This window comes from Panthera onca, chromosome B4 (assembly GCF_046562875.1).
Source record: "Panthera onca isolate mPanOnc1 chromosome B4, mPanOnc1 haplotype 2, whole genome shotgun sequence".
NCBI classification, from domain to species: domain Eukaryota; kingdom Metazoa; phylum Chordata; class Mammalia; order Carnivora; family Felidae; genus Panthera; species Panthera onca.
This window is the reverse complement of record NC_138345.1, coordinates 85,668,706-85,740,794: the sequence shown is the minus strand read 5'-3', so window position 1 is coordinate 85,740,794 and position 72,089 is coordinate 85,668,706. Positions and strand designations below refer to the sequence as shown.

The following is a 72,089-nucleotide window of genomic DNA, read 5'->3' as shown; positions in this document are numbered from 1 at the left end:
AAATAAGAATATAAAATAAAATTTTTAAAAAGCAAAAGAAATCTCCTAGGCTACAATTTGGAATTGTGACTGTTTTCACTTTAAGTACAACTATAATGATGTGAAGAAACACTGCTCAATAGAAACCACATCTACTTTTCCCACTGTTTTTCCCACATTTTATACATAAGAACATTTTGTTTTCAATTAATGCAAGTTTATAACACAGTTCTACCCAAGAGTTATGATTCAGTGATAATATGCAATCTGGCAAGATTCTTGACAAGAAAAAATAATCAATTTTAAACATACTACTTTTAGTGTTACGCATTTGAAGATTCGTAAAACATGGGCTTTAGTAATCTACAAAAGGTATACTAGGTAATTATTTTTGACAGTTTTTTGACAAAATAAACTATTTTACCTTTTAATGATAGTAGCAAATAGAATGTTAAGCTCTTACTTACTTTAATTTTAGACCCTAAATGCTTCAAGACTATGGTCAAGCACTCTAATGTACCATCCACTTCTCTGGTTCAGCACTGCCATTCCTGGATTTGATCGGTAGCATCTTTTCTCCTTCCCCACCCTAACACTGTACATTCAAACTCCACTAATGTTCTATTATCCCTGTCTGTGGTATTTTCTTCCTAAATTTCTAGGGAAATAAAATAGAGCTTATACTTACAAAACTTTGGAGATTCAGTTAAAATTATCAGCAATATAAATGAAACCTCAAAAGCTATAAAAATATATTTTTGTAGGATATATAATTATTTTATTTTGTTTTTCTACCTCTATTTCCATTCTCAAAAATGTTAGTATGTCTTGGGTCAAGCAGAAAAGGTAGATACATAGAAAACAAGCTCACCTCCCTCTTGGGATTCACAAGAGTTTAAGAGACATATGCACTGTCAATGTCCCTTGACATTTTTGGTGTCTATTTTCTGATTCTGCAGTTGGGCCTATACTATGCTATAACATTCAAATTACGTTTGAGTTATTAGTAAGTTTTCCCATTCAGGGTTCTTCTTGGCTAAATCTCAACAGGCAGCCTAAACTGTGGTAAGATTTACTATGGCACTAGGAATATTAAATAAGGCTGTGCTACACAAAGCAGAACATAATTAGTGCCAAAGCCTAGTTCTGTCTGCACATTTATAGTCTATTTGAACTGCTGAAAAATGCTAGACTTGTTCAAATAATAAAGTCCTGCTTGAAATTTCAGTGACCTAATTTCTTGGAACAGTATTGTGCTCCAACTGCTATTGCAAAATGTCTTTAGTTGATTTACAAAATATTGATAGAGCAAATGTTACAACTCTTATCAGAAATGCTCTGGGACATTTTTCTGAATTTATCCATTCTTCATCTTGTCTTTTGTACTTAGTGAGGACAGAAATAGACACAGTTTCAGGGATGCTATGGAGAAACATACAATTTCCATGGCTAAGCCAAGTTTGAAGCACTTCGTTTAAACAAAGTTTGAATTTCTTTAGAATGATCTACAAAGATTCAAACTGCTCTTAAAAATTATAAGAAAATATTTAATGCTTATTCTGTGCCAACTAATTTTCATTATTTTAAAATTTACACAGCTAATCCATGCTGATTTTATACAAGTTCAACAAATACAGATAGCAAAAAGGGAAAAATATATTAATTCCTCACCACTAAGAAATAAAAAGTATTACATTTTAATATATGTCCAACCAGAATTTTCTAAAAATATATTGCTTAAAAATATTGAACACAGTATTTCACTGGCTATCCATGTTCTGATATACATTTTTCATTATAAATGGCCTCTTACTAAGCTTCCTTACATACACTTGTGTACTTATATGATTACCTTGAGATAGATTTATAAAATTAAAAAATTTAGATCACAGGAAAACATATTTTTAAAGGTTTTGATGCAAATTGGTTAAACTTCTTAAAAATTATTTAATGTGAATTTTCCTATTCTCAAATATCCTTTATAAGTATCTAAAAATCTTCATGTTAATAAAATTGTTTGAGGGGCACCTGGTTGGCTCAGTTAGTTAAGTGTCTGACTCTTGATTTCAGCTCAGGTCATGATCTCAGCTCAGGTCATGATCTCACAGTGGTGAGAGTGAGCCATGCTTCTGGCTCTGCACTGGGCATGGAGCCTACTTAAGATTCTTTCCCTCTCCCTCTACCCTTCCCTTGCTTGCACTCTCTTTCTCTCTCAAAAAAAAAAAAACTTTTTTGATAAGACGCTCCCCATCATTCATCTGGGGGAAATGTTTTAAATACATGGTTTAAAACAAACTACATTAAATTCTTAAATATACAATTCTCATAAATAGGATAATATAAAAAAGATGTATTTCATAAGTGGAGAAAATAAGATGGAAATAGGATTGACTGAATGACTTTTGGGAGATAGGAACAAAAATAACTGCTTTTATATACATATAAAATCCTATTCTATTTAATTATTGCATGAGTATTTTTTTTTTTCGCTTCCAGAACATGGAACAGTGATTTTAGGTAATGACTCTTGTTGACCTAACAACCTAGTAATAGAACAAAAAGGCAAACTCATATTTCCAGTACCCTCAATTTCTTGTTCCTTTATATTATTCTACAAATGTAATTTTAAGATGCCTTTTTTTTTCACTATAATACTGAAGGAATTAAAAATCTTTTCATACAAACAAATTGGATTTGAAACCTGGAGAGAAGAATATCTAATAAGAATAATATAATTCTTTCTAAACATCTAAAGGGCTACTCTAAGTAAAGCAGAATTAAGACAGTATTTCTAAAAGCGTGTTGTATAAGATGTGAAATTATATCCTACTACAAGTAAAAAATGAATAAATAAATGAATATCTTCTTAATTTTAGGAGACACTAAATTACACATTAGAATCAGATTTGTTTGCCGCAAGAGATTACAGAGCTTTTAAATTTCCAGTACACGTTGAAGATTTCAAAGTGAGGGAAGTATTACACAGAATTTTATGAATGTGTATTTACAAGGAAGGTGGTAGGTCCAGTGCTCCAAGGGACATAGTTTGCTAAAAGCTTTGGTTGTTTGAGTGAATGGGGCTTTCCTAATATTATCAGTTCAGTCTTCTAATCCAGAAAGATGAGAGACAGTGCAGAAGTCTTTGCAATAACAACCAACAGGCTAAACACAAATGGTAACAACACACCCACACCAATTCCTGCTAAGAACTCCTACAGACCTTGCTGTTCTATTTACCTTACTCTGCATGCATGAAGAATAATTTTCCTTTACTCAGGTTATATTTACCTGCTGGTACTCAATCTGACCTGTTTTTGCTCTATCCATTAAGTTTGATATATCTTTTTAAAATTTTTATTTAAATTCCAGTTGGTTAACATATAGTGTGACATTAGTTCCAGGAGTAGAAGTTAGTGATTCATCACTTACATATAACACCTAGTGCTCATCACAACAAATACCCTACTTAACGCCTATCACCCACTTAGCCCATCCCCATTCCCACCTCCCCTCCAGCAACCCTCAGTTTGTTGTCTGTAGTTAAGAGTCTTTTATGGTTTGCTTCCATTTCTCTTTTTTTCCCCTTCTCCTATGTTCATCCGTTTTGTTTCTTACATTCCACATGTGAGTGAAATCACATGGTATTTGTCTTTCTCTATTTTGCTCAGCATAATATATTCTAGCTCCAACCACATCATTGCAAATGGCAATATTTCATTCTTTTTGATGGCTGAGTAATATTCACATATGTATTTAATAGGTACATATAAAATGATTCACATAAATAATGGTATATATAAGGTATATATATATATGTGTATATATATATATATATAGGTATACACAATGGTTTTAACTGGTATATATAAAATTATTTATATATAATGGTATTTATATAAGGTGTGTGTATATATACATAGATAGATAGATATAATGGTATATATATATATCCCAATAATATAAAGCTTATTACTGGTTCTGCTTCACTCTCCTGCTGTCTTGAATTCCTTCAGAATCATGCATTCTTTCTCCCTGCTTTGGTAGACAATTCATTAAAATTATGTCAAATCTATGTGTTTGCATCTTCACAAATTAACAGCATATTACACCCTCCTAATTCCATTTTTAAGATATCCCAAATGGCACGTAAAAGATGAAATAAACATTAAATTCATCTAAAATGAGATTAAAATCAGTAAACGTTAAAATAATTCTATTTTTAAAAATATTACATTAGTTTTGTAAATATATATTGTTTTTCTTAGCTTTCAGATGGCAACACTAGGACAAAGATGAATAGCACAAGTGCTATTTACTTTACCTGCAGCAGCTGAGAACATCAAGAGGTACTCATAATTTCCATTCCTGGAGGGACTAAGAATAATTCCCACATACTGTTCTCAACTGAAAAGCGTTCTAGTTTGCAGTTTCAGGAGCATCTGGGTTAAGTGCTTTCCTAGCCTCAGAGTGAGGAACAGGCCTGTAACTAATTAAGTGAACAGTGAGTTAGGAGCCAAAAGCAAGGAAAGCCAGCGTATAGATTTAAGGGTGAATAAAAGTTGCATGACTTCACTTGAACAATAGGAACAACACTAAAAGTGTTCACTAGCCCCTTCTGATTAGATCTAGAGATACACAATAATTTATAACTCCTTCTATGAAGGAACAGTCCATTACTGCAGAACCAAGGATCCAAGGCACAGAAAATACCTCATTAAGACTAACGGTATTTGAAAAGGAATATATCCCTACCTTCTTTGAGAAGACTTTGGCTGGATGTGAGGCACATATGTGAAAAGCCTGCAGACAATAACATTAAAATTGTATAATATGAATTTTTATCTTGCTCTACTACTGTTCCTCACAACAGAATTTATGGTCTGATTTTTCTTCTTTTATCTTATTTATACCTTCTTAAAAATACTTTTTAAAAGCTTTTCAAGTTACAAATATGAGATCCAAGTTTAGATAGTTTATTGCCCTTTTTATGTGCCCTGAATTTACTACCCAGACATTCCGACTTCAAGTTTCTCTTTTTTTTACGTGAACATTTTCTCCATAGCATGGAAATGCAATATGTAGTTCGGTTGTTAGATACTACACGCGAGTGTTAATGAATAAACACCTTCAAATTATGTTTATTTAATATAAATACTTATTTTTGTCAAAACTGTACAAGTAGAATGGACTGTTGATACCTTGAAAATGTTAAGATATGTTTTGTTGTGTTTTGCTTTGTTTTAATTTAGCTAAAAAGTATTTATTTCTTAGGGAAAAATAGAAACTTTTTTTTTTTTTTTTACTTAGAAAGATGTTTGTGTGTTTAGAAAAGTTAGATAGCATCTCTTACTTACGAATCAGAAAGAACTACAGTTGACCCTTGAGCAACAGGGCTTAGGAAGACCCACCTCCACACGGTTGAAAATCCACATATATCTTTTGAGTCCCCCAATACTTAACCTCTAATAATCTACTGTTGACCAGAAGCCTTACCAATAACATAAACAGTTGATTAATCCATTTTGTATGTCATACGTATTATATACTATATTCTTACAATAAGGTAAATTAGAGACAAAAAAGTTATTAAGAAAATCATAAGCAAGGGAAAATGCACTTACAGTACTATAGTATATTTATTTTAAAAATCTGCATAAAAGTAGACCCTGGCATTTCAAATCTGTGTTTATATATGTATATATACACACATACATACATACATATATACATACATACATACAGGGTCAACTGAATATAAGTCAGCTATAATGCTAAGTACTTTTCCAACCAATTAAGAAATCAACACTATTGGAAGATAAATGTTACATACTTCAAAGTATTAAATGGGAAATAGCATAGTATAATATATGCTTAGAAAGTGGGTTTTCTTGATTACAAGAGATATGAAGAAATAAACCACCTATACTCAGGAAAAAAAAAGTATTTTAAATTAAAAACTGCAATAGGGGCCACAAGCAACAAATCCAAAGTTAGGGACCTAAAGACTGTTACTAAATTTAAATAAATCACTATATAGTAAGGAAGTAAAGCAATTAACTTAATACCATGTGCTCAATTGATTTCTCAGGAATTTTAAGCCTTGGACTCCTCCAATTTTTATGACAATCGAACTTTGCAGTGAATAAAAATTGTTATGGCTTGCAACATTAGTATAGTCTTCACACACAATGGAAAGAAATGGAAAAAAATGTGCAAAAGTATTAGATAATGGTAATAATGATATTATAAATTATTCCACTTTTTTTATAGTTATTGGCATACACTACTGCACTCTTCAAAGAAATTTCACCAAGGATTCCAAGAAAATTAGTTGAAAAGAAAAGTTTCTCTTTTGGTATAACATCACTATTGTTTTGTTTACTGAGAAAACAATAGCTAAATGCTAAAGAAAATTAACATATAACACTATGGAATGAAAAATGATTTCCCAAAATTATGAAATATTTTAAAAGCCTATGCCACATTACATATTTAAAAGTTCAATTTTCAACAATGAAAACATGAGACATGCAAAAATATTAGGAAATATTACCAGCATTGGAAAAAAAATCAGTCAATAAAAACCATCCTTGAGGAAGTCCAAATGTTAGATTTACCAGAAATAGACTTTAAATAAACTATTACAAATATGTTATAGAAACTAACAGAATGCATGAAGGGCACCTGGGTAGCTCAGTCAGTTGAGATTCTGACTCTTGCTTTTGGCTCAGGTCAAGATCCTAGGGTCGTGGGATCAATCCCCATGTCTGGCTCTGCACTGAACATAGAGTGTGCTTAGAATTCTCTGTCTCTCTCTGACCCTCTCCCCTGCTTGTACTCTCTCTCTCTCTCTCTAAAAAAAAAAAAAAAAATATATATATATATATATATATATATACACATATATATATGTAGATATAAAATGTAGAAAATAAAAAAAAATCAGGTTGAAAAAGTAAAAGAATGCTTGAGAACAATGTGTCACCAAATATAGAATATTAATAAAGATATTTATTATATTAAAAAAACAAATAGAAACTCTGGAGTTGAAAAGTATAATAACTGAAAAAATGTCATGACAGAGGCTCAAACAATTTCAGCTGGCAGAAGAAAAAATCAATTAATTTGAAAATTGCTCAACAGAGATTATTCACTCTTTATTACAGAAAGAAAAACATAAAGAAAAATGTACAAATACTTAGCGATCTGTTGGAGACCATCAAGCTTATCAACATACACATAACGAAAGCCTAAGGAGAGGTGAGACAGAAAGAGACACAAGAATACTTGAAGACATATTGTCAGAAAACAGGTCAGTTTGTTGAAAAACATTAATATACACATTTAAGATGTTCAAAGATTTCCAGGTAGGATAAACTTAAAGATATTCATACTTGGACACATCATATTCAAACTGTCAAGACAAAGAGTATCATGAAAACAGTAAAAGAGAAGCAACTCATGTACAATTCTCAATAGTATTAATAGCTGATTTCTCTTCAGAAGCCATGGAGGTCACAAGGCAGGGATGTTATATTCAAACTACTGAAAGAAAAAGACTATCAACCAATAATTGCATATTTAGCAATAGCATCTTTCAAAAATTAAAAAGAAATTATATTTTGAGAAAAATAAGAACTGAATTTATTATTATTATATCTGAATTATAAGCTAACGAGTGCATACATAATGTTCAACATGATGAGACAGGAGGGAAATGCAAATCAAAACCATGATGAGGTGTCATTACAGAAACACTAGGATGCCTACCATCAGAATGACAGACACAAAAGTATAGCTAAGGATGTGGAAAAATTGGAACAGTCACATTTCTGGTGGGAATGTAAAATGGTGCAGCTACTTTGGAAAGCAATTTGGTAGTTTCTCAAAAAATAAAATATGGTTACCATATGAACAAGCAATTTCACTTTTAGGTATATACTCAAGAGAATTGAAAGAATGTATCTGCACAGAAACTTATAAATGAATATTCATAGCCGGATTATTTATGACAGCCAAAATGTGAGAAAACCCAAATGTCTATCAAATGATGGTTGGACAAACAAAATGTAGTACATCCATACAATGGAAGATGTATCGGCCAAAAAAGAAGGAATAAAATAATAACTCATGCTACAAGGTAGATGAAACTTGAAAAGATTACATTAAGAAAAAAAAAAAAAAAGGCATACTGGAAAGGCCAGATGTTGTAAGATTCTGTTTACATAAAATGTCTAGAATATGCAAATCAATGGAAAGAGAAAATGTATTAATGGTGAACAGGGTTTGGGGGGACAGTCAATCGGGAATGATTGTTAATGGGTATTAGATTTTCTTTTGAGATAACAAAAATACACTGGAATTAGTGATGATGGTTGTACAACTTTGTGAATGTACTAAACTCTACCTAATTTTTAAAAATTTTTTAAATGTTTATTTTTGAGAGAGAGCGAGCGAGCACGGAAGGGGCAGAGAGAGAGGGAGACACAGAGTCTGAAGCACCCTCCAGGCTCTGAGCTGTCAGCACAGAGTGTGAGGCTGGGCTCAAACTCAGGAACCAAACCAAAAAGCAGTAGCAAACAAAATAATGTGATATTTTAACCCTGAGATTATGACCTGAGCCCAAGTCAGATGCTTATTAACCAAGTGAACCACCCAGGCACCCCAAGGTTTACTTTAAATAAAATAAAAAATAAAATCTGAAAAAGCAAATTTAATGAAAACGGTAAAACCAATCAAATCCAAAGGCGATTGGTTAGAGATATCAATAAAATTGAAAAAAAAATTCTAGCCAGATTGACCAAGAAATAAAGGAGAAGACTCAAATTGTCAGTGTCAGGAATAAAGAAAGAGACATCACTAAGGAGTCCGCAGACTACAATAGGAAAAATTGTAATTATATGAAGAATTTTATTATGCTCATAACCTACACAACTTAAAATGTACCAAATTCTTTAAAAAACACAAATTAACTCTTACTCAAAAATAAATAAGTAAATAAATAAATAAATAAATAAATAATATTAATAGCTTTGTATCTATTAAATTCATTTAATTATGGTTAAAAACACTCCAAAAATACAAACCCCAGGTCTAGATTCTTTCAGTAATGGATTTTCCCAAAGTTTGAGAATTGTAGTAAACATCAATGGAACAAAAATTACAATTCTACAAAATCTTTGAAAAAGCAAAAGAGGCAGAAATACTTTTCAATTTATTTTATGAAACTTTCATTACACTAATAACTAAATCAGACAAAGACATTGCTGGACTATCACTGACCAATATCTCTCCTGAATATAGATCCAAAATTCTCAACAAAAGCTTATTAAACTGAATTCAATAATACATAAAAAGTATAAGGTATTAAAAGTAAATGGATTAATGCTAGGAATACAAGTCTGTGTCAATAAAAATAATCAATGAAATTAACCATATTAGTGGACTAAAACAAGAAAAAAATATGATTATCTCAATAAATGAAAGAAAAGGATAATATTTCAATATCTAGTTGTGATACAAAGCACCTAGCAAACTAGGAGTAGGAAGGAACTTCCTTTACCTAATATAGGGTGTTTACAAAAATCTACAGCTAATACCTTAATAACAAAGCGCAGTATGCTTTCCCCTAGGGATAAAGAATAAGACAAAGATATTCTCTCTTACCAGTCTCATTTAATTTTATACTAGAAGTCTTAGTGATGGTAAGAGTGAAATAAATAGAAATTAAAAATTAAAAAATGCAGATTGAAGTGGATGAAAGAAAGCTGTCTCTACTCGAAGGTAAAATATTATCTATGTAGAGAATCTTAAAATTTTGCAAAATAGCTCCCAGAAATAATGAGTTTCACAAGTAGTAAGGATACAAGAGTCAATTGTAGTATGTACTACATACCAGCAATTATCAATTTGAGTTGGAAATTACCAAAACATTACCATTTATACTAGTGCCAACAAAGTTAAATACTTAGGAACACATTTATCAAAATATGTGAAGCATGTGGAAGCTGAAAACCACACACACTTACGAAAGAAATAAAAAAGACCTAAAATAATGGAGAGATAGGCTGTGTTCATGAATTAGAAGACTCAGTATTATGAAGATGTCATTTCCTTCCAAACTGATCTATTGATTTAATGCATTTGCAATCAAAATCCCAGAAAATTTTTGAAGATGTTTACAAACTTGATTCTAAAATTTATAAGGAAAAGGAAAGGAATAGAGTAGCTGAAAGAATTAGGAAAATGAACAAAACTCGAAGACACACACTGTCAGTTTAAAGGACATTTAAATTTTTTTTTAACATTTATTTATTTTTGAGAGACAGAGAGAGACAGAGCATGAGCAGGGGAGGGGCAGAGACAGAGAGGGAGTCACAGAATCTGAAGCAGGCTCTAGGCTCTGAGCTGTCAGCACAGAACCTGAAGCAGGGCTCGCACTCACAAACCACGAGTTCATGTGAGTTCATGACCCAAGCAGAAGTCGGATGCTTAACCGACTGAGCCACCCTGGCGTCTCATTAAAGGACATACTTTAAAGTAATAGTATCATGTCACCCTAGTTAGCCAGACACAAAAAGGAAAATATTCCCTGACAGATGGTAACTAGGCTTATCATGGAGATCACTCCATGATATATAAAAATATCAAATTATTATGATGTACACCTTGAAACTAATAGGATATTGTATGTCAATTATACTTTAAAAAAGAAAAGAAAAATACTGTGTGACCTCAATTATATATGGAATCTAAAAAGGTTGAATACACAGAAGCAAAGAGTAGAAAAGTGCTTTTGCCAGGGATAGGAAGCTGGGGGGGGGGGGGATGGGGAGATGTTGGTCAAAGGATACAAAGTTGCGGTTATAGAAGATGAATACATCTAGAGATCTAATATACAACAAGATGATTTGTTATTATTATAGTTAATAATCATGTATTGTATACTGGCAATTTGCCAGAACAGATTCCAGGTGCTCTCACAGCACAGGCACACACAAAAGGCAATCTTTGGAGATGGATACGTTAATTAGTTTGACGGCAGAAATAATTCATATATATATATTATATATATATGATATATATATATGAATATATATATCATATATATTATATATATATGAATATATACAATATATATATGAATATATATATTATATATGAATATATATAATATATATAATATATATATGAATATATATAATATATATGAATATATATAATATATATATGAATATATATATAATATATAAATATAATGTTGTTCACCTTAAACATACGTGATTTTTATTTTAAGAAGCACTTTTATCTACTTTAAAAGCAGCATTAGCAAAATAATGTGATATCTACAAAAGACTAGACATACAGATCAACAGGACAGATTAGAGATAAATCCAGCAATACACCCACACAAATATAGACACCTGATTTTTGACAGAGAAATGGAAACAATTGAATGGAGAAAGAAATGTGTTTTCAGCAAATAATGCTGGAACATAAAACATCCATATATTTAAAAAAATCAGAACTTATTCACACTTACATACAAATTAACTCAAAATGGACAATAAACCTAATTATAAAATTAAGATTCTAAAATTTTAGAGAAAAATATAAGAGAAAAAATATGGGAGCTTGGGTTTTAGCAAAACAGTTTTTAGATACCACAACAAAAGCATTAAAAATATTGACAAATTGCACTTTTGGTGTAAAAACATTCACTCTTCAAGAGACATTGTTAAGAAACTAAAAAAGACAAGTCACAGTTGGGGAAAAAATAATTGCACATCACATACATGATAAAGGACACCCTCCCCCCTCCCCATGACAGTATATGAAGAACTCTTAAAACCCACAGTGAGAAGAGAAATAACTAAATTTAAAAAAAAGAAGATTTCTATAGTTTTCAGCATACAAATCTTTCATATCTTTGGTTAGGTTTATTCCTAGGTAGTTTATCATTCTTGGTGTAATTGTAAATGGGATCAATTTCTTGATTTCTCTTTCTGTTGCTTCATTATTGATGTAGAGAAATGCAATTGATTTCTGTACATTGATTTTGTACCCTGCAACTTTGCTGAATTCACGTATCAATTCTAGCAGCATTTTGGTTGAGTCTTTCGGGTTTTCCATATACAGTATCATGTCATCTGTGAAAAGTGAAAGTTTGACTTCATAGTTGCAAACAGAGAGGGAGGCAAACCATAAGAGACTCTTAAATACAGAGAACAAACGGAGGGTTGATGGGGGGAAGGGGAAAATGGGTGATGGACATTGAGGAAGGCACTTTTTGGGATGAGCACTGGGTGTTGTATGTAAACGATGAATCACGGGAATCTACCCCCAAAACAAAGAGCACATTGTATACACTGTATGTTAGCTAACTTGACAATAAATTTAAAAAATAAAAATAAAAAAAGAAGAAAAAAATGTCTATAAAGACACATCACCAAAGAAGAGATACATATGGCAAATATGCCTGTGAAAAGATGTTCAATTTCATTTGTCATTACGGAAATGCAAATTAAAAATACGCCTAATATTATTATATGCCTATTAAAACAACAAATAGAAAAAATGCTGACAACACCAAGAATTGGTGGGATGTGAAAGAAGTGGAATTCTACATTTCTGGTGGTAATGCAAAATGGTACCACCATTTTGGAAATCTATTCGGCAGCAAACACAATCAACATAAGACCTAGCAACCTCACTTCAGGTATTTACTCAAGTGAATTGAAAACTGATGTTCACAGATGCACACACAAAATCTATATGCATATATCACAGTGGTCTTATCATATCACCAAAATATGAAGCCGATCTAGATATTCTTCAATAAGTAAATGGATAAACAATATACAGTACACCCATGCAATGACATAATTCTCAGCAATAAAAAGGAATAAATTATTAATCTATGCAAAACTATGGACGAAAGTTACCTACATTTTAAGTGAGAGAAGTTAGTCCCACAAGTTCCAGTAATATAATATTTTTAAAAAACAAAAAGTAGATGTAGAAAACTGAGACTGTTTAATCCAGATAACACATATTCAAAAGTTTACAAGAGATGCTAACTTACATGTATGAAGCATTCCGGGTGAAATGGTAGGCACCAAACTAATTATGTTATAATCCAATTCTTGTAAGTATTATGCCCTTTTAAAATACAGAGTAGACACTAACAACAAAATGCTTTTAACAAAACAGCCCCCATATAAAAACTGGGCCTCAAGTTTGACTCCTTATCTAGTCTAGAGAAGAAAAGAGTTATCCATTTCTAATTTATAAGAAGGAATACTTAAACTTCAGAACATGGTTCTTCATTTCTACTCAAGATAAAAATAACAACATGAAGGGGCGCCTGGATGGCTCAACTGGTTAAGCACCTGACTTTTGATTTCAGCTCAGGTCATGATCTCAAGGTTCTTGAGCACGGAGCCTGCTTGGGATTTCTCTCTCCCTCTCTCTCTGCCTCTGCCCTGCTTTAGAGTGTTTCCCACTCTAAACTGGGAAATTTCTATATGCTCACTTTAGCCTTCAACTTTTATGAATCTGATAACAATCAAGATGGCCTAGTATGCATACTCAGTTGTTTAACCTAAATCAGTTCTGATATTGAACTTCTCTAAATATGCAACATGCAAGTCAGCATCAAAATCAATAGGATTGGCCCCTCATGGTCACCTGCCAAGAAAACATCTGTGAAATACAGAACAACTCCTATCCATTCCTTCATTCACGGACACTAACATTCTGCACATAACATTCGCCCCTAACACTCAGAATAAATGAGTGCTATTCAAGTGATAATTTTTCAAATGTGAGATCAGTTAGGATTTGACAATTAAAGGAATGTGCAATCCTTCAGGAAATAAAGTGATCAGGCCAAATGTCCCCCCCTTTTTTCTATTTATCAACAAAACAATCAAGTATTGAGATATTGCAGATGGAGAATCATTCATAAAACCGAGATCTGATCCAAACCATGAAACATGTTTAATGCGTTGCAGCAAAAATATCAAAGTAACAAGTAACAGGCTAGGTTTCTGAAAATATTTGACTTCCAGGGGAGGAGAGTTTGGATATCTAGGATAATTTACACATACTGTAGCCATACACTATCAATTCCATATTTATATTCTCTTTACTGTGACTACTAAAGCAATTGGAAGAGGTATTCACCATGCCATAATCAGGTTCTTTGCATAGGCTGAAATAACTAGGTCAATTTGCCCAGTGTAATTATTTTAGTTAAAAGTTTAAATTACTGATTCTTTAAATCATGAATACTCATAGAAGAAATAGCCTTTAATTTTAAACATCAGAATAAAGCTGAGTAATTTTTCTAAATGACATAAGCCAGGCTTTAACCTTTTTGTTTTTCTTTTAAAACCTTATATTACATTTATTTTTTCCTCTGATTCAAGATAAGCATCAAACTTGAAGCCTGACAATAATTACACTTGGTGACACTGGAGTGAATTTGTATGATTTGAGAGTAAGTTCTTTCACGAAGAAAATTCAATGAAATTCAATAAAATACAATGCAATTCCTGTATTAACTTTAATAAAGCTCTCCCAGAGCTCAGATGCTTGGAGAGGTTTTAAAAGCAGGTAGCTTGCATGCCAGCTGGGTTTTTTTCAGCTCAGTCAGATTAAGCAGATAACACTTGTGCAGCTTTATTAACACACACAATTTAGCAGAGTAACAGTCAGGCTTCTCTATTTCATGGGTTAGTTGCTTACTGGTAATATCATTCCTGGGAGAATTCAGGACTTTTAATTATGCTGTGAATAGTTTACAGTATTGAGCTACAGAATGGAAATTAAACTGAGGACATTTTATTTGTGTACTGGTTAATTAAATAGCAGACAACAGCAAGCTAGACTGCTAGAAACCTCAGCAGATTTGGTTTGCCGACCATGTGTGAAAATATTTTTTTTTTTCTTTTTAATTTCTATTAGCAGCTCAGGGTCCTAAATTACAACTGAGTCAAAAGTGGGTTTTGAAGTTTTACCTAGCACACAAAATGACCCAAGGATTTTTAAACATTCAATAGATATTCATAACTCCCAGTAAATGCACTCTACCTTTTCACGTTTATATTAAATGGATAAATCATGACTCCTGAAAAGTACAACTCATGGCTAACTCATCCTATATCTAAAATAATATTAAAAGAAGAGTGTTTACATGAAGTAATATAATTTTGCAGAGCTGATGAAAAAGCTATTTCCCAGTATTAGAAAGTAATAATAAAATTCATTAAAACTTGGTTATTAACAAGTAACGTAGCTTTGAATAATCTCACATACATACAAAAGACATTTTTGAGCCTTGACTGTTCTGCTAAATGCTGGACATAAATAAGATGCGATTTATTTTCTTAAGGTGTTTTTCCAAATTAAAATGTGATTATTTAATGCTCAATACCCTTCAATCCCCTCTCATTGTTATAAGGATAAAGATCAAAATCTTTAAAGAAGTTCAAAGGCTTTGGAGGATTCTGGCCCTGCCCATCTTTAGAGCCACATTTGTAACACTTTTCTGTAGTGTGCTCACATATGGCCACGACACCCTTTTTTTTTTTTTTTACAGATACTTTTATTTAATTCACTGTGCATACAATAATTGCGTTGCTTAATCTAATAATGTTCTTCCTAGACTGTTTTCCTTTTCTCTAACAAGTATGAAATCAAGTTTAGGGGCAGGTATTGCATGTAATTGTTTTAATCTTCCTTAACCTAAACCATGTCCACAAACTTTCTTTGTCTTTTATGATACTGGCATTTTTTTTTTTTTTTTTGGAAGAACAGAGTCCCCCGTTTAATTTTTTAAATAGAATTTTTCTGGGGCACCTGGGTGGCTCAGTCGGTTGAGCGGCCGACTTCGGCTCAGGTCATGATCTCACGGTCCATGAGTTCAAGCCCCGCGTCGGGCTCTGTGCTGACAGCTCGGAGCCTGGAGCCTGTTTCGGATTCTGTGTCTCCCTCTCTCTGACCCTCCCCCATTCATGCTCTGTCTCTCTCTGTCTCAAAAATAAATAAACATTAAAAAAAATAAATAGAATTTTTCTCATTTTCAGCTTGATGATTTTGTGAATTATACATTGATTTATATATTGAATTATACATTCTCAGCCACACTATGTCCTTCTCAGGGTGTCACATCTAAGTGTGCACAATGTGGAAACTATCTATCTATCTATTATCTATCACCTATCTGACTATAGTTGACAATGTTACATTAGTTTCAGGTGTACAAATTTAGTGAATTTGACAAGTTTACACTTTATGCTACGTTCACCACACGCATAGTTACCGTTCCTTATGCTGAACCTTTTATAACCATGACTTATTCATTCCATAACTGGAGGCCTGTATCTCCCTCTCCCCTTCACCCATTATGCCAATCTCCCACCCTCCTCTTCTCTGGTGACCATCATCACAACAACCTTTTTTCAATTCCTCTGATGCTGGGCTCCTTCCTACCTCAGAGCCTTTGCTCAGTCTGTTCCTTTTCCCCTGAAAGTCCTCTGCTTCCACCCCAACTTAAACTTTTCCCCATATTCATTATTCAAATTTCCCTATGAATATGATTATCTCATGAAACCTTCACTGACCACCTCAGATTATAATCCCATTACCTCTTCTAATGACAGATCATGTGATTTTGTTTTGTTCTGGTTGTTGAGCAGGCAATTGGGTATGTGTCTAGAGTTTTGAGAAGTCCAGGTTTGAAATAAAATCTGGAGGCATCAGTATTTAAATGGTATTTAAAACCATGAGGTTAGTGAGGCACCTGGGTGGCTCAGTCGGTTAAACGTCTGACTTTGGCTCAGGTCATGATCTCATGGTTCCTGGTTTCAAGTCCCCTGTAGGGCTCTGTGCTGACAGTTCAGAGCCTGGGGCCTGCTTTGGATTCTGTGTCTGCCCCTCCCTGCTCATGCACTGTCTCTCTCAAAAATAAATGAACATTAAAAAAAATTTTTTTTAAAAAAAAGGAAAAAGAAAGAAGAGTATTGATGTACTCCAAGCCTTTATTATTATATTTGCCAATTCTTGTCTTTCAACTGGTGAGTTTAGTCCATTCCTATTAATTGTTTATATCAATATATTTAAGTCTGCTTCAATAACATAATTTACTATATGTTTATTGTGATTTCTTATATTTCCATTTTTTTCCTTTAAAAAAATTCGAATCTTTATTTTCAGCCTAAAACTAAAATAACTTTCTACATTCTTAAAACTCTTGATCTCGTTCCAACTTCATCATACTATTAGATTTCTAAGGCTGGGTTATGAAGGATACATAGATGAATAGATACATAGATAGATCTAGATAAGTACCTAGATAGATCTAGATAAGTTTAAGAAAGTAACAAACATTACTAAGGTATCTGTTCATCTTTTTTTCAAATATATGCTGAATCGGTGTCTTCTATTTTTCTGTGCTTCATGCACAACTGTGTTCAGTGTGGTTTTTGTGTTGCAGAACTTCTGCAGCCCTACATAGCCAAGAATATATTTTCATACCCTCTATCTAAATGGCAATTTTCTGCAATAAAATTCTAAATCCTTTTCCCTCAAACTTTAGAAATACAATTCTGCCATCTTCTCTCATTCATGGTATAAGCTATTGTCCATCTCCTTTGTCTTGCTCTTTTATCTGTCATCTCTTTTTCCTTATAATCTTGTTTGTCTTTCATGTTGTAAATTTCACTCTATATTAAGGACTGAAGTGTTATTTATCTCTCCTCTTTGCTGATGCAACAGCCTTTTCAATAGCAAAAGGTGTCTTATTGTTTAATAAGTACCATATCGTTTTCTTGCTTTATTTTCTTATTAGACTTATCTCTGTGGTTTTTCAAATATTTTTTTCTCTTCATTTTTATACCCCAGTCATTATGAGACTCCTATAATCTGAATAGCACATTTCCATTTTTATACTTCATATGTCTTATGTTTCCCTTTTGGGGTGTCTCCTTCAGTGAGATTTCTAATTCTGATTTGACAATTTTCTAGTCTACAGTTTTATCTGTTCCATCTATTGAATTCTGTATTTCAACTCTCACATTTTTCATAACTAATATTTTACTTGGATCTTTTTTACCTTTTTATGAAAATATATTTCCTTATATAACTTAGTGTGATTATTAGGTCACTATAAAATAGGATGTTCTGTATTGATGTTTCTGCTCCTGATACAAATTGTAATGGAGTGTACTTTTGTTTTGTTTTGTTTTCCTGCTTTATTGAGGTACAACTGACAAATAAAATCACATACACTTAAAGTGTAAAACATGATGATTTGATATATGTATACATTGTGAAATGATTACAATTAAGTTAAGTAACCCATCCATCTACAAATCCATTGCTATCTCTATCATAATTCCAATGGCATTTGGGGCAGAAATAGAAACAACAATCCTAGAATTTGTATGGACCTACACAAACCCCAAAGAACCAAAGAAATTCTAAGAAAGAATACGTCTGGAGGCAGCACAATTTTATAATTTCCAACTCTATTACAGAGCTATAGTAATCAAAACAGGTATGGTACTGACACAAAAGCAGACACATAGACCAATGCAACAGAAGAGACAGCCCAGAAATAAAAGCACCATATACAGTCAACTAATCTTTGTTAGGGGTGACAAGCGCACACATGGAACAAGAAAAGTCTCTTTAATAAATGGTGGTGGTAAAACTGTGAAGCTGGGGAGGAGACATTGGCACCTAAGGAAATGAACCTAGGTCTGAACCCTTCTTATAGCAAGGCCAGACTCGGGCCTGGCTGGGCAACTCCCACCTACCTTTGGGTTTACCGGATTCCACAAGGAGGGTCAGGCATGTCTTTTATGTTCCTATATCCTTGATCTTTAGCATTTTTAGATCTTATCAATACTTACATAGTGCCTTTTACTGTGTCAGTTAGTATTCTAAGTGCTTTATATAAATCCTCAAAACAATCCATTGAGACGGGGACTACTATTATAAATCCCATTTCACAGAGAAGAAAACTGAGGTGTGCAGAGGTTAAGTCACGTGCCCAAAGTCACTGATCTAGTAAAAGGAAGAGACAGATTCACAACCTGGGCATTCTGGTTCCAGAGGCCCACAGGTTTAAGAACCCACTGTGTTAGACTGTGCCTCTGTTGTAGCTTCCTGTTTTCTTGTTTGGTGGCCCCCCAGACTATAAACTTTGTTTGAATAGGATCTGTGTCAAGTTTTTCATCTTTACTTCCTTAGTAGTTGGCATACTGTCCAGGTCCTCAATAAAGAAAAAAACAAAGAAGACATACAAATGGTCAATAGGTACATGAAAAGGTATTCAAGATTAGCAATCATCAGGAAAACACAAATCAAAACCACAATGAGGTATCACCTCATATCTGTTAGGATACCTATTATTAAAAAGACAAGAGATAATACATGTTGGTAAGGATGTGAAGGGAACCCTTATATACTGTTGGTGGGAATGTAAACTGGTACAGCCACCATGAAAAATATGGAAGTTCCTCAAGAGATTAAAAATAGAACTATCATATGATCCAGCAATCCCACTTCTGGGTATTTATCAAAGGAAACAAAATCATTATCTTGGTAAGATATCTGTACTTTTATGTTCTTAGCAGCATTATTCACAATAGCCAAGGTACAGAAACAACCTAAGTGTCTACAACGAATGAACAAAGAAAGAAAATGTGATACAATGGACTATCATCATTCAGCTTTAAAAAAGAACATCTTGTCATTTGCAACAACTTGGTTGGACCCTGGCATTATGCTAAGCGAAATAAGCTAGACAGAGAGTGACAAGTTCTGCACGGTAACACTTATTTGTGGAATTAAAAAAATACATATCAAACTCATAAACAGAGCAGAAAAGTGATTGCCAGGGATGGAGAAAATAGGGGCAGTTTGGTAAAAGGGTATAAAATTTCAGTTATAATATAAATGAGTTACAAGGATCTAATGAGGAACCACAACAAAAGAAGAATGAAACTAGAACCCTATATTATGCCATTCACAAAAATTAACTCGAAATGGATTAGACTTAAATGTAAGACCCAAGACTGTACAACTCCTAGAAGTAAACATAAAGTTTCCTTTTCTTTTGAAAGAGATGTTCTGCAAATGTTATTTTGTTTTGTGAGCTCATTTTCCTCTGAGATGAATAGCTTCTCTGTTAAATATTGTGCACAGGGAAGGCAGGGCACAATTCTGATCCGCTCTTATGAGTCTAAGGTAGTGGCAGACGAGTTTCAGTCTTTCCCAGGGGAAGGAGCCGGCATTCAGGTTGGTTAGCATGTTTTCCCACAGCACTCTGAATTTTAGAGGGCTCAGAGATGTGGAGAAGATACCAAATTAGACCGCCAGGGAAGCATAAGTAGGGAAGAAGAGATTAAAAAGATAGTATGTTGCTCTGGCTGAAGGAAAGGTTCCAAGAAAGTTGTGCTGATCAAAAAGAAGTAGACCAATAACTAGAGAAGGGGGATACAAAGATGTTGTTTGTAAATTTGGAGAAATTAAAGTCTACACATTCTGTGCCAATATCAAAGTTCTCCAGAATAAAGAGTCGGTGATGTTAAACTTCACTAAGTGATCATTTTATTTTAATTTGTAGTCACAATATACTCCCTATAGGTTAGTACTGACGATATCTTCTTTATTTCTGGAAAAATTATCCAATTTTTCTATTTCAAAAATATATATTTCATTAAAAAATAAATGCTAAGAAAGCTCAAAAATACATAATTTCATATTTATTTTTGACTCTAAGGCTTCTCATTAACTATCCATATAAGTTTTGTAAATATGAATACCTTTTGAATTTTTATTCTCAGCACTGTTTCTGATTCTAACGGCTTTTAACCAATTGAGTCATTTGAGAAGACAAATCAGAAAATGTGTCAGTGTTTATTTAATTGCCATTCAACTTTAATCCATGCTTATCTATGCCTGTTTTGATTCTAGTTTAGCATGCTATTAGGAAATAATGTGCTTGTATTTATTCATGGTTATAACTGTCCTGTTGTAACAATTAACTACCAGTAATGCCAATACAAAGGTTCATTACAAAAAGGCTAATTTATTTAGTAAGTATTTCACTGTGTGACCCCATAATCATTCAATTTGACACACCAGCTAAACTGACAAATAATGCTCCCACTACATTACTTATTTTTTATAAATAAATAGTGAGTGTGAGCAATCTTGCCCTCTCTGCCTTCACCCTACAATTCGTTGTTATGCTTACATCTAAATTCTTACACCAACTCAAGTTGGTGGGCACATACTATGGATAAGTGGGTGTTTGCATGTCTCCAGAATGGCTCTGATGGCATATATTGGCAGAAGCACTAGTCAAGCATGTTTCAAAGCAAATACTTGGTGTGGAGACTCTTAGCAAGCCTTGTTCATAAAACTAGAAATATAATTGGTATTATAGATCACCAGGTATTACTGTTGTCTTCCCAAAATCACATGTGCAATTCTAAGCAATCAGTTCTGAGCTGATATATGTTGCATATTTTCTTTGAAATAAATAAACTTTATCAAACTAGTTTCACATTATTGAATAAAAGAGGGAAAGGGCAAATTTGGCAATATACTGAAGTTAAAATTTGCCTTTGGATTCATAAAGACTTGAGTCTAGAACTTGCCTCTGGCAACAATTAACTATGTGATCTTAGGCAAATTATTTATCTTCTGTGAGCCTGATTATTTTTTATCTTTTGAAATATAGTTGTATCTTTCAAAGAACGGTGATGGATTTATGAACAGTCAAGAAACAAATCTCTGCAAGAGGGCTTCTAGTAGTCCTTGTCATTTAAGAAATGTTAGTGTTTTAAAAAAATATTATGCTATGTTTGATAGGTTAAATGAAATCAGAACCAGGTATACTTTGTAAATTTGTGAAATTTGTAGTAATCATTTCTCTTTCATTGTCTCTGCCTCCCTCTCTTCCTCCCTCCTTTCCTTCTGCCCAGAATCTTAAACTTTTCCTACGTTTGTGGAATTGTCGTATTTTGTTGATATCTTTTCTGCATAACAATCTCAAAATATAGTGGCTAAACAACAATGTATTATGGGTTCTCATGGTTTGAGGATTCCCTAGGTTCAGTTGACCAGTTCTTGCTTGTGATCTCTTTCGAGGGGTGGCAGTCATGTGTTATTTGAGACTACAGTGGTCTTACAAGTTTGACTGGTCTGGACATCTGACAGCTTACTCACATGGATGGCAGTGGCTGACAACTGAAACTGGCTATTGGCTGGAAGTTCAAGTGAGGCTTTTGATCAGAGCATCAACACATGGCCTCTTATGTGTCCTGGACTTATCACTGTATGATAGGTGGGTTTTAAAGTGAGAAACTCCAAAGTAAGTGTCCCAGAAGACTCAAGTAGAAGTCATAAGGATTTTTTTTTTCACCTTACTTCCATCACATCTTAGCAGTAAATAACAAGTTGAAAAGTCCATCAGACTCAAGCACAGAGTTCTACAAAAAGATAGATAAAAAGTAGAGGGGAAGTAGTATCTTTTAGATGGACTACCAGATCCCCTTTACCAATCTTGGGAGAAGTAACACTAAGAAGAAGCTGAACATGCCAGATACAGGCATGTTGTGGGAGATATTGTGTGTTTGGTTTGACCACTGCAATAGAGCAAGTATCACAATAAAGCAAGTCAAATGAATTTTTTGGTTTCCCAATGGATACAAACATTATTTTTACACTATACTATACCCTAATAAGTGTGCAATAGTATTATATCTAAAAAAACAATGTGCATATCTTAATTAAAAATATTTTATTGCTAAAAAATGCTAACCACTCTCTGAGCTATCAACGAGTCCCAGTCCTTTTGCTGGTAGAGCATCTTTCGTCAATGTCAATGGCCACTGATCAAAGAGGGTGGTGATTGCCGAAGGTTGGGGTGGTTGTGTTAATTTTGTAAAAATAAGACAGGAGTGATGTTTGAGGCATCAATTGACTCTTCCTTTCAAGACAGGTTTCTCTATAGCATGAGATGCTGCTTGATAACATTTTACCTACAGTAGAATTCCTTTAAAAATTGGTATTAATCCTCCCAAACCCTACTGCTGCTTTACCAACCAAGTTTGTGTATCATTCTAAATCCTTTGCTGTCATTTCAACAGTCTTCACAGTATCTTCACCAGAAGATTCCCTCAAAAGGGAATTCACTTTCTGTGCTCATCCATAAAAAGCAACTCCTCATCCATTAAAGTTTTACCATGAGATTGCAGCAATTCAGTCACATCTTCAGGCTCCACTTCTAACTCTAGTTCTCTTGCTATTCCCACCACATCTGCAGTTACTTCTCCCACTGAAGTCCTGAACCCCTCAAAGTCATCCATGAGGGCTGGAATCAACTTCTTCCAAACTCCTGTTCATATTGATATTTTTCCTCTTCCCATGAATCACATATGTGTTTAATGGCATCTAGAATGGTGATGCCTTCCCAGAAAGTTTTCAATTTACTTTGCCCAGATCCATCAGAGAAATGACTATCTATGGCAGCTCTAGCATTTCAAAATCTATTTTGTAAATAATAAGACTTGAATGTGGAAATTACTCCTTGATCCGTAGGCTTCAGAATAGATACTGTGTTAGCACGCAGCAAAACAACATTAATCTCATTGTACATCTCCATCAGAGCTCTTGACCGATCATTGTGCATTGTCAATGAGCAGTAATATTTTGAAAAGAATCTTTTTCTGAGCAGCAGGTCTCAACAGTAGGTTTAAAATTGTCAGAAAACCATGTTGTTAACAGATGTATTATCATCCTGGCTTTCTTGTTCCATTTATTGATCACAGGCAGAGTAACTTTAGTATAATTCTTAAGGGCCCTAGGATTTTCAGAATGGTAAATGAGCACTGGTTTCAACTTCAAGTCACCAGCTGCATTAGCCCCTAACAAGAATCACCCTGCCTTTTGAAGTTTTGGAGCCAGGCATTGACTTCTCCTCTTTAGCTACGAAATTCCTAGATAATATCTTCTTTCAATAAAAGGATATTATATCTACATTGAAAATCTATTGTTCAGTGTAGCCACCTTCATTAATTATCTTAGCTAGATCTTCTGGATAACATGTCATGGCTTCTACATCAGCACTCACTGCTTTATCTCATACCTTGATGTTATGGAATAGCTTCTTATTTCCCATGAACCAACCTCTACTAGCTTCAAGCTTTTCTTCTGCAGCATCCTTACTTCTCTCAGCCTACATGGAATTGAAAAGTTAGGCCCTTGCTCTGGGATAGGCTTTGGTTTAAAAGAATGTTGTGGCTGGTTTGATCTTCTATCTAAACTGCTAAACTTTCAACAATAAGGCTGTTTCACTTTCCTATCATTCATATATTCACTGGAGTAGCACTTTTAATATCCTTCAGGGACTTTTCCTTTGCATTCACAACTTGGCTAACTATTTGGCACAAGAGGCCTAGTTTTCAGCCTACTTTGGCCTTCAACATGTCTTCCTCATTAAGCTTAGTCATTTCTAGCTTCTGATGTAAAGTGAGAGACATGTGACTCTTTCTTTCACTTGAACACTTAGAGGCCATTGTAGAGTTATTACTTGACCTAGTTTCAATACTGTTATGTCTCAGGATATAGGGAGGCTGGAGAGAGAAAGAAAGATGTGGGAACAGCCAGTTGGTGGAGTAGTCAGAACATACACAACATTTATCTATTAAGTTGACCATCGTTCAGGAAACAAAAGCAAAAATGAACTTTTGAGACTTCAACAAGATCTTCTGCACAGTGAAGGAAACAATCAACACAACTAAAAGGCAACCTGTGGAATGGGAGAAGATATTTGCAAATTACATATCAGATAAAAGGTTAGTATCTAAAATCTATAAAGGACTTATTAAAATCAACACCCAAAAGACTAAATAATCCAGGTAAGAAATGGGCAGAAGACAGGAATATGAATAGGCATTTTTCCAAAGAAGACACAAAAATGGCTAACAAACACATGAAAAGATGCTCAACATCACTCATCATCAGGAACTACAAATCTACAATGAGATACCACCTCACACCTGTCAGAATGGCTAAAATTAACAATGCAGGAAGCAACAGATGTTGTTGGTGAGGATTTGGACAAAGCAGAAATATCTTACACTGTTGGTGGGAATGCATCCTGGTGCAGCCACTCTGGAAAACAGTATTGAGGTTCCTCAAAATGTGAAAAATAGAACTACCCTATGATCCAGGAATTGCACTACTAGGTATTTTTTCAAAGGATACAAAAATGGCTGATGCACCCCAATGTTTATAGCAGCATTATCAACAATAGAAAATTATGGAAAGAACCCAAATGCCCATTTACTGATGAGGGATAAAGAAGAGGTTACATACACACACACACACATACACACACACACACACACACACACACACACACAGGGATATTACTCAGCCGTCAGAACCAAATCTTGCCATTCGCAATGATGTGGATGGAACTAGAGTGTATTATGCTAAGTGATATAAGTCAGTCAGAGAAAGACAAATACCATATACTTTCACAAATATGTGGAATTTGAGAAACAAAATAGCTGAACATGGGAAAAGGGGAAAAAAAGAGAGGGAGACAAACCATAAGAAGCTCTTAACTATAGAGAACAAACTAAGGGTTTCTGGAGGGGGGTAGGTGGAGGGATAGGCTAAATGGGTGATGAGTACTAAGGAGGCACTTGTGATGAACACTGGGTATTATACATAAGTGGTGAATCACTAAATTCTACTCTGGAAACTAAAAACACACTATATATTAATTGATTTAAATAAAAACTTGAAATATTAAAAAAAAAACCCACATCTGATGAAGAAGGAATAGCCCATTCTACATGAAATGCTCATTACTACACAGTTTATTAATGTTAATGTGCTTTCAATTCTTCTAAAAATTTTTCATCTAAATTATTTCTAAAATAGAAAACAAAGTTTGCCATCTTATATGGGCATGATTCGTGGCACTCCAAAACAATGACAATAACATCAATGATTACTGACCAAAGATCACCATGGCCAACATAATAATAATGGAAAAGTGAAATGTTGTGAGAATTACCAAAATGTGACACAGAGACATGAAGTGAGCAAACACTGTTAGAAAAATGGCACCAATCAGTTTGCTTGCAGTAGGATTGACACAAACGTTCAATTTGTAAGAAATGCAATCAATAGTTGCAAAGCAGGGTAAAGTGCCATAAAATGAGGTGAGCTTGTACTTATTTTCATGATCACGTGCTTTTAAAGCACAGAATATGCCTTAGACTTAGCCAAAACATACAGCTGCCCTGGTCTTAGAATCTGTAGCTAATGTTCCAAGAAAGTATTGCTGCAGAAAGTCATTTCTGGCAGTGGTTTCTCCAGTAAACAAATCTGAAAGGTTAGAGTCAGGGCACTGGAAGTAATGTCTAGTCCTCAGCCATGATGGAGCAGGCTTAACTTGTCTTGACATTGGATGGGACTCCATGTTTACATTTTCTGACTTTCACCTAGAGGCTATTCAGTGATTCTTTTTGCCACCAAGGATCTTTTAATATACTCAATTTTTGCTTACTTCAGCCAGGTTTAATTTTTATTTCTTATATCTAAGATTTCTGATTGATATAAAAAGAATTATCTTTAACGAGTTTTTTTATTAAATGGGCACTTATTGCAGGCTTCATGTCCAACTACACAATCTGATCACATTTGAACAATCGCTACAAAGTTGGACATATACACCTACATTATCTGACACTTAAGGTCTTAACGATATACCATGGAATTACTGTATACTTAACCTTTATTATTCTTCCTTTCCTTAATCTCTACAAACATGCTATGATAGTCAGTAGACAGCTGAGTTAGTAAACAGCACACAGCTTAACTCTATGCCTGCCCTCTGGTTTCACATATTCTAATGCAGAAATAAACTCGAATAATTTAAATAAGTTGTGCAAAGTATTTGTATAAGATTAATTTTAGCTTTTTCCAATTTTGCCTTCAAATTTTTTGCCTTTATTTTTTATTGCTAAAAATATTTTAAGGGCACCTGGGGGGGGCTTAGTCAGTTAAATGTCCAATTCTTGATTTCAGCTCAAGTAATGATCTGACCGCTCATGGGTTCAAGCCCTGCATCAGGGACTATCAATGAAGAGCCTGCTTGGGATTCTCTCTCTCCCTCTCTCTCTGTTCCTCCCTCACTCACTCTCTCTCTCACTCACTGTCTCTCTCTCAAAGTAAATTAAAAAAATATAAAGAAAATATTTTAGAAAAAACTGACAGAAAAACTCGAGGCAGTGAACCTGCTGAGAAAAATTCTGATAACACTGAGTCATCTAACCCACCAACCAAAACCAGAACACCAAATACGTGTAGGACTCATATTACCAGGAGCAAAGACAAAGGGCACATACTGAACGATGGAAGTAAAGCAAAAGGAAATGCTCCATGAAGGATTCATCTTAAAGTACATGCAGCAAGTTACTTATTGGTTATACATCAGATTTTTCTCACAGTGAAAAAGATGTAAAATAAACACCAAATGGCAAAGTGCCAATAGCAGAGGTATACTGTGATTTTAACTCTTGTTTTCATATTCAAAGAAAAATTGCCAATTATATGAAACTGACTTGGAAAGCACAGCTGGATATAAAATAAAAGGGGGGGAAGCTGTTAACAGGTACTACTTGAGTCCTGTAGTTAACTGCAGCTAATTCACAACAAACATCATATAAGCATTGAACATGCACCATGTTTGAATACAATTCCAGAGTGAATTTTTCAGACCTTATACTCCTATGTGGCTTCTCTCTCAATGAATAGACCATTTAGATTTTCTGTTCAGAATACATCAGATGAGTGTGTGTGTGTGTGTGTGTGTGTGTGCATGCTTGTGTGTGCTCAGGAGGGAGAGGAAGAGAGAGGTAGAAAAGAGAGTTTAAGAGTGTAAAATATTATGAAGAACGTAAATAAATAATGCAAATTTCATTCATGTAAATACCTTTCTATTTTCAGCAGCAGGCCATTTATTTACCAATGTATGGATATCAAGGCATCAATTAAAGTTCCAATTACAGTATAATACTTCCTTCTTAAAAAAGCACTTGTAAACTGATAATTTCCCCCAAGGAGGCTGCTCACTAAGTTTCATGAAGGACTTTCTCAGTTTTGTAAGGCATCTGAAAATTCATTAGTAAGTGAGAATAAATATCATAAAATATAACATTAATAATGTTAACTGAATTAACCTGCACTTCTGAAAAATAAATAGCATTTTGAATATTCTTCTATTCCTTAGGGGACAATGACTATGTCAAAAACATTTTTTTATATCCACTACCACTTCCTTCCCAGAACTTCTCTTGTTATTAGGCATGAAGTACGGTTAGTAAATATTTACAATGGTCATGTCAATGTCACTATGGAAATAGGCTCAAGAGTAGTTAAAGAAGACCCGATGTCTTATCAAGCTATCAGCAGGATAGGGATAACTTATGACTCTTACACTGACATCCTTTAAATATAGACTCAGCGATACTCATGTATATTTATTGTAATGAATGAATTATATACAATATTTATTTTCCTTTTTTTTTGGTGCTGGAAACAGAGAGTGAACCATCATATAGAAATATTTCAAATTAACTGGCTAAGATAAATGATGAAAACAACCTCATATTCCCAAAATAATTGGCAATTTCTGTAGAGATTAAAAAAAAAACCATATAGGGGCGCCTGGGTGGCGCAGTCGGTTAAGCGTCCGACTTCAGCCAGGTCACGATCTCACGGTCCGTGAGTTCGAGCCCCGCGTCAGGCTCTGGGCTGATGGCCCGGAGCCTGGAGCCTGTTTCCGATTCTGTGTCTCCCTCTCTCTCTGCCCCTCCCCCATTCATGCTGTGTCTCTCTCTGTCCCAAAAATAAATAAAAAACGTTGAAAAAAAAAATTAAAAAAAAAAAAACCATATTAAATACTTAAAAAAAACGCTTTTATAAGATTATAATGAACCAAATATTCTATTCAGTTAATTCTTTAGATAACCTCTATGTCCAGGTATTATTATTAATCCCTGTTTTATTTGTAAGGAAATTAAGATGAGAGGGAGTTAAGTAATTTGCCAAAGATTACACTCTTAGTGTGTGGTTGAGCTGAGATTTGAATGAGGGGGATTCTGGTTCCAAAGTCAATGTCTTCAAACCTTGGTACCCTATCTTTACAGAGATCACAGCATGAGGCAACTCTCTTCACAGGTCTCTGAATGCACTTATGAAGATTTACTGACTTGATGTTGTCTTTATTTTCATTCATCATTAAACGTTGTTTAATTAGGGGTGCCTGGGTGGTTCAGTCGGGTAAGCATTGGATTCTCGGTTTCGGCTCAGGTCATGATCTCATGGTTTTGTGGGCTCAAGCCCGTGTTGGGCTCCTCCACATTCACAGTGAGCAGCCTTCCTGGGATTCTGTTTCTCCCTCTGCCCTTCCTCCACTCACACTGTCTCTGTCTCTCTCCAAATAAACAAATTAAAAAAAACGTTTTCAATTATTTAATAGTTCAAGCACTAAAGAGTGCTTTAGTTATTGAAACAAGGATTCCACATAGGAAATGGAACAAAAAGATCATATTTTGAAACAAAAGCCCTATTTTGATTTAAGAATGTGGTGAATCAACGGAATAATGCTTCTAATTGTATTTCTATACTTGAGATTCTCTGATTATGTCACTATTTTCTGTTCTAGAAAGCCAAGAGGGCTTTTTAGTCTAAAGGGGTGGTCTCTAAGGTTTTGTTATTTATGACATATTCCCTCAGAGAGAAATACTGTTTTATTCTAAAGAAAGACCATAAAATATGAATACACAGGAGTAGTCACTTGGGCACTAGCATTTTTCACTTTGTTTGCACAGCTCACACCATTTAACCAGAAGACAAAGTAAGAAATCTTATTGTAGTGGCATAATCCGAAATATAATTATTTTTCAACTGAGAAAATGGTCATCAGATAATTAGAACAGTATATAAATTAAGATTTAGGTCAGGTAAAATGTCATTTCCCCCTTTATTTCTAAATATACTCATCTTTTTAAAAATAGGAACAAATCATTGTTTGGTTTTTAGAGCAATTTTTAATTTTTATGTTTCCTCTGATGCTTATGTTGACCCTCACCAGTTGCTGCATAATCTCAATGATGAGATCCAGCTCAATTCCCCCCTTAAGAACAGTGTGTATGTAAATACTGGGAAATGCTACGAATAGTACTGCAACTTTTTAAAGTATGCTTGGTTGATGTTATCTATAGAAGACACCAGTTTACCTAGTTACAATTTACACAGTTTCAAATTGCATAGAAATTTCGTCTGGGTTTGAACAAAAAAATTACTGGTCATAATCAGTCAGCCTCTTAATATGTCTTAATTGACTAGTCTCATATTCTAGGGGCAAGTGACATAAAAGCAAACAGACAAAGCTCATGCTTCAGTAGAATTGTACACTAGTGAGGGAAGACAGACATTCACAATTGTTTTAAATGTTTACTTATTTATTTTGAGAGAGAGAGAGAGGGGAGGAGAGACAGGGAGAGAGAGAATCCCAAGCAGGCTTCACACTGTCAGTGAAGAGCCCAATGCGCGGCTTGACCTCACAAAGTGTGAAATCATGACCTCGGCTGAAATCAAGAGTCAGATGCCACCCAGGAGCTCCCAGACATTCACAATTTAGGTAGATATAACTTATGTTTGTGATAAAATGCAATACTTAAAAATTAAAAAAATTGGAGTTATGGGATGGCGATAATATTTTCATAGATGCAGTTATCGGAACCCTCTCTAGTAGGTGACATTTAAGCAGATCGGAATGAATGACACTGACTCCCTGACAAGCTGGGAAATGTGGGCCAAGATAAAGCCCTATGATGAGAGACGCTTAGTGTCCAAACGACAGCACAGACACCAGGTGGCTGAGTAGCATGAGGTGAGGAGTAAGTTGTAAAAGATAAGCAGAATGATTTGAAATTTCATTATCTATCTATCTATCTATCTATCTATCTAGACTACATGATGAAATTCCATATCTAGATAGATAGATAGATAGATAGACAGATATAACTATAATGAAAAGCAACCTTTTCAGTGACCGGTAGAAGGCTAACTTTGTAGTGATGGGATTTCTAAATTGTGAATTCATATCTCTTCCCATCAAAAGACACATAAAACACCACAGAACTCACTACTGGAACATTATGATATGATATGCAGACATCACAATTAAAGTACAACATGGAGCAAAAAGACCAAATGATAATAGATGGGTACTTTTGATGTCTCTATATTTTGCAGACAGAGATAAGACATGACTGAATATTCTAATATGACCTCATTTCAGTACTGCAGTATATTTTTAACTGGTCAGCATTCCTTCATTTTCTTCCTTCTCAAAAGCCACCACACACACACCAATTCATCTTTTTAAAGTTTGCTTTGGTAATATCTTTCCTTTGTAGAGCATATAGATAGAGGTTAAGACTTAGGTGCTGGTAAATGCAAATATATCGTTACAAAATACCACTTTAAATGTGAAAAACCACAAAAATAACATTAGCAACCTTTTAATATGATCTAGACACACTTTTAAACATTCTACCTGGGACCACATCATTTAATTCCTACAAAAATCCTATGAATGTAGTTTTAAAGACTGTTTTCATCTGTTTTCATATCTATTTTCTACATGAGTGAACTGAGGCAGAGAGATTATCCTTTTTCCATGATGATATAGCTGGTGAATGATTGGGTTGGAATCTGAACCCAAGTTCTCAGACTTCAGAATCTGTCTTTTAACCACTAAAATGCACAAACATACATATATAACATACAATATATATTATCTCTATAATACCACATTGAGTAGTCTACCATTCTTAATTATTTGTGATGTTTCTAGAATTGCAAAAATATTTTGTTTCTTCATGAGGGTATCTTTACTCTCTCAGAACATTATTTTGAATAGAGATTCTAGACAATGGGGCTATAGTATCTAAACATACAAACATGCTTAAGTCTCTTGATACATGTATTGTTTACATGTTTTTGGCCTAGCATTTATTGCACATAAAGCCAGATGATAAATATAGGAAATAGATATATTTCCTAATCATTACAAAAATATATGCTGTATGCTAAGGCTCATTCCCAGGATCTGGGCCAATCTCTGAGTATTCTACCATAGGAAAACAGCCATGCAGGTGGTAACATGCGAAGTCAGCATTTAAGAATGAGTAAAACATTAATAGCTTTAAGGAGAGAAGTGAATAGTATTGCAAATTGAGAATTTGGTGCCTTTCTTCTGATTGTTCTCACTTTAGAAAACATCCACAGGTATCCTACCTGTTCTTTGATTAGATATCTCTATTCTCAAACGAACTACATAAAAATTTTAAGATCAATGCATTCCAAAATCACAATATTTTAAACAACCTTCTTTTTCTTGGAATGATCAACATAAAAACTAACTGGAGCTATTTTATGTATTGCCAGAAATATTGTTCATCACTCAGCCTAAATATATTGGTCTCCGTTTCCTGGCATGAATGTGACAAAATGTGTGCTTTTCCAGAATGTCAAAGCAAGTTATCAGTCTTTCCATAATTTTTAATATTTAATGTCTAGTGACTCATGTTGACTGATTTTTGTCACGATATATTATACGTGTTAAAAATTAAGAGTGGTACTGTCGGGAAGCCATGAAGCATTGAACATATGAGCTAATGCTTTCCATAAATACATCCATGCATTCACATTCACATCTTTACTTATCTCAGATAAAAGCCTATGGAAAGAACTTCATTAAAGCATTATGAAAAAGATATTTACTGAGAGAAAGGCAAAATGATTAATGCATAGCAGTCATGAAACACATTGGAGCTGATGGCCTCGCCATTAAAAGGAGCTATAAACATCACTGCTTGAAATGGTGGTCTTCATCAATGTAACAGCGCCCTCTATGTTCGAGAGCATGCAATATGGAGAAGAGTCATACAATCTGCATAGTTAATGAAGCCTGATTTTTCCGTATCTGGAAAATTTTACCTTTACACATAAAGGTAAAATTAACTTCTTAACTTGTTTATCAGCCAATTTTATGGTCCACCTCCATAAAGCCAAAAGGATAATATTAAGATTTTATAAGAAAAAAATGAAACAGAATTTTAAATCCATAGTTGTTAATTTCTTTGGAGAACAACCACTTACCTATCGTGCTTGAATATTAAAAGCAGAAATGATTTTGAATGGGAAAATAATACATTTTTTAATACTGAAAATGTTTAAGACTCTTAAAAGTAATAGAAAAGTATTTGACTTTGACATAAATCATAAGCATAAATTATAGGTTTCAGTTATAAGGCATCTTCTTACAAATTATAAGGAAAGCCTGGCTGAATTACATAAAAACTTTCTACAAGGAAAATTTTTTTTTAATTTTTTTTTAACGTTTATTTATTTTTGAGACAGAGAGAGACAGAGCATGAACGGGGGAGGGGCAGAGAGAGAGGGAGACACAGAATCTGAAACAGGCTCCAGGCTCTGAGCAGTCAGCCCAGAGCCCGATGCGGGGCTCGAACTCACGCACCGTGAGATCGTGACCTGAGCCGAAGTCGGACGCTTAACCGACTGAGCCACCCAGGCGCCCCTCTACAAGGAAAATTTTATCATAGAACTAATACCAGAGGAACAGGTGAAATATACTCTTTTAGAAACTACTATCCAGAAAAGAAGACTTTTTCCTTGCTACTCTTTAGTATCCATAAATATCCATTAATTTCCCAATGTAAATCTTCAGATTATTTTATAAACTTTTCCCTCAAAGTGTTAAAGGCAAGATGAAAATTAAAATAGAATAGTCCAACTTTGTAAATAGGAATAGTTTTAAATGCTTGTTTTTATTAGTAATTTAAAATATTTGATCTTTTAAGGTACTTGTTAGCTTAAATTAATTACTATAGGCTATAAATACTTGTAAAAACTGAATTGTCTGACACAAAATGAAATGCACAAAATGGAAGTTTTGGTTGAGGATTTTTATTCTAAATTTTCCATTTATGCAACTGTAGTGCTAAGTATATTGTTAAAAATAAGAAGAAAAGGAAGTTAGAAAAAATGGATAGGGCAAATAAGGTTGGAATTTTGTATAAAGAAGTTCATCAAATTAGAAATGGGAGTGACCTTATGATGTCTAAGAAATATCAAATGTTTCTGTCATACACTTCAAATGTTACACAGTTAAGATTTTTAAAGTACTATGACAATTTAAAGAAATAGTTCTCTTTTTTCCTCCAAAACTGTTCAACTTTTTCTACATGATCTATAGTATAATGGTACTGAAATTTGAATGTATAGCATTTAAGATAGAAGCCAGGTACACCTGGGTGGCTCAGTTGGTTAAGCGTCCGACTTCAGCTCCGGTCATGATTTCACAATTCGTGGGTTTGAATCCCACATCGGGCTCTGCGCTGACCAGGCTCAGAGCCTTGAGCCTGCTTCAGATTCTGTGTCTCCCTCTCTCTGCCCTTCTCCTGCTCATGCTCGCTCTCTCTCTCTCTCTCTCTCTCAAAAATAAACAAACATTAGAAGAATAGACAGCCAAATTAAAAAAAAAAAAAATTAAGCCGAACAAATATTAAATACAAATATATCACAACAGAATCTTGTGATTTCCATCAGATGTATTAACAAGCTACACACAGTTAATAAAAAATTAAGTGTAGACATATTTAAAATTGTCAGGGGGCTTAAGAATAGAATTTATTCTTAAATTTCTGTCAGATCTAAATATAAAGGTGGAACCTTTCAAATTCCCAAATATCATTTTTTCCCAAAAGAATGAGGACCTGGAAACAGGAGTATGAATATAGGGTCTATGTTTTTGTTTCAAGAATCTGGTGGAAGAATGAGTTATTTTACAAATTATAATTATATTCTAACTTTAATATTTTAAAAATTATTAGATTGTTGAATATATTTCCTTTTGCAAAGCCAAAAATGTAATTTTAAAAGCATGCCCTCTATAAACTTAATATAACTTTAAAAATTAAGAAAAACAGAAAAGAAGCAAATTTATTTACTTTCTCTTTCAAGGGTAGGGGTAAAACTCAAATATCTATTTGAATATTTTGTTTTAAATACTGTGAAGGAGTACCAGCATTCACAAATGAAGTATTACAGAACCTGCCGAGAGAAGAACAAATTGCACAGTTCAAAAAAAAAAAAAATGTACAAATGGTTACTAAAGTATGAAGGGGCAGACCTACGCTGGCCAACCATGCCTCCTCCCCTTGAGTAACAGCACTCCGACCCTTCCCCAGCCAATCGGCCAAGGCCACAACCCTTCCCCAGCCAATCAGCTGAGGCCACAGCCATTACCTCACCAACTGCCCCTAGACCCCAATAAAACCTTTGTGCTTTTGAAACTTGCTCTCTCTCCCCTGTATCTCACCGCTGTGTCGGTGCAGGTAGGGGATTGAGCTCGAGCTAGCTCGAATAAAGGCTCTTTGCTTTTGCATCGGACTGGGCTCCCTGGTGGTCTTTGGGGATCACGAATTCTGGGCATAACATTTGGGGGCTTGGCCCGGGATCCCCAAGACCCCGGAGAGCCTGACTGGCCATGGTTAGTGTCTGTTCGTTCTGTCTTTTCTGTGTGAGCTCATTTCTGAAATTCTGGTAGTGCCCAACGTGGTCTAAGTGGACACACTGGAGGACCACGGGCTGGGAATTTCAGAAGATGTTCTGATCCTCCTTTTTGGAGGGATGTGGAATCCCCCCATTGGTTCTGGAGGGACTTGGAATCCCCTCAAAGGTCTGAGACGAGGCGGGTCACTCCCGCCAGTTGGCGTGAGGCCATCGTCTAGCTTTCGGTTTAGGAGGAACGTGGAATCCCCTCATCGGTTTTGGAGGGACGTGGAATCCCCTCAAAGGTCTGAGCTAGCTTTCAGTTTTGCTTCCACAGAGTTGGAAGACTGTTTCTAACGGCCCTCTGTTTGTCTGTTTCTGTGTTTCTCTGTTTTGTTCTGTGGACTTACTGGACAGACGTTATGGGACAGACTCAGACTACCCCTCTACCCACCCTCTTGGCTTAAGCCCTTCCTAGCCCCACTCCCTCCTGAGCCAAAACCTATTCTTGCTTTGCAGGGGACAAAGAAGAAGGAAAACAAGAAAAGTCTTACCCAGCCTTCAGCACCCCTCTACTCTGTCCTACAAGGGGGGACTAAAGAAGAATTAATTTTTCCTCCCCCATATAACCCCCTAGAATGCTGGAAGAACACCATCCTCCCCCTCCAGGGGAGGCAGACACTGTTCTGAGAGCGGGAGGTGGAAACACTCCAGTGGGAAGCCCGCCCTTTACCAGACAAAGGGCTCAGAGGGAGCAATCCGCCTCCGCTGCCGACTCCACTATTCTGCCCCTGTGAGCCACCGGACCCCCAGATGTGGAGGGGAATCAGCCCCATCACTATTGGCCTTTCGCCACTAGTGACCTCTACAATTGGAAAGCTCAGAAGCCTAAGTTTTCTGGGAAACCGGCAGAGCTTATTGATTTATTAGACTCTGTTCTTTTTACCCATCAGCCCACGTGGGACTATTGCCAGCAGCTTTTGCAGGTCCTGTTCATGACTGAAGAAAGAGAAAGAATCCTCAATGGGGCCCAAAAACTAGTTCCGGGTACAGATGGGAATCCCACCACCAACCAGGCTGAGATAGATGCCTCCTTCTCCTTAAATCGGCCCCAGTGGGATTTCAACACGGCAGAAGGTAAGGAGAGGCTCCGGGTCTACTGCCAGACTCTAATGGGGGGGGTCTCCGAATGGCTGCTAGAAAGCCAACCAATTTGGCCAAGGTAGGAAATGTACAACAGGGAAAAGATGAATCTCCAGCTGCCTTTTTACAACGGATCATAGACCTATACCCCCATGGATCCAGAGGCTCCAGAAAGCAGGGCAGCTGTTATCATGGCCTTTGTAAACCAATCGGCCATAGACATTAGGAGAAAATTACAGAAAATAGATAGACTAGGAGAAAAAAAGTCTGCAGGACTTACTGGTGGTAGTCGAAAAGGTATATAATAATGGGGAGCCTCCTGAGGACAAGCAGGCTCATGTCATGGCGGCTGCCAGCAGTAAGCAGACTCGAGACCTGGCCAGAATACTACTAGCTACCACTGCTGACTTCCCCCAAGGAACGAGACCGCCGTCTCTGGCAGCTGGCAGACGAAGCAAGAAAAGGTAAAGGAACCACCAAGTGGGGGGGAAGCAGAGGCTACAGAAAGATCAGTGCACATACTGCAAGGAGAGAGGGCATTGGGCCCGAGATTGTCCGAAAAGGGCCGGTGGGAAGGGAAGCAAGGCTGATCGAGTAAAAGTCCTAGAGCTAGATGACCTGAGTGATTAGGGGAGTCGGGGTTCAGACCCTCTCCCCGAACCCAGGGTAACTCTTAAAGCGGAGGGGACCCCTGTTGACTTCCTCGTCGACACCGGAGCACAACATTCAGTCCTCCACACCCCACAAGGAAAACTAGCCAGCAAGAAGTCCTGGGTACAAGGGGCAACTGGTATGAGCCAGCATTCATGGACTACCCGAAGAACGGTAGATTTGGGGACCGGACGGGTATCCCACTCCTTTATGGTAATACCAGAATGCCCCTACCCACTGTTAGGACGGGACTTACTGACCAAGATTGGAACTCAGATAACTTCCAGACAAGGGGGGCCTCAGTTCACCAATGGCAAGGGCCACCCCATCCAGGTCCTGACCATGAAACTGGAGGATGAATACCGCCTCCACCAGGAGGCGCTCCCGAGAGAGGATAATATGCCTCCCGAGAGAGGCAGATGGCTACAAGAATTCCCCTCGGTTTGGGCAGAGACAGGGGGGATAGGACTAGCTGCTCACAGGACCCCAGTCCTGGTAGAGCTCAAGCCAGGAGAAAGTCCAGTAAGGATCAAACAATACCCCATGTCTCAGGAGGCCCGGAAGGGGATCCAGCCACACATCCGGAGACTACAAAGCCTAGGGGTACTAGTTCCTTGCCAGTCTCCCTGGAACACCCCCCCTACTGCCGGTCAAAAAGCCTCACACAAATGACTATCAACCGGTACAAGACCTCCAGGAAGTAAATAAGAGGGTCACGGACATACACCCAACTGTTCCCAACCCATATACTCTCTTGAGCTCCTTGGCGCCCTCCAGGGTCTGGTATACTGTACTAGATTTAAAGGGTGCCTTCTTCAGTCTGCCGCTGGCACCCCAGAGCCAACCCTTGTTCGCCTTCGAGTGGCATGATATGGAGGAGGGCTACAGTGGGCAACTCACCTGAACACGGCTGCCTCAGGGATTCAAAAATTCGCCCACCATCTTCGACGAGGCACTACACGAGGACCTGGGTGAGTACAGAAGGGAGCGCCCTGGCCTCACCCTTCTACAGTACTTAGATGACATCCTGATTGCTGCTGACATGGACAAAGACTGTGAGCGAGGGACCCAGGACCTGCTGGCTACCCTGGGGGCCTTAGGGTACCAGGCATCCGCGAAGAAGGCTCAGATATGCAGGGAGAGGGTAAGTTACCTGGGATGTATCCTGGAGGGCGGACAGCGGCGGTTATCAGATGCCAGAAAAGAAACTGTCCTAAAGATCCCTATTCCCACCTCCCAAAGAGAAGTAAGGGAATTCTTAGGATCAGCTGGCTACTGCCGCCTCTGGGTTCCAGGTTTTGCTGAGATCGCCAGGCCCCTATATGAAGCTACCAAAGAGGGGAAAACATTTAAATGGGCTGAAAAAGAAGAAACTGCCTTTAATCAGTTAAAAAAGGCCCTCCTAAGTGCCCCAGCCCTGGGCCTACCAGACATTACGAAGCCCTTCCACCTCTTTGTAGACGAACATAAGGGAATAGCAAAAGGGGTTCCAACTCAAGCCTTACGCCCCTGGAACCACCCGGTGGCTTACCTGTCCAAGAAACTAGACCCAGTGGCTGCCTACTGGCCGCCATGCCTAAGAATTATTGCGGCGACAGCACTCCTAGTCAAGGATGCAGACAAACTGACCCTAGGACAGGAGATCTGGATCACAACCCCACACGCCATTGAAGGGGTTCTGAAACAGCCTCCTGATAGATGGATGAGCAACACACGTACCAGAGCCTCCTACTCAACCCTCTACGAGTGCGGTTCCACCCCAGTGCAGCCCTCAATCCTGCAACCCTGCTTCCCGACCCTGACCTAGGTGCTCCACTACATGACTGTGCGGGAATCCTGGAACAAGTACATGGATTCCGGACGGACCTGACAGACCGACCCCTCCCCGACGCCAAGGCTACTTGGTTCACTGATGGCAGGAGCTATGTGCGAGACGAACACAGGTATGCGGGTGCAGCAGTGGTCACCGAAACAGACACCGTATGGGCGGAGGCTCTACCCTCTGGAACGTCAGCCCAGTGAACAGAGCTCATAGCCCTCACCAAGGCACTGATGCTGGGAGCTAGAAAACAGCTTAACAACTACTGGACTTGGGAGACCCAGTTTTACCAGACCAGCCCAAATACTCCCAGGAGGAGTTACAGCTGATCAAGAAACTCCCCATGGCCCAGGAGATAAAGGGATGGTGGTATACACCTAACAAGGAGCTCATGCTGCCAGACCTGCTCGGAGTCTCAATATTAGAGCAAGTTGTATCTGCCTGCAAGACCTGCCAACTCACCAACTCGAGAGCCACATCAAATATAAAAGGAACCAGGCTCAGAGGCACCAGACCGGAAGCCCAATGGGAGATCGACTTCACTGAAGTCAAACCAGGAAAGTATGGTTATAAATATCTTTTAGTATTTACAGACACCTTCTCTGGCTGGGTGGAGGCATACCCAACCAAGTATGAAACGGCTCAGATGGTGGCTAAGAAGGTACTAGAAGACATCTTACCCAGGTATGGTTTTCCTGCCATGGTAGGATCAGACAATGGACCAGCTTTTATCTCGCAGGTAACACAGGCAGTAGCCAAGGCGGTGGGGGCAAAGTGGAAATTACATTGTGCTTATAGGCCCCAGAGCTCAGGACAGGTAGAAAGAATGAATAGAACCCTAAAAGAGACCCTTACCAAATTAACCATGGGGACTGGTGGGGACTGGGTGACTCTCCTACCGTATGCCCTTTACCGGGTTAGGAACACTCTTTATACTAGTAGGGTTTTACTCCCTACGAGATCATGTTTGGCAGGCCACCCCCTATTATTCCCAACCTTCTTGCTAAGTTTAAAGATCAAGAACTTTTTCTTTCCTTGAGAGGGCTCCAGATGGTGCACAAGGACATTTGGCCATGCCTCCGTACCATCTACGAGGCTGGCCCGACCCTGAAACCGTATCAGTACAGGCCAGGAGACTGGGTCTACGTCAAGAGGCACCACCGAGAGACCCTCGAGCCACGCTTGAAGGGACCCTACATCATGGTGCTGACAACCCCCACCGCTCTCAAAGTAGACGGCATCCCAACCTGGGTCCATCACACCCACGTTCGGCCAGCAGACCCCTCCTCGACCCGGAAGGACTTCGTCACGCCATGGGCCGTCAATCGGGACCAACACAACCCTCTCAAGTTCAAGCTACAGCGCATTCGACCCACCTAATATTGGTAACTCTGTTAATTCTGCTTGTCATTGCTCATGCTGCCGGGAGTCCCCACGCCCCCCAAAACATCACCTGGCAGATCATAGACACCAGCTCGGGTACAATACTTAATCAGACCTCCCAGAGCCACCCCAGGGACACTCAGTTCCCAGAACTTTGTGTAAACCTCCAAACTCTGTTCTGCTTGTCACCATAAATGCAGCCGGTCCCATGATTGGGTCTGTAAGCTACATGACAAGGGGGGAATGAAGGGGCGGACCTACGCCGGCTGACCACGCCTCCTTCCCTTGAGTAACAGGACTCCTACCCTTCCCCAGACAATCAGCCAAGGCCACAACCCTTCCCCAGCCAATCGGCTGAGGCCACAGACATTACCTCACCAACTGCCCCTAGACCCCAATAAAACCTTTGTGCTTTTGAAACTTGCTCTCTCTCCCCGGTATCTCACTGCTGTGTCGGTGCAGGTAGGGGATTGAGCTCAAGCTAGCTCGAATAAAGGCTCTTTGCTTTTGCATCGGACTCGGCTCCCTGGTGGTCTTTGGGGATCACGAATTCTGGGCATAACAAGTATATTGTCAATTTGGGAAGTGATTACACTCTAATCTCTTTTTTTTTCTTTCCCCTCCCCCATGGGTTTCTGTTAAGTTTCTCAGAATCCACATAAGAGTGAAACCATGTGGTATCTGTCTTTCTCTGTATGGCTTATTTCACTTAGCATAACACTCTCCAGTTCCATCCATGTTGCTACAGGGCCATATTTCATTCTTTCTCATTGCCATGTAGTACTCCATTGTGTATATAAACCACAATTTTTTTATCCATTCATCAGTTGATTACAAATTTTTGAGTAGATTAGTAGATATTCCGGAGGAAAGAGAGATTCACTAACCACTCACTAACATGCTATGCAGTATTTAATTGAATGTGACTATGTCCCTATAATGCCCAAAAGAAAAAACGTCCAAAAAGTTAAGGTATTCATTATTCAGTAAATAGTACTTATTTGTGAATTGAAAATCAGGAAAAAATACCCCAAACCATCAAATTTAGTCCTAATGGTTAAGCAGATGCTGGGCACATTCTGAAATCAAGAATGTTTATAATCAATGATGTAGCAAAGATGATGATTGAGACTCAAGGTTAAGTTAGTAGACAAGGACTGGAAATACAATGACGAAGATATACACTACCTTCCCTCCATCATTCTAACTTTACAAAAAGGAGTTGGGGCCTAAATGCCTCCTCCATCCAATACAGCTCCATTTCTGCCCCAACTTCCTTGTTGCTAGGTCCTGAATCCTTAGCTCAGGCAACCATTCCCGTTTGCTTCCCACTGCAGCTCCTTCTATCAGGTCTTTTCTTGCTAGAGTTTATTATTTATGTTGCAACGGAATGACCTTTCAAAACCATCAATCCAGATAATAAGCTCCATGAGGGAAAGGGCCCTGACAATGACAAATTCACTGCAGTCTAGCTCCTAACCCATGAGCCAGCACCTGGCACACAGCTCACAAAACAAGCCTTTAGTGAATATTGTTGAATGACTGAATGAACAAATAAAAAACCTACTCGTTGCATTCCCCTCAGTGGCACCACATAAATTTCAACTGTATTAACGTGACCAGGAAGGTACTGCATACACAAATCTCATCCTTTTTAAATCTCTGCCTCCATGTGCTCCCTTCCCACACAAAGGCCTCTAGTATCCAACAACAGTGCACTCCTTTCAGTTCCTTAAAAAAAACAAAAAAAAAAAAAAAGCAAGATCTGCTTAATTTTCCATCCTTTTCATTTACTTTCTGTCATTTAGAATATTCCCACACTTTTGGTCTCTTTTTCCCTCTAAACTGCCCTTCTTAAGGCTAATACCTACTCAACTTTCAGCTTTAGCTCTCTGTCAATAGATCACTTCAAATCCCTGTCTCAAAGCTCCCCAAATCCCAAGGACAAATGTCATGCTGAATTTAGCATAGAATACAATGCCAGGCACATGAAGTACTCTCAATAAATGTGTTTTGAAAGAAACAAAGGAAAACAAATGTCAACTGATTGATAATTGATTGCTTTAAAATTGTTCAGTCCATTTGTTGATCAAAGTTAACTCCCTTTTGCACTTGTTTTACCAATTTGATTATTGCCCTCATGACAGAAGTTCACACAGTCCAGTCCTTTTTTTTTTTTTTTTTTAATTTTTTTAACGTTTATTTATTTTTGAGACAGAGAGAGACAGAGCATGAACGGGGGAGGGGCAGAGAGAGAGGGAGACACAGAATCGGAAGCAGGCTCCAGGCTCTGAGCCATCAGCCCAGAGCCCGACGCGGGGCTCGAACTCACGGACCGTGAGATCGTGACCTGAGCTGAAGTCGGACGCTTAACTGACTGAGCCACCCAGGCGCCCCACAATCCAGTCCTTCTAACAAAGTTTCCAAGATAAAATTATTGTCTAGGAAAATGACGATGTATCTTGTTAATATTCAATAAATCTGTTACAAACACTGTGCAAATATTCAGACACATGTAAATTCATATATATTCATATATATTCATAATAATTATGAATGCATTTAATAAACAAAACATCACTGATTGACAGTATGTCACAATAAGACAAACATGGATCTTCATGTTATGCATCTACCTGGGCTGAAATCTTAGGCTTACCAATTCAATTTTTCTGACCTTGAGCTAGTTACCTAATATTTCAGAGGCTCATTTTTCTCATGTATAGAAATAAAAGTACCTTGTGGTGTGACTGGAAGGAACACAGAGGTTAAGGTGTTCAAAATGGGTGTCATTATTCCAAACTCCATACGTTAAAACATATACCATAGAATGTTTTATTTTAGTGAAAATGGTTATTAATAAATAAGAGAGTACCACTCAAGAATACCTTAGTAGATACCTTGATAAGTCTGTTTTCCTTTTTAAGGAGATAATTAAGATTTGACCATGACTAATTACCTTAGAGATAGGTTTCCTGCCTCTATTGCAAATTAATTTGTGTCACATAAAGTGCACTAAAACATGCATTAAATTAAGTATTCATTGTCTGGCAATCAATTCATCTTAAAAAAAAGCTTAAACACTTGTAAATGTATCATTGATGCCTTTACAATTTTTTTAAATGTTACCAGAGATTATATAAGATTTTTAGATGATCTCTTCAAACATTTAACCCTTAATCCTTTACTCAACTGGACTTACAGCTAAATATCTAGAGTGAGTCTACAGATTAAAACAGTCTCAAATCATTCAAAGTGTTTAGTTTAGCAGGCTAATTAGAATTATTTCTGATATGTTTCTTGTATGCCAGGCACAATCTGGGCACCAAGGAGATAACAATAAACAAAATGGGGAAAAATAGCTCTACTCTCATAACAGCTGAAAACATCACCCATTTATTATTTTGGTTCTTCAGGTCAGAAGTCTGACTGGTATTGGCTGGGACCTCTACTTAGGTTCTCACAAGGATGAAAAAAAATAAGATGTTGACAGAGGTGGGCTCTTATCTATAGTTTCTGGGAAGTAATCTGCTTCCAAGATCATTCACGCTGTTAGCAAAGTGAATCTTCTTACACTTGTAGGACTGATGTCTTCATTTCCTTATTGTCTGTCAGTCTAGGATCACGCTTAGCTCCTTGTGGCTGCTCCTTGCACATGACCCATTCCATCTCCAAAAGCAGCAACAGCACATCAGATTCTTCTCTCAATTTGAAAATCTGTCTTTCCTTTTTGCTACCAGCCAGAGAAAACTCCACCATTTTTTTTTTTAATGTTTATTTATTTTTGAGAGAGAGAGAGCATGAGAAGCGGAGGGGCAGAGAGAGGAGACACAGAATCTGAAGCAGGCTCCCGGCTCTGAGCTGTCAGCACAGACCCCAACGTGGGACTCAAACTCACGGAATGTGAGATCATGACCTGATCCAAAGTCAGATGCTTAACTGAGTGAGCCACCCAGGCGCCCCATGAGACAACTCTGCTTTTAAAGGGCTTACCTGATTGAGTCAATTCCACCTGGATAGATGGATAATCTCTTTTATGTTAAGCTTAACTGAGTTGAGATTTTATTACATATGTAAAATCCTTTCACAGCAGTACCTACATTAGTGTTTGATTAAATAACCAACAGACAAATCTTAGGAAGACGGTATCTGCCTTAGAATCTGCGTATCAGGGCACCTGGTTTGCTCAGTTGGTTAAGCTTTCTGACTCTTGATTTCAGCTCAGGTCACAATGTCTCATGTTTGTGAGATCAAGCCTCATGTCGGGCTCTGTGCTGACAGCATGGAGCCTGCTTGGGATTCTTTCTCTCCCTCTCTTTCTCTGCGCCTCACTGGCTCGTGTGTGTGCTCTCTCTCTCTCTCTCTCACTCACTCGAAATAAACATTAAAAAAAAAAGAATCTGCCTACCAAAACAGGGGATACCAACTTTAAAAAGAAATCAGTGACATGCATATTGTGTCAGATGATGGTAAGAGCTATAGGAAAAAAAAAAAAGCATTTAAGGTATAAGAAATGATCATGTGGAAAAGTATTGTAAACTCACATTCTACAGTCTGAAACATAATACATACTTAGGAATATCTGGGCTTTTGGAGGTGTCAGGCTAAAAAGAACACTGAGAATCTCCCCGGAGTTTAAAGCAGAATGTAGTGGGATAATGCTGAGTATGTCAGAGGGGAAGATGGAGGGGGAGATCATAGCAGGAGCATTTCGTGTTTGGTAACTCCATTCAACTCCTATCAGTGTTTGTTCATAGATCAAGGGAGGAAGGGCACCTTATAAAAAATATAAACTGGGGCACCTGGGTGGCTCAGTTGGTTGAGCCTCAGAATCTTGATTTTGGTGCGGGTCATGATCTCACAGTTTGTGGGATCAAGCCTCACATCTGGCTTCATACTGACAGCATGGAGCCTGCTTGGAATTCTCTCTCTCCCTCTCTCTGTGCTGCTCCCCAGCTCAAGTGTGCTCTCTCTCTTAAAATAAATAAACTTAAAAAAATAAACTAAGCTGTATCATTTTAAGAGAAGTACAAATAAAAGCTGTACCTATTCTCAATTGCATGTACAAATCTGAATGTGGTGTTTATTACTCCAATGCATGTTCTTATCCTGGACCTTGAAACAGAAACCATATTTCCAAAACTGTAAGAGGGCTCACGAAACAGATAAACTGTATACCAGCATGACATGCTAGATAAATTATCTGAGCATAAACCTTTCAGCATCAGTTTATTTAGACACATACAGTCCATGCTAAAACAAAGACCATCTACCCTGATAATAACTCTACAGTGACATATACTTAAAAGGTACGACTACCCGTCTTCCAGTAGCTACGTATTTTACAAAATCCATTCAGTCCCTGTGAATATCACCCTGTGACTTATTTCAGCATTCAAAATGCTATCAACAACCTGCCCTGAATCCCCATTTTGAGAGTCCTCATGGTTCCTCCTAGTTTGCATTTTTCTTTGATGTAGCAAGCTAATTAACCTAACACTAGTGTATTCCTGATGGCCTTAGGCTGCTGAAGCTTGGCAAGTAGAATATCCGGCCAAGTCCCCCACTGATTCTGACAGGAAGCTCAACCCTATAATGGTGTGCACATCTGAGATATTTGAGTCTCCCTCTACTGAGGGCCACCTTGTCCGTGAGTATGAAGTTTTATTTTTAATCTGAGCTCCAACAATTTCACAGAGTTCTCAGTATTAGGTTTTCTTCTCTGTCCTGAGAAAAGTCCCTACTTCCTGGTCATTGGACAAATTTGTATACATTTTCCCTTGCATGGACCTTCCACAACATTCATGTGCCACTAAACATCCTCTTTACTTATCTATTATCTCTAAGGCTTTATGTCTCCTAACAAGGTTCAACAAATGTCTTTCTGTAAAAGGACAGAAAGTGAATATTTTAGGCTCTGTGGACCAGACAGTCTTTGCTGCAACTACTCCAATCTGTGCTGCAGCATAAAAACAACCACAGATGACATGTAATAAATGCATAAGGTTGTGTTCTAATAAAACTTTATTTTATATACACAGATAACGGTCTGGATTTAGCCTGCTCACTGCAAGTTGCTGACCCCTACATTACAAGTTGAAGTTCAGGGGCACCTGGGTGGCTCAGTCAGTTAAGCATCAGACTCTTGGTGTCAGCTCAGGTCATGATCTCATGGTTCATGGATCCTGCTTGGGATTCTCTCTCTCTCCTTCTCTCAAAATAAATAAGTAAATAAAAAAAGTTCAAGTTCAAAGGGCAGGAGACTGAATTCAGAAAAACTGGCCTTTCAAGTGGATTAGAAGCTGACAGTTTCAAAATCTCATGTTACCCTAGTGCATCACACTAATGTCTTTTGGACAAATGTTACATCAATTTACCTTTCTGACACCTTATAAAGACATTCCTCAGTATTGTCCTTATGTTCTTGAAAATATTTTACTTAATTCCCTCTGCCAGGGCTAGAGGCTTCTTCAAGCTATTAGTCTTTGGCCAGGTTCTGAAGTCATGTGGTTTCACAACTATATCCTTATTGACTATTACAGTTATCATGGAGTTTCTTAAATCTGTGTTCTTTCCAGACTAAAACCCTACTTTATCTATGTTTCATGTTACAATCCTAGCTAATATGCAAATCTCTCTAACTGGCAAAGTTTTACTGAGGGCAATTTAAAATTGCAGTGACAGAGGAACAAATTTTTTTCATTTGAGAGGCTCCATAAGACAAGCATTCAATGAATCAGATTTTAAGGTTTCTTACGACCTGTTGGAGCTCAAATTTGAACTGATACATTCTTTAGGTTTATATAAATTTAAAACAAAAAATAAAAAAATTTAAATGTTTAACTTTCTATGCTTTAAATATTTTCTTTCCAAATATAGCTTTTTTTTCCTCTCCAAAACAGCTCCATGAAAAGCTAGATAGTAAATTTCTGTTCTGTAAAAAGCATTCTAAACGTCAGTGAGTTAAGCTAATAGCCTTAATCTTGGTTAGATGTAAGAAGAAAATTGTGACACTCAGAACTTACAAACATAATTTAAAGAGTCTTTTAAAATTATGATTTGTGAATACAGGGATTCATAATGTGTGCAAACAAAAGTTAATTTAATATTTCTGATAAGTAGAAGGCTCTTTTTTAAAAAATTAGCATTACTAATAGGAGTTTTAAAACAACTCTGTATATCTTCTTCCTAATTGTAAATAATGTAAATGATATTCTGCTTTGTATAAGACTAATAATTTTGAGAGTTCTATGTATATTTTAGATACTAACCCCTTAGCAGATATATGATTCATAAATATTTTTTCCCATTCTGCAGGATGTCTTTTCATTTTGTTGGTCATTTCTTTTGTTATGCAGAAGCTTTTCAGTTTGATGCAGTCCTACTTGTTTAGTTTTGCTTTTGTTGTTTACGCTTTTGCTGTCATATCTGTGAAATCCTTGGCAAGACGAGTCAAGGACCTTTTTCCTTTTGTCTTCTTCTATGAGTTTTATGGTTTCAGGTCTTACCTGTAAGTCTTTAATCCATTTGGAGATAAATTTTGGGAGTGGTGTAAGATATGGCCCAGTCTCATTCTTTTGCATATCAATATCCACTTTTCCCAACACCACTTATCAACTAGACTCAATTTTTTTCCACTATTGTCAAATATTAGTCAAAGATCAGTTGACCATGTATGCACGGATTCTTTCTGGGTTCTTAATTCTACTCTGTTGGTCTATGTCTTTTTTATGTCAATACCATACTTTTTTTTGATTACTATAACTTTGTAACACAGTTTCAAATCAGGAAGTGTGATGCCTCCATCTTTGCTATTCTTTCTCGGGACTGCTTTCACTAGTAGGGATCTTTCTCGGGACTGCTTTCACTAGTAGGGATCTTTTGTGCTACCATACACATTTTAGAACTTTTTTCTACTTCTGTAAAAATATCATTACACTCAGTGGCAAAAAAACAAACAAACAGATAACTTGATTTAAAAATAGGCAAAGGACTGGAAGAGACATATTTCCTAAGATAATCAAATGCCCAATAGATACGTGAAAAGGTGCTCAACATCATTAATCAAAAAACAAAACAAAACAAAACAAAACAAAAAACAAAAAAAAATGCAAATCAAAACCATAATATCACCTCACACCTATTAGAATAGCTATTATCAAAAAGACAAGAGATGGCAAGTGCTGGTAAGGATGTGGAGAACAGAGAACACTTGTACGGAGTTGGTTGGAATGCAAACCGGTGCAGCTACTATGTAAAACAGTATACAGATTCCTCAAAAAATGAAAAATAGAATTGCCATGCGGTCTAGCAAGCCAACTTTTGGGTATGTACCTCAAAGACAATAAATCATTATTTTGAAGACATGTCTGCACTCCCATATTTACTGCAGCATTATTTACAATAGCCAAGACATGGAAACAACCTAAGTGTCATCAGTGGAAAATGGATAAGGAAAATGTGACACACACACACACACACACACATACACACACACACACACGTACGTATATAATGAAATACTATTCAGCCATAAAAAGAAGGATAATAGAAGGATGTCAGAAGGATTTCTGATAAAATAAGTCAGAAAGAGAAGATATATTATTTCATTTATATGTGTAATCTAAATCAACAGATCTCCTAGAGAGAACAGATTGGTGGTTGTCAGAGGCAGGAGTGGTAGACAAAGTTTTCAAGGGTACAAATGTCCAGTTATAAGATGAATAAATTCTTGGGATTTAATGTACATGGTGACTACAGTTAACAACACTGTATTTTATTTTCAAAAGTTGCTAAGAAAGTATATATTAAAAACTAGAAGCAGAATTTAAAAAAGACAATTATCTTATAATTTGAATTATAAATTTCAATATTTACATATGAGTCAAAATATATTGTTTCTAAAATTTGGGTCATGTTACATACCTGTTCATTTTGAAGAAATGTAAAATAAGTGTATGTTAGGTATCAGGGTATATAGGCAGAGGAATGGATATTCAATGGTTTATCCAGGAAAAGAAGAGATTAAAAGAGAATATTTTCTTTTAAAGGGAGACAGTGTGGTTGTTTCAAAATATAATAGAAAATAGTGAAATATATTTGAAGACATACAAGAAGTGCAAAAGGTACGAATGAAATGAATTTTCATGTGCCTGGGTTTATGGTAAGTGAAAATAATGGGACAGATGCAATGAAATGTACTTAAAATTTAACAAAATTGGCTAGATATGATAGGTTTATTCACAAGGGACAAAAAAATGCTTGTGACTCCTTTAGTATAAATTGTTCAATGTATGATTGCAAACAAAAAAAAAAAAGAAGTATAATTCTAGTTTTTTCCTTGTTAAATATAATTTTTATGTGTCCAAAAAACAGTTTCTTTTATCACAAATATATTTTTAATTCTCTGTACTTTTTGACACATTTGTAATTATCTTTTTTTTTTTTTAATTTCAGGAGTAGAATTTAGTGATTCATCGCTTATATATAACACCCAGTGCTCATCCCAATAAGTGACCTTCTTAATGCCCATCACCCATTTAGCCCATTCCCCCAACCAACACACCTCCCGCAACCCTATTTTTTCTCTGTATTCAAGAGTATCTTATGGTTTGCCTCACTCTGTTTTTATCTTTTTTTTCCTTCCCTTCCCCTATGTTCATCTGTTTTGTTTCTTAAATTCCACATGAGTGAGTGAAGTCATATGATGTAAATTACCTTTGATAACTACTATTGAATGTTGTAAAAGTTAAAAGTTCCTAATATAGTCACTTACTGCAGAGTGTATACATACATGTGTGTGTTTGTGGAGTGTATATGTGCATGTGTGTGTTTGTGTGTATTTTAAAATATTATGTGTAACTATTTCTCACCTATTGAATATTGTACCTTATGTTTGGATACCTGTGGCTTATGTTATTTATTTTTCTTTTGACAATCTTTTGATTTTTACCTTTCTCAAATTTAGGTCCCAAATTCAAAATAATAAAACTGATCTTCTATACCTAAAATAGTTGTATTTCCTAAATGGCCCTTGTTTTTTTAAATATAATTTATTGTCAAATTGGTTTCCATACAACACCCAGTGCTCATCCCAACAAGTGTAAATGGCCATTGTTAATGAAAAGCTATGCTACATGTTTTATTAAAGGATGGGAAATTAGAATAATTAAGTTTATCTGGCATGCTCTAAATTTTAATTAAAAATTAAGCTGAGGCTTTCGACAAGCTGAGAAACACTTCTGGAGCTTCCAAATGCATGGCTAAGACTTTGTTCTGGACATCATCACAATGAGAAAACCAACAGGCAATGGCTACCCAATGGAATGAATGGTAGCAACCAAAGAAATTGCAGAAACCATCAGTAGCTCTGGACCACAGTATTTCAATACTGTATGGAAGAAATCCAATATCCTGTGCTGTTGATTTGGTCATCCTGGATGTAATTATAAGTGAAGACCTTCAAGGAAATGTCACAAGAGTAGGGAATTATCTTACTGAGTTACTGAAGGCTAAACACACTTTCATTGGCAATATCAGCGGTGTTACCCTTTTTATTAAAATTGACTTAGTTAAGGACCATAAGAAAAGGAGTCCTGCCATAGTCAAAAGTCGATACACTGTCTACAAGATGAAAGAAAAACAAGTGGTTCCCACTGCTGATGGACCTCATAGATATGCTTGAAACCACCTACGTACTGGATTGAAGAAGATCCAAAGTTTATGGTGGATCAACCTGATGGAATTTTAACAGCTTTAGGATAAGCCATGGGAGCCAAAAATGAAAGTGTGATCTTTGAGAATACTCCATGCACGACAAAGATACCTAATGAAACACATTCAGAATTGTTCAGTGATGGCACCACTGACTCTATAGAAAATCCCAGAAGGAAGAGAAATGGATAGTGCACGTGGGGCCCCTGGGTGGCTCAGTTGGTTAAGTGTCCCACTCTTGGTTTCAGCTCAGAACACGATCTCACGGTTTTGTAAGTTTGAGGCCCACATCGGGCTCTGTGCTGGCAGCATGGAGCCTGCTTGGGATTCTCTCCCTCTCCATCTCTCTCTGCCCCTACCCCACTCATGCTGTCTGTGTCTCTCTCAAACATAAATAAACTTTAACAAAAAAGAAAGAAATGGATTGTGCACAAATATTCACTACTTAGTAAGAAGGTTAAATCACAAAAGATTATCATTTTAAAGCAAGATAAATGTGCAGAGATACAGCAAATAAGCGGATCTGTCTCTTCCATCCATAGCTCTATTGTAGCATTCAAAAGTAAATTTTAATTCTATTTTGATTTGTAAATAAAAAATTAAGTAACAAGAATAAATCAAGTGATGATCAAACCATGGTAAGAGTATTGGCACAACCTCTAGCCTGCTAATTTTTTGACTTGAGATTTCTGAAGTACTTAATTTATTCTACAAACGTAAGCCTCAAATTTAATACTAAGTTGGCAGCCTGACTTCTCATGTTATAATGTTTGAAATTACAGAGCAAAGTACAATAGGTACCTTCATTTGGGAGACTTGGGCGTCTTACAATCTGAATTCTGTAATGGTTTAATGTACGTAAGTATAGTCATAGACCGTAATAAAAGATGATATAAACAAGAAAATAATATGAGTCTTTTTGGTTCCTTAATTTAGGACAAATAAACAAACAAAACAAAAAGCACCTCAGTCTCTTATTTTTTTAATCATCTACTACTTATCAGTAGTTGGCAAAACTAGACATAGTATCCATTAAGTCATATGCAGATAAGGCACACTATTCATATAATCATACAAGTATAAAACTGGCATTATGATAAATGCTTTAAAATATAAATAGCTATAGTATCAGAAGACTATGCAATTAGTGATACTTATTTGGGGGAAAAAAGACATTTGACTTATTTGGGGAGGTGTTTTCGGGGAACTTTGAGGAAAAAGCATTTGAACTGGTATGTCCAGAGAGCAGAAAGTGTTCCAGGTAAGAGAACAGCACTTATAGAGGCCATGTACTGGGAGGAAATCTGGCCTGTTCAAATACTTAGAGCTTAGAAAACAAGCTTAGAAAGTAAGAGTGCTTGATCTAGAGATGTGGGTAAAGACAGACGTAGGGTTGAGATCATGTTACAAACTTTATTTCTTTTCACCAAAACAACAAAAGAACGTTCAAGGATTTTAAGCAGGGGTGTTTGTAACAAAAAACAAAACAATAGCAAAATTGGATAATATATGCTGTGCTTTACTGTATGCCAGGGATTGTCTCAAGGGTTTCCTATCTCATTGAGGAAGCACTGATAAACTCAGATTAGTTCATCAAAACTCTAAGAGACTAAGAAATTTTGTTTGAGTCAATATTTGTATGTGCAACTTAGTTGTGATGACCACTTTTAAAAAAATAGCAGTGTGTTCCTAGTTCTTAGAGTTTCTCATTCAGTAAGAGACCCAGGAATTTGAATTTTAATAAGCATGGTCCATAATCCTGACAGACTGTCCATGGACCATAGTTGGATAAACACCTACTGTGTAACACTTCTTATTTCACACACATACCAATGATCTGATCCCCTGCGAAAGGTCACAGAGTATATAGAGTCTGATTTCTCACTACCAAATTCCTACATCCAGCCTTTCAAGGATTGGCGTATACAGAAGATAACAGTTTATAGATCTTCAAAAAATCAAGCACATCAAACTGAAACAATGTAACTATAATCTTAGCAAATATCATGCAAGAAAATCAAGATGATAAACAAATTTCATTAACTGGTAACCTCACCAATTACAAGATATTTCTATTAGAAGTATTGAACTTACTGAACTTTTCCTAAGACAGAAAAATTCATCTAAGTGCTGAACAAAATTAGAAGACTGGTTTCCTGACATGGGGTGGGTGTGGGTTGGGAATGATAAAGACATGGTATAAGCAAACTTTTACAGGTGATGAAATGTGAATCTTGAGAACTGTTTTAGTTATACCATTATACACATTTGAACTCATCGAACTTATACTCAGGATCTATATGCTTCACTATATCTAAGTTATACCTTAATGAAATAAATCAATCAATAGCAATATAAGTATCTGTGACATAATGCCCTATTTCATGCCCCATCCTTACAATACCTCTCAACTTCAGTCAGTTGTCCTGGCATTTTCTTTTCCTATAAGCTTCCTGTGAAGAGGTCCTTGGGTACATAGCAGTTCTAGAAACACTCTGCCTTTATCCACTCTACACAAACTTGTCCATGTTACAACAACACATCATTTCAACTTACATGTTTTGACTGAGAGCAACTAACAAAACAGCATTAAAATGTTGAGAGGTTGAAACAAATTTTCATGCATTCTTTCACTGAGCTTATATTTAACAAGTCTGTGAGAAGTGGAAAAAGATACAATGACAGTTCAGCAGCAAAGGGGCTAGGCCAAGAATGAACAGTGCCACTGTGAGTGAATATAGTTCACAGTGACAAAAATGGAATTTTTGACCATTTCTGCTGTTTTTGAGGTAGAGAATAAATAATGTGCATATAAATTCACTTTCCCCCAGAAAAACTTCAAGTCACCTTTGTTATAGAATTCAGTCTGAGGACCAACAAGGCACTATAAAGCACAAACTGAGTCACTGATGGAACACATACTCAGTATAAAGAAAAACACAAATGATGATCAAACTATATCCAATTAACTATTGAGAGATCAACTTTTCATTCTAATCCTTGACTTTTAGAAATTTTCACTTTTCCATTTATTAAGTGTAAAATAGGAACAGAGTATGTATTATTTATTTAAAAGTCACATAAAGTGCAAGATAATGTAAAAAACCTAAAAACTATAAAGTTATAGAATTAATAAAAACTGTAAGAAACTCAAATAATTCAGTTTAAAATCCTTTTTTTTTAATTAGTATTGGAAGAAAAACAGTATGTTCATTTTTAAACGTCCCAACTAAACAAAATGGGGCAGGTAACAACACACACAAAAACATACTCAAGTCCATTAATTTTGTTCAGGTTTTACTTCCTCATAATCAGTAGTGACTACCTAAGTCCAGTGGCTCCAAATAATGGCAATCAATAGTTACATCCTTTGAAATTAAAGCTACAATGATTTATTAATCTTTTATTTATTCTTGAAGAATAAAAATCCATTTTGATGAAAAATAACTTAAGTCTCTGAAGAAAGGAGTATGTCTGGCATCTGGATATATAAATGAATAAGCATACCATAACAGGATTTCTGAGGTTTGCTTATGGATGACATAACTTATATGTTGATTATCAGATGCCAAGACAAAGACTGAAAATATAAAAACAAAGTCTCAACATGCTTATATAAAGTTATATAAATAACTTCTATAAAGCTATTGTAATAACACGTTTTGAATGACAAGCAAATATGATACCTATTACAGAAGAGAAACACATCAAAAGATGAATGAAAAGGGGCATTAATAAACCAAAATGTAACTCTATTTAAAACAAAACAAAACAAAACAAAATAGGGGCACCTCGGTGCTCAGTCAGTTAAGCAACTTATTCTTGATCTCAGCTCAGGTCTTGATCTCAGGGTTGTGAGTTCAAGCCCCATGTTTGGCTCCATGCTGAGCTTGAAGCCTACTTAAAAAACAAAAACAAACAAAAAACTAGGGGCAGCTGGGTGGCTCAGTAGTTTGAGCGACCAACCCTTGATTTCAGATCAGGTCATGATCTCACGGTCGTGGGATCGAGCCCCACGTCAGGCTCAGCACTGACAGTGCAGAGCCTGCTTGGGACTCTCCCTCCCCCTCTCTCTCTGCACTTCCCCATGCTTACTTTCTCTCAAAATACCTAAAATAAAACCATTAAAAAAACATTGGTACAGGGAAACTATAAAGATAAATTGGTGAGAACAACTTTACAAAAATTAAATTTGAAGTAACATAGTCCATATTAATGAACTATAATGGACATGAAGAGAATAAGGAGCACACATACATAATAATAAAAAGAAAAAAGAAAAATAACATATAAGAAGAAACCTTGAGTACGTGCATTATAATCACACACAAAAAAATTTAAACCAGAAAGGGTAAATAAAGAAGAATCACTGAAATAGTTTCCTCCTTACAATTTACAAAGAACTTCTGATGATACTTTATCAAATTTCCTAACTAAAACAGCTAAAAAAGTAATCTGTGGTATTACACTTATTTTTCTCTCCTTCAATATGCCTTGGATATTTCAGATACAGTTTATCTTAATCCCATAGTTCACAAAAATATTCTTACTTCACAAAAATATTCTTACTTCACATGAGCTAAGTGGTCACGTGACTCATGAGGCTGCTTCTCTATAGAAGCAGGATGAACGTCCACCTAAAATGTGGTTAGGATGCCCAGACCATTGATGCCCCATTTGTACCAATAGACTATGAAAGTTTTTCGTTGTTGTTGTTGCTATTGTTGTTGTTTTTTCTCACATGAAAAATCTTTCTGGGAAGAGAAAGGCAGACTTAACAAGTTGTTCTTAAAATTATTTAAGAAAATAGAGGAAGAATATTGGTTTTCTGCTTTTACAGTGAGTAGGGAGCAGACCCAGGGTGAGCATTCCTGTACAAGTTTTGAACTTGGCATGCCCTGCTATCAATGAAGGGCAGCAAGGGGGCTTTCTTATCAGCTTGTTCAGATGTGGGGCAGAAAGGGAACAGGGAGGGGTAGGACTTAAAAGCTGCCAGTAGTCAAACATCAAAAATGGAATCATGGAATCGGACTATTACAGTAACAACAACAGTAAATTTTTATGCATAATTAACATCTCTCAGGTCCTATGATAAAATCTTCACCTCCACTTCCTCATCTGAATATACCTGGAGAACAAGGGGTGCTATTATTTTAAGTGTTAATTTCTTTGTATTAAGGCAGCCCATGATAATAATATCAACTAACATTTTCTGAGCATTTGGTATGTACTCAGGTATTATTTGAAGCTGCTTACAGGGATTTTCTCATTAAATCAACAACAAATCTATAAGGGAAATAGTTCATAATCCTCATTCTACAAATGGTGATGCTGAAGCACTGAGTGGTTAAGTAGTAGGATGCGGATTAGAATTAAAGAACACAGACAGTCCTGCTCCAGAAAACAAGCTCCTAACCACAATGTTATGTTGTTTCTTGGCAGGCTTTTCAAGTTCCAGATGTCTTTCTCTTTGGAGGTCATACAAACCAGGTTTGTTTCACTCATGGTTACCCTGTATCTGGTTAGCATTACAGTTCACGCCTCACCTTTATGTCAGCCTCCTAACTTCTAACCTCAAGGACAGGTTGAATGTGCCTGTTCTCTGACTATTCCCAGGAGAAATACAGTCCCACTAAAAATGATTAAAAAGTTAAACTCCTGTATAATAAACCTAAGGAATATAAAGCTATGATAAAGTAATGAAAGGAAATGTCTTGTCACTCAAAAATGAAAAACCATTCTAAAGGTCAGAGTATTTTATTTCTTTGCTCTAATTCAGGGAGTTGAATTTCTGGTACATCCTCAAAACATAGATTTTTAACAGGTAATAGAAAGGGAGTAGTACATATCCCTTTTTTTTCTGACAATGAATAAGCAGTCAGAAAAGGCAATTAGCACTCAGCTCCCACACTCCATCCCTGTCCTTAGCTCATTATGCTTAAAAATGATTGTCCAATAAAAGATATGTTCCCGGCTATCATTTCGTATACCAGCAAAAAGTTAAGTGTAAGTATATACATATCTCCTAGGTGAAACATTTATTTTTGTCTCCTTCTTTACATCTATACCCCAACTATATGTATGAATAGTCTTAATTTTGCAGTCATCATTTTTCAGGAAAACTTAGGAGAGTTTTTCTTCTCCCTTATGCCTGTAAGTCCTTAGATCAATGCATATACCTCCCTACCTCCCCCTTCCCCCTTTTCTTCCTCCCTTCTTTGTTCTTTTCCTTCTCTTTCTCCTTCTCCTTTTTTCCCCTCTCCTTCCTCTTCTCTCCCTCTTCTTTCCTTCTTTTTTTTTTTATTTCCCTTGAGGAAAAAAAATTTTTTCAAGTAAAAAATTTTGCCAACAACTCCAATGTATTTAATAAAGTTACATTTCTATTAATTAGTGGGGTCCTGGAGCCTTCGGCATGTTCCCGTTCCTTGTGCATCACACCAGGTCCTTTGACTCCATAGTAATAATGTGAAAATCACTATTCTAGATGATTGGCAAAAGCAGTCACTAGACAATCTACATAAATATCCTGATCAGAGACTTAAGCATCTCTGAGGCCCTCATATTTTGGTGTCTAGGGTATTAATAATACAGTAGAAAAATAAGTCATTTTTCTTAAATATGTCTTTTAAATGGCTTTTCTGCTTGCTTCACAAAGTTGTCATGAGGATCAACCTGTAGAATATTAGGGGAGATGCCTTAGAAGTTAATCAATTCAATTCTCCACCTGATGATTGGATTCTATATGCACACCATTTTAGATGCAGGTCGTATCAGTTTGAAAAGTTCTGTTTTTGATAAAATTATTCTTTACATTATCAAGACTTCTTTGAAAATATTTAATAAACTGCAAAGGACTCTACAAATACAAGATATTATTACTCTATTGTGCCAGGTAACACAGTAGCTACAAAGATTGACAAGAGATAATTCCTGGGTCTAGAAGCTTATGATCTGGGGAAAGGAAGAATACGAACATGCAAATAACTAAAGAGAAAACAGAATTTCATATGTGCCATAAAAATAAAATATTTAATTCTGAGTACTCAAAGAGATATTTCAAATCCAGTTGAGAAAATCAGGAATGACCTTTTAAAAATAAGGTGGGCATTATTTGGTATGTAGGGTTCTTTTAGAAAATGAAATGCAAGGCATTATTTCAGTAAGGTTATGGAGATGAGGAATAGTAAGATCTTTGAATAATAATAGGTCCTATGTCCAAATTAAAGCATATTGAGAAATCAGATGTAAGGTAGTGAATGTAAGTCAGCATTAACAATGTTCAGTGCAGATCTAATACCACGGCATTATAGAAAAATAAAGATGGGTTCAAATCCCAGCTTAGCTAATTACTATGTAACATGGACAAAGAATCTACCATTACTTTTTTCTTCTAAAAACAGGGAATAGACTACAACTAACTCGCTGGGGAACTAAGGAATTAGCATGAGCAAACTGTTAGTTATTACTGTCAACTTTATGATTAACAATGGCATGAATTATTGTTAACAATATTCTGGTTTTGAGATGAAAGTTTAGTGAAATAACAGGTTTTATTTTTTTCTGTTCACTTTTGTCTATATAACTAATGTTAATTTTACTGTTCAAGGTTCAAAAAACAACAGCAGCTAATTCCTCTTTAAATTTATATGAGAAGCATTTATTAGAATAAAGATGACAGTTTTAACTCAATATCTGTCAAACCAAATCATTACTGTAATAACCTTATAAATACTTATAACCTAACTTTCATGTATACTTTGAGTAATATCCTCAAGAGTGAAAATTAATTTATTGACAATATTGTTTTTCCATTTATAATAAATGTACAGCTTTTTAAAGCCACATGCAATGGCAACATTCATCAGGGAGTAGCATGAGGCCTACAATCGCAAGTGGCAGTCTTTCAATTCATATAAGACTATATATTTATTCTACAAAAATATACTGAGTATACCGAATGGACCACGTGTTATGTTAAGTCCTGGAAGCTGAGAGATAAAGGCACTCTTTATCCCTGAAGATCTCGGAAAAAATAAACTGGAAGTAATGATAAAGGCTTTAATAGTAATATTAATGTGAGATGTGGATAGATATAAACAGCTACAATTAACTTCCCTAGGTTAGATAACAACTCATGTTTATTTGCACTGTATAACAAGGATGTACTTTTCAGATGAGATGACAATTATATTGAGCCTTATAAAAACTTTACTTCGACTTATAATAAGGAGCTAAAATATATGCAGATTATATTAGTAACTGCTCTCACCTCCTACCCTCTACCATTTTTTCCTGACCCAATGAAGGTAAATCAATGAGGCAAAATATGCTCTTATGTTTATGAAAGTCCCTGTTTGAAACTGAAATGCAATTGCAATGACCCTTTCTACAGAAATGCTGGTTACCTTTATTCAAGTTTAAGACAATCTTAAAAACAGTTGTACCACTGGCTCTGATTTCAACTTAACTATTAGGAATTATTTACTATGGGCAGTATTGATTAATGTGAGGAATTCAAAGCTGAGTCAACCACAGTCCATGGTTCACAGTATGATTTATAGGCATGTCCACAACAAGATAACTAGAAAGAACACAACATTCTACAATAAAGATAAAGATGTCCTGTGGTATATTTAGAGATAGAGGATGGTTTATTCCAAATGAGGATCCTGGAGAAATTTTCACCGAAGAGTAGACATTGAAACCGAATGAGTGGAGATAGGCTATGCACATAGCAAGAACGAGGGCAGAAATACTAAAATCTTGGGGCACCTGGGTGGCTCAGTCATTAAGTGTCCTACTTCGGCTCAGGTCATGGTCTCACAATTCATGGGTTCGAGCCCTGCATCGGGCTCTGTGCTGTCAGTGTGGACCTGGAGCCTGTTTCAGATTCTGTCTCCCTCTCTCTGTGCCCCTCCCCCCCCAAAATAAACATTAAAAAAATTTAAAAGAAACACTAAAATCTTACTAATAGAATTCTATCCAAAGAAAACTATAAATAGAAAGAATTTAGCAGTGCTATCTTATTTTACTCAGAATATACATTTTCACTAGATACAAATTTATAATTTTATAGGTAAAACAAAAGTATAAATACACAAAACACACAAGTGTGTGTGTGTGTGTATATATATATATATATATATACAATAATGTTTACAATAATAAGAGTGTTACCAAACAGATATGCCAAATGTGTAGCACTTAATTACATACTATCATAATAGCAAAAAAAATTATCTTCTAAGAATGCAGAAATAAGTTAAATACAGAGTAGGTATTAGATTTGAGTAACTTAATAAAGAAACACAGGCCATATTTGAAAATATTGCAAGTATTTGTTTCTGATCAACTAATTCACCTTGTATGCAAGACTAATAATGTTTCTTGTGGGTGTGATTTTAATTATAACCTTAAACTTCCAAGGTATTAAAAATATACTAGCTTCTAATATATCCATCATTATAGTTGGAGAACAATAGTGTTACAGACTACATGATACTCCTAATTCTAATTTACAGTACTATGTTTGACTAAAAGTTCAGATTTTTCTTTTCAGTCACCTCAAACAATGATGGGAAAATAATATTACTAAAAGCATTTCACTCATAACATGTTATGAAGCAGTCTACTGCATAATATACATGTAAGTTAAACAGTTAAAGCCAGCTGATATCATGTAAACAGGAAAAAATAGTTTAACTGGATATTTTTCATTGAATTCAACTTTGTTGACTATCTCACATGTGTAGGTGATGTAGACTTTTAATATATTTTTTCCACAAAAAAAGGCAAATTATTTTTTCCTCAAGTATTATACAGCCTATATTATTAGTTTTATTAAAATTAATGTTACCCCTTAGCCTGGAATCCACACAATTTGTAGTTAATTAAGAATGTCTAGAAATTTCGCATACAAATTGCCAAGTTTCCTAGAGAATATAGCCATAAAAAATAAGAAGAAAATTTGGTTTTTTCTATTTACTCAATAAATGATAAAGATTGAATAACAAAATATTTTCAGAACTCAAAAATCCATGTTAATAATTTCAATGTATAGACAATATCCTTGACTGCTTATTTTTGAGGCATTCTATAATATGGTTTAAAAGTGGAATCCAGTTGAATTCATGGTGTTTAAATGCCTAGTCACTGAAAGAACTACTGGTAATATTTTAAAATTTTTGGTTAAAGGAGATCAAAACGTCTTGGGTAAACATGGAGAATTTTAAAGAGATAAGAGGTCTCCTTGGAGTTGAAGACTACCTGTTCTCAACCATTTCTCCTTGAGATCCTAGGTATTTATAATCCCACTCTGGTGGGAGGATAATAGACCCACATAATTAAGAAAAAAAAATCCTCTGGGAGGAGAAAAAAGTGGAACAGGCAGGACTGCTACTGCATTGAGTAGAGAACAGGACGGTTATTTTGGGGTAGAGAGCTCACCTAATCCATTCAGTGGATAGACTTTACTCTGAAAATGTGACAGTGTGAGCAAAGCCAGGTCTTTTTGGTTTTGCTTTTTGTTTTTAATATTGGGATTTAAGTCAGTTGGGCACGGGGTTTCATTTGGCTCAACATCATCCCAAAGTGGGGGGGGGGGGTCTATATTATTTCACATCTTGAAACACTCCTGTAGTATGAGCAACATTTCACATTAGGGGTGGAAGAAATGCTCTGAGTGGGAAGCCTGCCCCAGGACTTCATCTTGCATTTGTGGTTGTAAGTTCCAACTGCTGCAGCAGGTATAGGACCTGACCAACAGTGTAGCAGCAAACATTTTTCTTAAGTGCTAATGGAATTCAGCTCTAGAACTTTACTACAGTGTGAGAAGTTCAATGACTCTTTGACAAAGAGGCTCATTCTAGAATAAGCAGCTTCTAGAAAAAACTGAGGAATCCTGAGTCCCTTTCTCAAGGGACCCATACAATTAAGACTCACATAGTTAATTATGATGTTCCTTTCTCATCATGGTCAGATAAAAAACAGCAGGGATATCTTTTGGGACACAACGAAGCACCACACATTTCTGGACTTATTAGGAGAAGAGATAAAAACAGGAAAATTGCACTGATCACTGCATTTTGAGACTCCTTGGGTGGGGGTGGAGGCATTTTCCTTACCCCAATTTGTTAACCAAAACATTCTAAACTACTAAAATATGGTTTTAGAGTTAGAACTAGTCACAGATGAAACACAATAGTCAGTCAAGTTAATGGTAGAAAAGCCACTGTAATTATGTACAGGAGCCCCACAAAGATATGAGACTCCAAAAAGACAGCAAGCAATTGAGCCTTATATACTATACCATCCTGAGCTAAGGAAAGGGAGAGGGGGTCTGGGCACTACAAAAGCTAAGAAGGCAGATCACAGGAAGATGAGACAAAGAAATATTTGGTAAAGAAAATTTTTCCTGCCACACAAGAAATATCACTATGAGTAGGGTAATAAAATAACCAAAGTCACAACAACAGAGAGCAAGTAACAATCTCCAGAAAAACACCTCCTGAAGGGCCAGGCCCTGGACAGTGTATGATCCTCCTTTAATATAGCAGTGCTCACAGGTACAAGCACACAGCGAGCTTTTAAAATGCATAAGGGACATAAAACTAGACAAAATGAAGAAACGGAAGAATTCTCCTAAAAAGAAATTCCAAGAAGTAGCGACAGCTAACGAATTGATCAAAACCGATTTAAGCAATATAACTGAACAAAAAATTAGAATAATAGTCATAAAGTTAATTGCTGGGCTTGAAAAAAAGCATAGAGGACAGCAGAGAATCTATTGCTACAGAGAACAAGGGACTAAAAATTAGTCATGATGATTAAAAAATGCTATAAATGATGCAAAATAAAATGGAGGCGACCACAGCACAGATTGAGAGGCAGAGGGAAGAATAGGTGAATTAGAAGATAAAATTATAGAAAAAGAGGAAGCTGAGAAAAAGAGAGATAAAAAAATCCAGGAGTACGAGGGGAGAATTAGAGAACTAAGTGATGCAATCACACAGAACAATATCCATATTATAGGATTTTCAGAAGAAGAAGAAGAGAGAGAAAGGGGCTGAAGGTGTACTTGAACAAATCATAGCTGAGAACTTCCCTGATCTAGGGAAGGAAACAGGCATTGAAATCCAAGAGGCACAGAGAACTCCCTACAGACGTAACCTGAATCAATCTTCTGCACGATATATCATAGTCAAACTGGCAAAATACAAGGATAAAGAGAGAATTCTGAAAGCAGCTAGGGATAAATGGGCCTTAACATACAAAGGGAGACACATAAGGGTAGTAGTACACCTATCTACTGAAACTTGACAGGCCAGAAAGGAATGGCAGGAAATCTTCAATATGATGAACAGGAAAAATATGCAGCCAAGAATCCTTTACACAGCAAGTCTATCATTCAGAATGGAAGGAAAAATAAAGGTTTTCCCAAACAAACAGAAACATAAGGAATTCATCACCACTAAACCAGCCCTACAAGAGATCCAAAGGGGGACTCTGTAAGTGAAATGTTGCAAGGACCACAAGTACCAGAGACATCACTACAGGCATGAAACCTACAGATAACATAATGACTCTGAACCCAGACCTTTCAATAATAACACTGAATGTAAATGAACTAAATGCTCCAATCAAAAGACATGGGGTATCAGAATGGATAAAAAAACAAGACCCTTCTATATGCTGTCTACAAGAGACTCATTTTAGACCTGAGGACACCTTCAGATTGAAAGTAAGGAGATGGAGAACTATCTATTATGCTACTGGAACTCAAAAGAAAGCTGGAGTAGCCATACTTATATCAGACAAACTAGACTTTAAATTAAATGCTGTAACAAGAGATGAAGAAGGGTATTATATAGTAATTACAGGGTCTATCCATCAGGAAGAGCTAACAATTATAAATGTCTATGCACTGAATTCGGTAGCACCCAAATATATAAAACAATTAATCACAAACATAAGCAACCTTATTGATAAGAATGTGGTAACTGCAGGGGACTTTAATACTCCACTTACAACAATGGATAGATCATCTAGACACAGGATCAATAAAGAAACAAGGCGCCTGAAAGATACATTGGATCAGATGGACTTGACAGATATATTTAGAACTCTGCATCCCAAAGCAACAGAATATACTTTCTTCTCGAGTGCACTGCAACATTCTCCAAGATAGATCACATACTGAGTCACAAAACAGCCCTTCATAAGTATACAAGAATGAGATCATACCATGCATACTTTCAGACCACAATGCTATGAAACTTGAAATCAACCACAGGAAAAAGTCTGGAAAACCTCCAAAAGCATGGAGGTTAAAGAACACCCTCCTAAAGAATGAATGGGTCAACCAGACAATTAGAGAAGAAATTAAGAAATACATGGAAACAAATGAAAATGAAAATACAACAATCCAAATGCTTTGGGATGCAGCAAAGGCAGTCCTGAGAGGAAAATACATTGCAATCCAGGCCTATCTCAAGAAACAAGAAAAATCCCAAATACAAAATATAACAGCACACTTAAAGGAAATAGAAGCAGAACAGCAAAGACACCCCAAACCCAGCAGAAGAAGAGAAATAATAAAGATCAGAGCAGAAATAAACAATATAGAATCTAAAACAAACTGTAGAGCAGATCAATGAAACCAAGAGTTGTTTTTTTGAAAAAATAAACAAAATTGACAAACCTCTAGCCAGGCTTCTCAAAAAGAAAAGGGAGATGACCCAAATAGATAAAATCATGAATGAAAATGGAATTATTACAACCAATCCCTCAGAAATACAAGCAATTATCAGGGAACACTACAAAAAATTATATGGCAACACACTGGACAACCTGGAAGAAATGGACAAATTCCTAAATACCCACACACTTCCAAAACTCAAATGGGAAAAAATAGAAAATTTGATCACACCCATAACTAGCGAAGAAATTGAATCAGTTACCAAAATCTTCCAACAAATAAGAGTCCAGGAGCAGATGGCTTCCCTGGGGAATTCTACCAGACATTTAAAGCAGAGATAATACCTATCCTTCTCAAGCTGTTACAAAAAATAGGGAAGGAAAACTTCAAGACTCATTCTATGAAGCCAGCATTACTTTGATTCCTAAATCAGACAGAGACCCAGCAAAAAAGAGAACTACAGGCCAATATCCCCGATGAATATGGATGCAAAAATTCAAATCAAATCAAACAACAACAAATCAAATTCAACAGCTTATAAAAAGAATTATTCACCATGATCAAGTGGGATTCATTCCTGGGATGCAGGGCTGGTTCAACATTCGCAAATCAATCAACGTGATACATCACATTAATAAAATAAAAGATAAGAACCATATGATCCTGTCAATCAATGCAGAAAATGCATTTGACAAAATACCGCATCCTTTCTTAATAAAATCCCTTGAGAAAGTTGGGATAGAAGGAACATATTTAAACACCATAAAAGTCATTTATGAAAAGCTCACAGCCAATATCATCCTCAATGGGGAAAAACTGAGAGCTTTCCCCCTGAGATCAGGAACACAACAGGGATGTCCACTCTCACCACTGTTGTTTAATATAGTGTTGGAAGTTCTGGTATTACCCATCAGACAACAAAGGGAAATCAAAGGCATCAAAATTGGCAGAGATGAAGTCAAGCTTTCACTTTTTGCAGATGACATGATATTATACATGGAAAACCCAACAGACTCCACCAAAAGTCTGCTACAACTGAAACATGAATTCAGCAAAGTCGCAGGATACAAAATCAATGTACAGAAATCAGTTGCATTCTTATACACTAATAATGAAGCAACCCAAAGACAAATAAAGGACTTATACCATTCACAATTGCACCAAGAATCATAAAATACCTAGGAATCAACCTAACCAAAGATGTAAAAGATCTGTATGCTGAAAACTATAGAAAGCTTATGAAGGAAATAGAAGCAGATACAAAGAAATGGAAAAACATTCCATGCTCGTGGACTGGAAGAATATTGTTAAAATGTCAATACTACCCAAAGCTATCTACACATTCAATGCAATCCAAATCAAAATTGCACCAGCATTCTTCTTGAAGCTAAAACAAGCAATCCTAAAATTTGAATGGAACCACAAAAGGCCCCGAATAGCCAAAGTAATATTGAAGAAGAAGACCAAAGCAGGAGGCATCACAATCCCAGACTTTAGCTTCTACTACAAAGCTGTAATCATCGAGACAGTATGGTATTGGCACATAAACAGACACATAGACCAATGGAATAGAATAGAGACTCCAGAATTGGACCCACAAAAGTATGGCCAACTAATCTTTGACAAAACAGGAAAGAATATCCAATGAAAAAAGTCTCTTAAACAAATGGTGCTGGGAGAACTGGACAGCAACATGCAAAAGAATGAATCTACAGCATTTTCTTACACCATTCACAAAAACAAACTCAAAATGGATGAAGGACCTGAATGTGAGACAGGAAACCATAAAAACCCTAGAGGAGAAAGCAGGAAAAACCTCTCTGACCTCAGCCGCAGCAATTTCTTACTTGACACATCTCCAAAGGCAAAAGAATTAAAAGCAAAAATGAACCATTGGGACCTCAACAAGATAAAAGCTTCTGCACTGCAAAGGGAACAATCAACAAAACTAAAAGGCAACCAATGGAATGGGAAAAGATATTTGCAAATGACATATTTCACAAAGGGCTAGTATCCCAAATCTATAAAGAACTCATCAAACTCCATACCAAAAAAACAGAAATCCAGTGAAGAAATGGACAGAAGACATGAATAAACACTTCTCTAAAGAAGACATCCGGATGGCCAACAGGCACATGAAAAGATGCTCAACGTCGCTCCTCATCAGGGAAATACAAATCAAAACCACACTGAGATACTACCTCACGCCAGTCAGAGTGGCTAAAATGAACAAATCAGGGGCCTATAGATGCTGGAGAGAATTTGGAGAAAGGAGAACCTTCTTGCACTGTTGGTGGGAATGCAAACTGGTGCAGCTGCTCTGGAAGACAGTGTGGAGGCTCCTGAAAAAATTAAAAATAGATCTACCCTATGACCCAGCAATAGCACTGTTAGGAATTTACCCAAGGGATACAGGAGTGCTGATGCATAGGGGCACTTGTACCCCAATGTTTATAGCAGCACTTTCAACAATAGCCAAATATGGAAAGAGCCTAAATGTCCATCAACTGACAAACGGATAAAGAAGATATGGTTTATACATACAATGGAATACTACTTGGCAATGAGAAAGAAAGAAATCTGGCGATTTGTAGCAATGTGGATGGAACCGGAGAGTATTATGCTAAGTGAAATAAATCAGGCAGAGAAAGACAGATATCACAGGTTTTCACTCATATGTGGATCCTGAGAAACTTAACAGAAGTACATGGCGGTGGGGGTGGGGGGGGAAGTTACAGAGAGGGAAGGAGGCAAACCATAACAGACTTTTTAAATACTGAGAACAAACTGAGGGCTGATGGGAGGTGGGGGAGAGGGGAAAGTGGGTCATGGGCATTGAGGAGGGCACCTGTTGGCATGAGCACTGAGTGTTGTATGGAAACCAATTTGACAATAAATTATTTTTAATATAAAAAATAAAAGAAAAAATATGGTTTTAATCTTATAGGCTATATTGTGTTTTCACTATTGTTAATAACAAAATCATCCCACTTTTTTCTTTTCTTTTTTGCTGTCATACTCTCATGGGTACCAGTTGATTAATGACTAACTGGGGAATGGAAATGTTTCTAAAGATAGACATGCAAACAATATGCTTACTTCTAAGGATCAGAAACACATTAACAGAAGCAACTGTTATATAAATATCATTATTTGTACTCATTATAATTGGAGAGGAAAAAGTGAATGCTTCCAAAATTTTTTATAATGTACTTAAAACCAAAGTAAGCATTAAAATAAAAGTTAACAATTTTCATAATGTAGAACAAGATACCAACAAACCATTTCTTCTAAGTATATTTTTTGTGGTTCAGACAAAAACAATAACATTTTTGTTGTTGTAGTTATTGTTTTTGTTATTAACTTATTTTATCTCTTTGGGCAAAAATATTTATGCACAACAGCAATCAGTTTTTCAGTGATGTGGACTGTTAGGAGTCACTAGGATAATCAGATAACCATTGTGGTTGCTGCCTTAGATATTTTTGAGGAAAGCAAATTTGATTTTTTCTCTGCATAAAGAATGACATTTGATGCACAGTATTTCCATTGTAGCCACTCCATAAAAGCAGGATAGATCACCCTAATCAAACTTTAGTTCAATGTTAGCATGCCACCAGATGCCATGTATTCACACAAATAAGGTGAAATAGGGTAAAAATAGTATTCATGACATAAGTCTTTCTGGTAAAAGCAGTGTAGCATCCAAGGGTGGTCCCAAAATGACTTTGGAGAATGGGGAAAGGAAATGGGGTCCTCTTTTATGGTGGTTAGGGTGGGCTTGGCTCGATGTTTCTCACAAACCTTGCATGGCTTGCATGATTTCAATTCACCATTGGTGCCAAAGGAGAAATCATCCAGGCTACCTCATACAATTAACCAGATGTGGAGAAGGTGAACAGGAGTGGTAGGGCTTGAAAGCTGTCAGTCATAAAATATCACAAAAGGAGCTGGATTCTTTATTATAATTCACCTCAATGCTTGATGACTAACATGTGCTAAGTTTCATTTAATTGAATTTTAACCTGTTTAACACAGGTATTGTCCTATGAGATATGTATCCTAGTGCTGACAGGGAGGTAAAAGTTCCAATATACGTATTGTTTAAGAACTTAACAACACATATTTTAAGAAGTAAAAGGAGTGCCCTGTTCACCGTCAATAATGTCTAAACTCAGGTGTTGATGAGGCCTTGCATCGTGATTTCAGTATGGGTAAAGACACGTGTGACTTTGAATTTTATTGTGCATATCTGTGAGTACAGTGTTTCCAAGAATTATATTTCCTAAAGACAGCAACATTGGATAAAGAATTGTTATTGCTGCCACTGACTGGACCAGATGGCCAGACCATTGACAATGGCCAAAGAATCTATAAAAACATACAGATGGGGCCAATCTAGTGCTAAGATAACTGTCTGAAAATCAGTCAATGGTGCTAGCCTTTGGGTTCCATCACTGGTTAGAGATATTCTTATTAAGGGATGAAAATTAGCAGCTCCAGCAAGCTCGATCATGTATGAGAATGTTGCTGCCATACGTAAAGTATAAAATTGCCTTTGCTATACTCTTCATCCGTTTAATCTCAACAGGCTGCCCAGGTAAAGGGGTGGGAGAAAGACTGACTTCCCATGGCATCATGTATGTGACAATGGACTAGAGACAAGAAGGTCATTCCTCTGCATCCAGAATATGTCAGAAGACCCAGATTTAGTTCTTCCTTGTAGGTATATTTTTCATTTCATGAGGAAGACTTTGGTGGCTGAACCAAGCATACATGGTGCTGCTTTCATGACCTAAGGCCTAATGAGCAGCTAGCTATAAGCATAGAACCTAGGTAAGCTCAGTATGCAGCCAACAACAGATGCTCTAAAGGTATGTACTTCAGACATCCATGGGAACTTTATATTCCAGAAGTCCTAAGGACATTTGTTGCCATCAGGGTCAATCCAGAATAGGCATTAGAGGATATTGCTAAAGCTTCTACAGTGAAGGAGGGCCCGGCAGACATTATGGGGAATGCCTATTGTATGGCAATTTGGATGGATTCTAGAGCCTTTAATAGTAAGATACCTCATTCAAAATGGGCTATTTATAAGTAACAGCCTAAATGGATTTACGTAAAACTTATAAAATAAGAAGGCCTGAAAGATGTTTGGCTTGAGTTAACATTGCTATACTGAGTAGATAAATATTGTTTTGTTTCTTGACAGTGTCAGTGATGAAGCAACACTTGACTGATCAATAATTTTTAGGAATTTAAACAAGATGGTCGGGCTTTGTACTATGGGTGGGTCAACAGTATGTGTTTTGGTAAAACTCCTTTGTGATTTTTTGTATGCCCTGAATGAATTTGCCAAATGAATCCATGGAGAATGATGTCACTGATGTGATGTCATACCTGTGCTCCTGGAGAAATCTGAATAGCGTTCAGTTCTTCCCTATAAAGATTGTATGAGATGGCAGGGCATTGAGGTACTCCATGGGTAAGCAGGTAAGGGTGCGTTGTGTTTCTCTGAACTTAAAGGCAACCTGCAGCTAATAGACTATTGAAATAGGCAGGGAACAGAAAATATTAGCCAAATCCATAACTGCAAAGTGTTCACCAGTTTCGGATTGGATGGAGTCAGTATATTCAATAATATTGGACATGAGTATCTTAATGGGGGAAACCACATTATAAAAGTGGCTATAATCCATAATGAGTCTCCATTCATTCATTCCAAGTTTGAGATCAGGTAAAATGATGCTGTAAATTGAAGAAATGGTCGGGAAAACCATCCCTTGTCAAAATTTTGTATAATGGTTTTCAATCCTTAAAGGCCTGTTTTAATTTATATTGAACCATATTAACTATTTTAACTGGGTTGGGAGTGGCAAATGGAGGTCCATGGCAGATCTCATTTTGTCAAGCTCATTAATTAGTAACAGCTTAACTATTTAAATGTACCATTCTTTGGGTCAGAATGGTCATGCACTACCCCATGACGGGTCATTGTAGGGTAATAGGTGCTATGGCCATGGGGAATTTTAGGCAAAGCAATAGTGCCAGCAGTTAAGGTGAGACTTAAATTTGGTAACACCTCCAATTTAAATTTAAATTTAGTGGAAGCCCAGGTATGAATGTAACTTGAGCCCCGGTATCAGTTAATACGCTTAAGGTTTGCCAGTTGGTGCATTTCAGCCAATGTAAATTCCTAACCTACACTGTAGAGGCATAAAGGTCAATCAGTGCATTTTTATCTTTTTGTTGTTATAAATTACTTTAGTAAATTTTGGGTTTCCAAAAAGGTCAAATTTTGGACTTTTATTTTAGTTTTTTGTTGCCTTCCTCTATATACAGGCAATGATTATAGCTTCTTCTCCTCCTCCTTCTTCCTGTTGTTGTTATTGTTGTTGCTCTCTTTCTCCTCCTCATCCTCTTCCTTCTCCCTTATCATCATCATCACCATAGTTGAACGGACTGCCTTTGTAGTACTGGATTTATTACAGGGGACATTCTCCCTAACCTTCCAATATTTAGAAGTTTCTTCCTCCAGAGATTGTTAAATCAGTATCATCAGGGTTAGGGGTTTCCTTCATGGCAATAATAGCTTTATAGAGCTTAAGGATCCTGAATTCCAATCAAGTTTGAATGAACCCTGTGACTGTGCCACAGGGGTGCCTTGGGTATTTTCTCTAAAACCCAAAGGATCAGAATATCTCTTTTGGTCATAGAGGCATAGGCAGTAGTAACAGCACAAGCATTTTGTAGGGTTCTATTAGGCCATTTGTTTTTAGAAATGTGATCTCAGCAAGCCACATGCTGACTATTCATCCATACAAGCAACCATCCAGTGTACCCATTTTTCCTCTGAGTAGTCTATCAAATGGGAGCCTATGTCTGGTTTAGACAAATAATCAGCAATCACAGGGTAAGAGTTGCTCTCATAACCCTAGCATCAATCATAACCTATACTGAATTGAGATACACAATTCAATCAAAGACACAAAGCCAGAACATTCAACTCAGGGT

General features: G+C 36.4%; 1 pseudogene; it reads left to right on the top strand.

The window, feature by feature from the left end:
* Positions 1–39,388: 39,388 nt before the first annotated feature.
* On the top strand, positions 39,389–51,571 carry LOC132676306 (ethanolamine-phosphate phospho-lyase-like; annotated as a pseudogene).
* The last annotated feature ends 20,518 nt before the right edge of the window (positions 51,572–72,089 follow it).